This window comes from Gossypium arboreum, chromosome 7, assembly GCF_025698485.1.
Source record: "Gossypium arboreum isolate Shixiya-1 chromosome 7, ASM2569848v2, whole genome shotgun sequence".
Classification (NCBI taxonomy): Eukaryota; Viridiplantae; Streptophyta; class Magnoliopsida; order Malvales; family Malvaceae; genus Gossypium; species Gossypium arboreum.
In genome coordinates, this window is record NC_069076.1 from 94,473,910 (window position 1) to 94,545,998 (window position 72,089).

Consider the following 72,089-nt stretch of genomic DNA (forward strand, 5'->3'; position numbering starts at 1 on the left):
GTTCAGAGCAGGTCGGATCGACCCGACCCGGGGTCCAAAACGATGTCGTTTTTCGTTTAACAAAGGGGTCCAAAACGGTGCGTTTTGGCCCCCTATATAAGTTAAAAATTTTGTTTTTTTTTATTTCAGTCGGCTGCTTAAAAAAAAGGAGAGTGGGCTCTCTCCTTTCCCCGGATGAGCCCAGAGTCCAGCCATCGGAGATCTAACAACCACCGTAACTCTGCCGCTTCCGGCCACTGTCCACGGTGGCCGGAAAAAGGTAAAATCTCTGAGATTTTTTTATTATTTATTATTTATTTTTTATGATATATATTTGAAACGAAAAAAAGGAAGAATAGAAGAGGTAAAAAGATCGGGGGTAAAAAAAAATAAATGAACTACCTTCGCTCCAATTTTGATTTTTTTGATGTTTTTGTTTACTATTTGGTGTTTGATCTATGCTTTGATATCACCGTTTTGTGTTTAATCTTTTGTTCTTTCTTCTATTTGTTTAGTGCCTAGAAAGAAAAAAAAAGATAGCCTTTACACTGTTTCTGAATCGGCTTATATAGCCTCTTGTACAAACTGTTTTCTTTTCTTTTTATTTTGTCTTGTCTTCTTTGCTTGTTTGCAGGTGTGAAGGGCGGTGGACTTGACTGGTAGCGGTGGTGGCAGACTTTGGCAGAGCAAGTGGAGAGTCAGAGGCGGCTAGCCTAGTGCAAGTGGGGCTTAGGGTTCCTAGGTTTTTTATTTTTTCTATTTTGGGTTTGGTATTGTTTGGGCTAATTTAGTTGTATTGGGTTTGTAATAGGTGTGGGCTAGAGGTTATTTAGGCTGCTGATTTGGGTTGGTAAATGGGCTATTCGGTTAAGGGTTGTAATAGGCTAATTTGTGTATGGAAATGGGTGTAGTTGGGTAATTGGGCTTTGTAATGGGAGTTGGTTTGGGGTTGGTTAAATGGGGTTTGAAATTGGGCCAAAATTGGCCTGCAACAATACCATTTGGGGTATGGAGGTTGCATTGGCTTTAGATAGAAGGGAGACACGACATGTGCATCAAATAAACTTTGGTATAACTCTTTGTACGTCATTAGAATGGGCGTAAATTGGAGTTTCTCCCTGTTTTGTTTTGTGTTGGGCTCTTGTCTGGGTGGGCCCTGCTGTCCAGTAGTTGTCGACCTTAGTTGGCTCACGGTGATCGATTTTGAATATGAGCTCACATTATTCACCTCTTGCTCTTTCTTTCTTGGCGCTGACCTCTTGGCGTTTTCCCCAACCTCTATTTTCCCATATCTTACCGCATTTACTATCATTTCTCCAGATATTACTATGTCTGAAAAACTCTTGGTTACACTACCCAGTATGTGGTTAATAAAAGGTGCCTTCAGGGTATTAATGAAGAGCATAGTGGTTTCATTTTCCAACAGAGGGGGTTGGACTTGTATGGCCACCTCTCTCCATCGCTGGGAGTACTGCCTAAAGCTCTCATTATGCTTTTTCTCCATATTCTGTAAAGTGATTCTATCAGGGGCTATGTCTGCCAAATGACCGTATTGCTTCATGAAAGCTTGTGCTAGATCTTTCCATGAACTGATCTGGGAGCGACTCAGTTGGTTGTACCATCTAGAAGCGGCCCCAACCAGACTTTCTTGGAAGCAGTGAATTAATAGTTGGTCATTATTGACATGGCCTGCCATTCGCCTACAGAACATAGTAATGTGAGCTTCGGGACAACTAGTCTCGTTGTACTTCTCAAATTCTGGAGTTTTGAACTTGGGAGGGAGTACCAGGTCCGGAACCAAACTTAATTCCTTAGCATCGATTCCACCACGATAGTCGGTGCTTTCCATTTTTTTAAATTTTTCTTCTAACCATCTACACCTTTCTTCCTGCTCTCTCGGGAGTTCTACCATTGTCTTTTCTGTTTCTATTACTCCATCGAGATTGAGGACCACAGGGTTGGTCGGGTTATCCCCCGGATTGGAGCCCGAGCCGGCCTGATAATTCATCGGTGCCGAAACACTGGCCTGAAATGGTTGAGGTCTAATTGTGACTGATAGCCTTTTTGGATACATATCAGGTTGTGTCTGAACGTTTGCTGGGGCAAAACCTGGAGGGTAGGTAGGATCTTCATTATCATCCCCCGCATTGATCAAGGGGCTTTTCCCTTTTTCTAATCTGCCAGCCAATAGACACGTTAGTTGGTCCATCATGCTTTTCTGGGACTCCAGCATCTGGTCCCTCATATCTTGCTGGATTTTGGCAAGCTGTTCCTGTATACGTGCTTGTAATTGATCCTGCATCTCTTTTTGCATTTGTTCCAATCTTTCTAACCTTTGATCCATTGCTCTTGTTTTTCCTCTTGTACCGTAACATTGTTTCAGGGTAACTGCCATGATTTTTAGGGTTTTTTGTGAGTTTTAGTGCGTGTGATGTAATGCTAATGCATGAATGCAATGAATGTAATGAATGCAAAAAAACGTTAATTCGATTTCATTAGAGTAACTTTTCTAGAAAACAAGTTTCTTTACATAAAATAGATTACATATAAGGCTTGGCCCTAATACTTAAGGCCTTGACCTGCCTAAGAAGCCAAGTTAGCTCTCGGCCTCGGTCCGATTCTGACTCGTATTTTAAACTCAGCACATCGGCTTATACTGCTAATGTTTGCAAGTGATCAGCCACCTCTTGCACTTGAGTCAAAGCTTCGCCCATGACGTAGTTCCTGCTCCTGACTTGGTCTTGAGATTGATGAAGTTGCTCCTTCTATCGCTCGTTATTTACCTCGAGGAGTTCTATCTGAAGTTCACAATTTTGCAGCGCTGTTTTGAGTTCTTCTATATTCTCTTTTAATTCTTCGATTCTATTCTAACTAGCTTTCAACTCGACTACAGAGTTACGCGAGCGACACTGATACAAAGACCTCTCTAACTCTGATACCCGAATCTTTAACCTTTCCTTCTCATTTTGGCTTTCTACCAAACTTATTTTCAGAGCACCTTCTCAAACTTAAGCATCCCGGAATTTTTCTTCCCATTGGTTGGCTTTGCTTTGTTCTTCTTTAACTTCTTGTCGCCACTGTTCTGATGTTTTTCCTAACCTAGCGATTCTCATTGATCTACGCAGCTTCTTATAGTCCGTTTTCAAACTGTCTAAGTCCTCTTCAGCCTTTTTTTTCCCTTTTCTGAGTCTTTCAGCTTCTAGTTTCTGGACATCGACATCTAACCCTAACTGCATCTTTTCTTCTTCCAACTGCTCGATCCTTTTTTCTAGCTCCAGACTCTTTCTCTCGAAATCTTGCCTAATGATTTCTAGCTCAGATGGGATTATTTTCAAGTGTTCTTCTATTGACTGAGGATTCCCTTGATCTGATGTAGGGATGTTGTCGTTAATCCTCTGATTCCACCATCAGTCATACTCAAGAGTAGTCATGGGATTGGCAGCAAACTTTTTCATTTTACGAGTCTGGTTCCAGGCATTTGATATCTCGCGAACTTTCTTTTTGTAATTATTCCCTGTGAACACGAACTCGTACTGGGCTAACCCGTATGTTGGTGGTGTAAACTGTCTGGATCTGTACTGTCTTAATGCAAGCAGAAGAGCATATCCTACAGCTCCCCATACTCCTAACAAGGAAACCCAATCGAAATCTCCGCATCGGTATAATATTTCATCAGGAACCATTCACGGGGCTCTCCATTCAACGTCTTCTTCTTGCAAATTTTGGAGAACCGTCATCCAATTTTCTTCTGTAACATCATCTCGCCTCGGTGTAGCCACTAACTCTTTCAGTGGAGAGTAATTTTCAGAGAAGATACAATACGAGACCTTTTCCACTTTTCAAAAATGGCTGTGGAACCAAGATAGCAAGAGCTGTGCACATCCGATAAATCTCCCTTCACCCGCTTTTCGACAAGCATTTAGTGATCTGAAAGTTTCAGCTAAGATTGCAGGTACGGGTGTGGTCCCTTTACTAAGCCTATCAAAAAGATCGAAAACTGCCTCATCTACATGCCCCAAGGCTTTGGGGAAGATAACCAGTCCATAAATGCTCAAGGCGAAGACATCTACTCTTTTCTTCACATCGAGGTGCGCTAAGATTAGATCCCTCAGGTTCTTCCAAGGAATGCATTTACAATCTCCTTTTTATTTGATCTGGGTTGTAACCCATTGTTCGCTCATCCCTGTGATGTTCATTAGTTTTTTTGCAAATGTTGGGACGCTATGGCGTCCGGAATAAATTCGTCAACTCAATCTTCGCAATGGAATAAATTCGCCAACTCAAATGTGTTCATCTACCTTGACATCGAGTAGATAAGGTAAATCATAGTAATGACAATAGAATAGCTGTTTGACCTCGTCATCCCACTGACCCCAAGTTTCTTTCATCTCTTGGAGATTATTCTGAGTTACGCTGATCTGAGTAAAATCCCACAACTCTGACACGTATCCCTCGGTAAGACTGTCACCTTTCTCTTGTTGTGTTGTCTCAGCCCATATCCGGACAGCCGTGTTGTCTTCTACTTTATCAAAAAACCCCTTTTCCATTATAAGCTATCTATTTAAGAACTGAATGCGAATCAACACCTTTTTTGATGAAAATGACATGCAAATACAATCAAAGTAAAACAAAGCAAGTCAGTATTTCATACGCAGTTCAAAGCAAACAAAGAATAATAAATATAGCACTTGCTCAGGTAACCACTAGGGTTTCGGAGTGGCTCTACCTAAGGTGGGTTCTTAAGGCTCGCTACATGGGGTTTGGTTCTAGAGTAAGGGTACCTGAACCAGCAGATTCCTCGATCTTCACCCATTATAGGCTCATACAGACCGAGTTCAGTTCAGGGGAATACATTTCCCTATGGCTGCACGGAGATGAAAATCTCACGAAGACATAGATACGGATGTATCCCGAAAGCGATCCACTATCCCACACGGAGGTGAAAACCTCACGAAATAGTAGTTTCTTATTCCCACTTAAAGAGGTGTGACCACAGCGATCATGCAATGCAATATGCAAAACTATTTAAAGACTCGAACCAATGCAGCAGGTATTGTATCATATACCACAAAAAATAGCTGATGAAATGCAATGAAAGGATTGTATTTCAAAACCAAATTTTCAATTTTCGATAAAAAGACAAAAGTTAATCAACTTGTGGCTTGACTCTCTTATGGTGTCCCCAATGGAGTCACCAAGCTGTCGTAACCATTTTTTGAAAACGACGGGAATCGACTTGGATTTGAAAATGAAAGAACAAGAGTCGCCACCAATCCTTTTTGATGAGGTGTGATTGGATCACCTTAAATTAATCATTTTAATAAAAATTAAGATTTACTAAAACAATAATTTTTGGTCTACGAAAATCAAAAAAATGAATTCGGGAGTCGGTTACGCACGAGGAAAGATTAGCACCCTCGATACACCCAAAATTGGTACCTAGTTGATTAATTAGTGTCTTAGTGTCAAAAGTTTGAAAACTTAAAAGAATTTAAAATACGATCCTTTTTTGTATTAATGCTAATTTAAAAATGATTGAATAAATTAAATCGGATGTTAATGACTCTCTTATCTCGAAGTAATAAAATATCATGCCCAGTAAGTTAGGACACAACATCTCGAACTTTGAGACTGAGCTTGCCTTTTATTTAAAATTAATGTATTTTAACTTTTAAAAGGACATTCGGTTAGTTAGAGTGAACGAAGACAATTGAAACCCAGTAAGTTAGGGCGCGTTTCCTCGAATTTTCGAACACCGAATATTACCTTTATTTGCAAAAAAAAAATCTTATTTCGAGGTAACAAAATGTCGTACCCGATAAGTTAGGGTACCACACCTCGTATCCCCGAAAATGAGCATTTTTAAAATTCGTATAGTGATTTAAAAGAATATTCCGTGACTTAGGTTATATGAGAAAAATCGAAACCCAGTAAGTTAGGGCACGATTGTCTCGAATTGCTAAATACAGAATATCACTTTTATGAAAGGATTATTTTAAGGTGTCGAATAAAAAAAACATGATGTAAAATATAAAAGCAAATTACGATGCTAATACGTAATAATAAGCGTGACAGTGTCAAACATAACAATACGAGCAATTATGAAAGGTGAAATAACAACAGGGCTAGTAAACAAGCGCATGAGGAAAATGAAATGATCGAATACGCAAGTAAATTAATAAATAAATAAATATAAAAATGACAAAATAAAATGACAATGATAACAAAACGATAATAATAATATATATATGTATTAAAGTACTTACGTAATAATAGAAGTGATAAGAATATAGGAATATATATATACATAATAATAATAGTACGATATTAAAAGACACATATGCATGGTATGTATATACCAATGTATACGTAATATAATAAAAATTACATAGTATATATATATGTTAGTAATAATAATAATGATGATACAAATAATGAATAATTTAAGGTTTGAAAGAATTTACAAATATATAAATAAATAGATGATGAAACGATAATAATGTGAGTAATGATATATATAAGCAAAATAAGTATGCAAAAAATGTGTATATATATATATATATATATATTATTAGTTAGTATAAAAGCAATGGCGTATAGATAATTATATATAAAAATGTTATAAAAGTAATAATACAATAGTGATGATAATGGAAGGTGTAATAATAATAGTAACAATAGAGAGATAATGATAATAATAAAGAAACATTATATAAATATATATTGAAATTAAATATATGATAATATTGAATGTGTATACATAATGTGTACATGAAATGGGATAAATACACATAACTAATAATACTAACGATATATACATAATATATGTAAAGGAATATACTGACGACATGTATATTAGAAATGATAATGATGCAAAAGAGAAAAGAAAAACAATTAATAATATCATATAATATATATTAAAAATAAAAATAAAAATAAGTATATAATAATATTAAAAGCATATACATAATATAAACGTAATATACAAAACAAAATATACGCATAATATATTAAAATATATACATAATGTACATAAAAAATATATATACATAATGTTTAAAAATAAATATTCGTAATAATACTAATACATATATGCTTAATATGGAGTATAATGTATATACATTAAAAGAATACATATATGATATAAAATACATTAATAAAATAATAATATTAAATTATTAATAATACTATATAACATATATATATACACACATAAGTATTAAGTAAAATGATAATGATAGGATGCTAATAAGTAAAAATACAAGCATAATAATAATAATATAATATAATATTATGAATAATATTAAAGTTAAAATAGAAATAAAAAAATGGACGAATTTGGATTGAAAATAGAGTTTTTGAGGCGAATTTAAAAGAAATAAAAGAAAGGGGGACTGATTTGAACACGCGAGCAAACAGGAGAGCCTAAAGGAGCAAATAATCCAACCTTTCTAAACGACGCCGTTCAAATATCCCTCCTTCAAACGGGCAGAGGACTAGATTGAAGCAAAATTGAAATTACAAGGCTAAATTTAAAGACATGAAAAGACCTGATTAAAATCAACAAAAATTGTGGAAGGACTGCATACGCAATTGTCCCAAATAGAAAAAACACGCGGATCCTTCTGTGGAGCGGTCGAGTTTCGGGTCGGGTATAGCGAAACGGCGTCGTTTTGGGGCTTATGGGTGTCGAGCAAAACGACGTCGTTTTGTAACATTTATATAAGTTAAAATTTAGCCTTTGAAATCATTTTTTGCTATTTGTTTCTAAAAAAAAGTAAGCCCTTTTTTTGTTTTCTCTGCAGGTTCAAGCTCGGTCAGCAATCCGGCGAGCTGCCATCGTCCTCCGTCGCGTCTCCGGCGCCGACGACCGCCGTGTACGGCGGTCGGAGGTAAAAATTTTCCTTGTTTTTGTTTTAAAGTGTGTTTCTTTTATTTATATTGTATATTTATACATATAAGGGTATATAATAGGTAGATTCGGTTATGAAATAACAACGAAAAAAAGAAAAATAAAGCGAATCACCTTAGGCCTATGGCTTCTGTTTCTGAGGGCTTTGGGTTTATTTTGATGCCGTTTCTCTTATTTTTTGATGGCTAATATTGTTGTTTTCTTTGCTTAAAAAGATTGAATGCTTTGTTTGTATATATCAAGATTTGCAGAAAAAAACAATGGTTTTTGCTTGGCTTTTTATAGCCATTACATGCCTCTCTTTTCTACTTTCTGTCCCTTCTTTATTAATGTTTGCAGGTGTTTGTGGCGGTGGACTTGACCTGTCGGTGGGAGCAGAGGCGGTGGTGGATGGGACAGGGAGCAAGTGGCTGAACGGCTAGGGTTTTAGGTTTTACCATATTTTTCTTTAATGTATTGGGCTAGGGTTTCCTTTGTAATTGGGTTTTGGGTAAAAATAGTTTGGGCTTTGTGGGTTAGAAGATAGGTTTTGGGCTAGAAAATGGTCTATTGGGTTTGGGTCTGGAGGTTATATGGGCCCACAAATTGGGCTTGTACAAACGGAATTGTAAGAAAAGATTACGTCTAAAATCAATGCCCTCACTATTCAAATCACGTGATGATTTAGTTTGCATAATCTTTAGTGAATTCTTGTGGATGATATTCAAAGACATGCAAAGCTCTTAAAATTCATGGTACGAGGACAGCAAACAATTCTCCTAAAAACATGGAATTGCTCTTTGTGTTCATTTTTCCCCACAAGGCCAGCTTTGCTTTTTATGCAATTTCCCCCCTATAGACCATCCAACAAAACATGTGGAGAGGATGATTTTCATTGGGTTCACAAAAGGTACAGTTACTACTTAATAATGGATATACAAATTGAATTAACATTTCTTACATCTCATTACTTGCAATAAATGCACCGTTTCCATTACAATAGATAAAAAGGACTTCGTGTCAGCCTTATAATTAGTGTTAAAAGGTTCCGAGTAATTTAAGAGTTTAAGAATTATGAATAAAAATAGGTATTGTATAAAAAATTTATTGGTTATAATAGTAAATTCGTGTTAACCAAAATTTATTTAAAAAAAATTTTGAACTGGCCATTAGGTTAGGTGAATTAAGAATTAAGTCCAAAAAAGTAAGTGGTTGATTAATTAAGTTGGCTTTTCAATTTTTTAACCTACTTATTTTATAACATAATTTCAAATTAAAATCCCAATCAACTTTAATTTGTGTTTAACCAGTCGTAGGTGGAAGGAAATAAGTGGAAGATAATCGATTTAACCTACTTAATTCATTAAACTGACTTCTTTTTCTTTAGAAAGAATCAATAGAATTGATGAATGTTAAGTCAGTTCGAATTAAAGTATGAATTAATCAACTAAATTTGATTTTAGATTTTTAACCCAACCGACTAGTGTCCCTTAATTTCTACTTAAAAAAAAAAACTCCAGATGTAGAAGAACAAAATCTTGAGACACTGGAACCAGATCAATGCTAAATAATCAATTAAAGTACCAGACAATAGAATAGATGGCCATGATTTGACTTACAAAGCCACCATGAAAAAACCAGTAGAAAACCCACATGCAGAAGTGAAACAACGTAGGAAGCAACCTCAAAAAGCTAAAATTTTCTTCAAGTGTATGAAGCAAATAGTTCATATAACAATAAATATGGGGGGAATCTGAGAGATGTGGGCAGGGAGAAATTTCCGCCGATCCTTATGCTGCTTTTTAATTCGATTTTCTTTTTCTACCTTTGTTTTTCCATTTAATCTTCGATCAACCTCTGCCAGCTAACAATCCCGATGCAATCATATTATATAATATTATATATATGTGTATATAATTTGCTAGTTCATTACATCTGTGAAATTGCAGCAATATTTAATACTGTGTTTCTTGTTCCCATAAGGAGAAAAAAAAAACCCAAGTATTTTCGATTCCCATCTATAGTTTAAATATTGCATTAAAGCCCATCTTAGAGAGGTTAATTTCATAAAATGTCCATAAATTATTACTCTATTCTAAATTGGTCATTAAATTTCAAAACGTTGTAATTAAATCTTCAAAGTATTAGTATTATATTAACCAGATCATTCTGTTAGTCTAGCTGTGAATTTAGGCATATTTAATATAGGAGAATTATATTGTAAACACATGTGTATTGATCACACAAACAATTTGTATCTAACATGTTAAAAAGATAATATCAATAAAAAATAAGATTATTTCTTTTTGGTTTTTTAACACGTTAGGTTCGATTTATTTATGCAGTAGGTGCATTTTTATATACAATTTCATCCATGTACTTAAATATACTTGATGTCAAATTCGAATAGCATTTAACGTTCAAGCTAATTGTTAGATTGATGGAAAGACTTAATGTATATATTAATAATTTATAGACTTAATTAAAATATTTTAAAGTTTGGAAACTAATTCAAAATCCAAGTCATGATGGAGGATTTTTGATGAATGGACCGAAATTAATATTTAATTTATATGTTTGAATTTTTAGATATATATATATATAGGCATTCTAGGGAAGTTGTCATTCAACCCCTTTTTTTTTTTCACTATCATAATGGCACTAGCCAAGGACCCTATTTGCTCACTTCAAACCTCAGCTTTCAATAATGGAAACTTTGATGAAGGTGGTGATGATCACTTGAAAAAGCTTGGCGGTGGTGTCAACAACTTTCCGATGACTAGTTCCTCATTTTCCTCTCCGCGTAGTATTGATTCCGACAGTTTCGTATTCCGGCCACCGCATGAGGAAGTTCATTCATTGATAAACTTCAAAGGCAGTTCAATGTACGACAACTTCATTCATCAATATCATCATGGGACTAATTATGGATCTCTTCTTAGCTTTGAACAAAACGAGAAGGCTCCACGAAGCGGTACTTACTTAAAAAGAGCAAGTCACAAAGATAATTATTCTATGTGGGACCCTCGCTTGGTGGAAGATTTTAGTTGCTTTGAAACAGCTAGCAATTTTAGCTCGAAAGAGAACAATGGAGATTGGTTATACTCTGAATCAGCAATGGATGCTGATAGTATACCGGAGTTACGGTCACCAGGAGTTGCCGGCGTTAAGCGTCTGAATACGGTACCGTTTCTTCTTTTCCGTTTCAATCCAAGTAATTAAAACACAATTCATATGATAAAATTGTGTTTTTTTTTTTTAGGGAGATAGCACTCAAGCTTTGAAGAAACAATGTAGCAATGAAGCTAAGAGGGCTAAATCAAAGTCCGGTCCTTCAAAGGATCCTCAAAGTATTGCAGCCAAGGTTTGCTTTACATGCATTGAAACTTGTTTTTTAAGGGTATAATTCCACTAAGAATCCCTAAACTACCCTCGAAATTCTAAATTGATCTCAAACTCTAAAACATTCCTATCGAGTCATCTACATATTAGAGTATTGTATCAATCACGTCTTTCTATCACTTTAGTTTCTATTTAGATATTAAATGCTAATCCAAATTTGACATGGAGTATATGTAGAGCACGTGAATTAAATTATAAACACGTGTACTTACTACATGAATTCTCTAGATCTAACCGGTTAAAAAAATAGACAATACCAATAAAATTCAAGAGAAATTTTCTTCTCTTTTTAACAAGTCAATTCCAAGTTTTCCATGCAATAGGTACGCAAATGTTTATAATATGATTCACTTGTTTTAAACATATTCCATATTAGATTTGAGCTATTAATTAATATCCAAGCTAATAGTTAGGCTAACAGAAAGATATGATTGATACAATAATGATATTTTGAGTACTCAATTACAACGCATTGAAGTTCAAGGATTAATTTAAAATATAAACCATAATTTGAGGATGTCATGTTGAATTAACCCTTTTTTATTAATAGGAAAACAACCAAAATCAAGAGGGAAAATTAACTATGAGAAATTGCTTTTGATGTAAATATACAGAATCGACGTGAGAGGATCAGTGAGCGGTTGAAGATACTACAAGAACTAGTGCCTAATGGTTCCAAGGTAAGCAATTAATTATTAATTACAACTGAAACAAATATATATTTTCCCATTGTACTTATTTGTTAAAATTGGAAATTAATTATATGCATGTTTATAAATTTGTTTGCTCCACAGGTTGATCTAGTAACCATGCTGGAGAAAGCAATTAGCTATGTCAAGTTCCTTCAATTACAAGTGAAGGTGAGAGGGAGATCTTCAGCTTTCTATTCATCATATAGGGCTTATCATAAATGGCAATTTTACTCAAAAGGCTTTGTTATTTTATGATATATATGGGTGAATATACCTGATAGGTTTATTATAGGAACTTAATCAAATTAGTCTCTCTATTATTCAACGGATCAATTTTATCTTTATATTATTAAAAAGAATCAAATAAGGCTAAATTGGAATAGAATTAACATTTATTGTTTAGCAAAGTTAACATCTAAAAAATTTTATGATACTGTAAATGAAATCTTTTGTTTAGAATTGAACTGCAATTGAAAAATGATAATTTTTAAGATATTTTTATTAAGTAAATGTTAACTCTGATGGGCAGGTGTTGGCAACAGATGAATTTTGGCCAGTTCAAGGAGGGAAAGCACCTGATATTTCACAAGTTAGAGAAGCCATTGATGCTATACTCTCATCATCAAAGAAAGATATAAATTCAAGCTAAAAGCCTTTTTTTTTTTTTAATGTTACTGGTGTTTAATTAAACAAAAAAGAAAAGGAGAACTTGAGTAGATAGTATAGTAAATCATTTTTCTTTTCTTTTGAAGATCTTGTAATAGATATTTTCATTTCTTAATTATCTAATTTGAGCTAAGATTTCCAACTTATAATCTTAGTTTCATTTCACTGAAAATCTGTCTTTTTATATGTAAGGTACTAATTGTTTACATCTGAATGAATCGATAATTTGAATATTAGATTTTTTGTTACAATGAAAAATATATGTAATTTTTGAAGAAAAAAAAACTCTACAAGTTGGTATAAGTATCATGGAAGCTCTTGCGGTAAATTGCATTTTGTCCTGTAACATCCTAAAAATTGGGTTAGAAGAATTTGAGTTTTGAGATCAAGAGTAGATATCTCTCGATCCTAAGTTTAGATTTTAGAAAATTTTGATAAGTAAATTTATTTGGTTCAGTGGTTAAGTGTTCTAGTTATGTATGTGAGGTTCTGGGTTTGAATCCTATCTCTTGAAATTTTGCTACTTTTGACTAAATCCCTATCTTTGGACATGTGAGTTATAAGTTAAATTCAGTCAACTGATATTAAAAATAAGTTTGTTGGTTCACTGGTTAAGCTTCTATATACCCCTTGGTTCTGTGTTTGAATCTCTGCGTGCGTAATGAGAATATTTTTATACTAATCCGTAAATCAATATAGTTTTTTTTTTAATTTAGTTAATTAAGAGGTTGGTAACTCCCTTCTCTTTGTTTCTGGGACAAAAAGAAAACGTTTTTCCTTCATTTTGTTTCTTTTCTTTTTGGTTTTTCTTTACTTTCGAATTACCTTTGTTTTGCTATTGGGCGTGAATTCGTATGGGGCTCGACCTTTTCTCGTGGTTCCGTCCTTAGCGTCGGTAAGAGCCAATTGCCTATGTTGCTAGTGTGTGGTTTTTTGTCGGTCTTTGAATTCCATAGCAAGGCCTTGAGATTTTGTTATTTGGTTGTTTGAATCAGGAGAGGTTTGAGCGACATCTAGCATTCCTTCAACAATGTAGGAATCGCGTGTCCGCTGTTCATTGCTGGTAAGTTTCGATTTGGAGTGTTGTGTCGAAAGTTCTTTGACATAGATTTGGTTTGGATGTTATTCAAGTGATTTGTTCTGGTTTGATTGTCTGATTTGGTTACTGTAACCTTATTTTAGATATGAGAATTATCTCTGTTACTTTCACGTCAAAATCGTATCTGGTGGGTACTGATAACCCAACTTCCGTTTCGAGTTTATTCATCGAAAAATTGATTGTCGATGCCACATGGTCATGTGCCAGGCCGTATGGTAGGTTGTGTGAACCACATGACCGTGTACCAGGCCGTGTGGTAGGTTGTGTGAGCTACACGGCCATGTGCTAGGTCGTGTAACTCACTGTCCATGAAAATTGGAGGCACACGACTTGGCATAAAGGTGTGTGCTCAAGCCGTGTGTGGTTATGTGTTATGGAGGGTTCGCACGAGCCAATGGCATGGGTATGTGTCCAGGCTGTATAACTCATGATTGTAGATTAAGACCATATGGGCAGGTGGCATAGGCGTATGTCAGGACGTGTGAGACACACAGGCAAGCACACAAGCTTGTGCTAGACCGTATGGAGGCACACGAGCTAGTTATCCAAGCCGTGTGAAAGCGTACGGTCACATGGACCAAGATTTGGAATTTTTCCCTCGGGCCACAAGCGTCGTTCAAAACAAACGCAAGCCTACTGTAGGATCCGTATGATCTAAATTAGGCTATATAACTTGATATCTGATGATCTGATGATGAGCAACTTGTGATCTATACGTATGTCTGCTATGTTTGAACCTAAGTAAGTAGGACCTATCAGGACGTAGTGTGTTATTGTCTAATGTGTGCGAATTATCTAGGTACGATCTGTATTTTGTTAACTTTATAGGTATGCCTTTACGTAACTCTGTTGCTTAAGAACATATGATATCCAAATATGTTAAATTGATTGGTACTGATTCTAATTTATAACTAGGCATGTGACTTCATGACAAATCTAATATTATTTGTTAAGTTTTGATAAATCTACTTTATAACGCATGAACTCCCATGCCTATTGACTTTGTTACTGTACGATAGCATGATTTACATGCTTATCACTCTGCTTCTGTATATGCATGCCATGACACATTGCATGGGACTTGGGATGATGTAAAAGGAGGAAGTTTTTGGAAGTTTGATTATCTATATTATCTGGTGGTTTAACCATGTTTCTATTCTGGCAGCTTGGCTGTAATAAAGTGGCTTGACCACATGTATTTGATATGGCAGTTTTAATTGCAAAATTCTGGTGGCACTATCCACAGTTATCTATTTCTGTGATTTGGCTGGATGAGTTCTGGGGGGAACTCTATTTTGGTGTGTATCTGAGTTAGAGGTGATCATGGGCCAGGCCGGGCCGAGTTCGGGCCAGACCTAGACAAAATTTTAGGCCCATCTACTAGGCTCGGCCCCGCCTTGCCAAATATGGGCCTAAAAATTTGTCCAAGCCCGGCCAGAAATAAAATTGCTAAGCCCGAGCCCTGCCCGGCCCATATTAAATTTTTTTTGTTATTTCATTAAATAAAAAATTTTAAAAATATAATAAATCAAATATATTTAAAAACATAAAAACAAATATTAAAACAAATAAAAATGATACTAAAATAATTCTTAAAACAATACACAAATTAAAAATATAATAAAAAATGGTTATATTAAAAATTAAAAATGATTAAAAATGAAATAAAAATATATGTTAATATATAATTTGGGCAGGCAAAAACTCTTACCTGAGGCCTGGCCCATTTTCTAAACGGGCCTCTTTTTTTACCCAAGCCCATTTTTCGGGCCTATATTTTTACCCAAACCCTCCCATTTTTCAGGCGGGCCTTCGGGCCGGGCCGGACCGGGCCGCCGAACCCATGATCAGCTCTAATCGGAGTTGGATAGGATGTTTTCTGATAAATCTGCATTCTGATATGTTTTGAAAACTATCGCATCTGCATAAACATGCATTCTCTGCGTAACTCTGTTCAATTCTGCTCTGCTCTGCTCTGTTATGTTCTGTTCAGTTTTGCTCTATTCCATTCTACTCTGCTCTGTTCTATTTTGTCATGTTCTGCTCTGTCCTGTTCTGGTGGGTTTGTGTTGTTCTGTTATATTAGCATGATGGCAACCTCTGTGAAATTCATGTATGTTTCGTTCTGGTCTTATACTCGCTATTAAGTTCTCTGTGTCATTCTGATTTGTATATTATGTTTTGTTAATTGTAATTAATGTTGGTTATACACTAGGCCTTATAGCTCACCTTTTGGTTTTGTATTTGTGTGTTCAGGTAAGCCTCTGATTTAGGACCGGACGACGTGTAGGAGCTCGGATCGTTTTCCAAAAATGTAAAAATGCTTTTGATCTTTTGGGTTTGTAGTGTGTTTCTGAGCTCGTCTTGGTTTTTGCTAAATTCGTCAATGCTGATAATTTTTAATGCGAAACTATAAAATCACTCAAGTCGACAAAACGAATTTTAGTTTTCTGTGTTAAACTCTGAAAAGATTTTCCGCCACGAATCAAGTAAATTTTTGAATGTTTTCTGGATAATTTCTATAATAAGTTTTCAATACATTGGTGTAACTTGTCCAGATTCGACTTAAACTTCTAGGCCGAATTTAGGGTGTTACAGTCCCCTTTACTAAAAAATGGATAAATTAGTATTTGTACGTTAGATCAAAGAGCAAATTAGTCCTTTCTGTTAAAAATTTCATCCATTTTTACTGTTAAAATTGGCAGGACCAATAGAATAACCAAATAGTTACACATGACGTGCCACATTTACCTCATTATGACATACGTGGATTTTTTTTTAGTAGTAGAAATGGATAGAACTTTTAACAGAAGGACTAGTTTACTCTTTGATCTAACATAGAAAGAATAGTTTGCCCATTTTTCAATAAAAGAGATAATATGATAACCAACTCTTAGTATAAAGCCTAGTGACACTTTTACCACTATAAGTTCCATGTCCTGGCACCTACATGAAATTAATCAGCCAACTACACATCCGATTAGGGGTGAAGTCAGAAAATTTTTTCAGGGGTCGAAATTAAATTGTATATTTTTACGATAGTAAAAATGCAAACCATTTTAATATTTATATTTTTATAATTTTTAAAGGACTAAATCAAATTTTTATCTTTTTTAGAGGGTCAAAGTACAATTTTACTTTTAATAATTTAAATTTTTATAAACTTTAAAGGAATTTAAATAAAAAAATTTATTTTAAGAGGACTGAGGTACCTACCAACCCCTGACTACCCTATTGCATCCAATAGTAAAAAGTTGCATTGTGGAATACAAATGTGCATCTAATATAAATACATTTAATTTAAATTTTATCAACATGATAAAATTACGTGAATTATCAGACTGAATAATTTTCTACAATATTCTATATTATAGAAATGGTTGATGTTGTAAATTAAATTGCTTGCAAATCAAGCCAATATATATGTGTTTATCAAAATTTTCAATTTTGATTTTGTTAAATTCCGACTTATAATTAATAATGTTGGATGAAATCTTTAAATTTAAAATTTAAAATTTAGAGTTTAAATAGTTCGAATTAGGATTATCCTTTGACTTTAAGGCCAATTGTGAGCAAAACGTTAATGTGAATAAATCCATGTATTGTCTCATGCATGAAAATCTAAAGAATCTTCTCCAAATCTTAATTTTTAAACAAGGATTAATCACGTGCTAATCCCACTTAAAGTGGAGCATAAATTATTAAGTAATATTCTGCCAATGTTCAAAATGAAACAGAAAATTGAAACCCATATAATTAATTTTCATATCTTCATATACAACAACGTGGGACTTTTTAACATCTTTTCTCAACAAATTTATAATATATATATTTTTCTATTTAATACATTTATAATGTATAATTTTATACCATGTTAGTGTATCACATATTATTAAAAATTTTCAAAATCAAATTCACTTAACTTTATTTTTAATGATATGTTATTATCAGATTCATTTAGGGTTAGTGCATCAAATATTAATTCTATATATAAAATATAAATTTGTATAATTTTATTAAATTTGAAATTACATTTTATATTCATATTAGAATATATTTCTATTATTTAAATTATATAATTTTGAGTTATACCTTTTTTTAAATTTGGTTGTAAGTGACCATCAACGTGTACAAATTACAAAATGTATTTCTAGTTGTGCCAAACTATTTACTTTTATTAATACGAGAGTCTTGACTTGAATGGAACGATGGCTAAAATTCTTATGAGACATCTGTTTGACACTGTTCAAACTGTGTTATCCCCATCCCCACCCTTAATACTGTATCAAAAAAGTGTTTAACAAGGAAGAGACAAAGAGGAGAAGGCGGTGATGATTGAAGGGCTGATTCACTTGTGATAGGCAAAGAGCTAAAGGTTGAAGATGGAGGAGAAGGGAGAAGGCAAAAGAGGAGGAAGGTGGAGATAATTGGGGGAAACACTTAAGGTTTTTTAGGGAGAAAGAAGGATCCCTTGTCTCTCATGCTCTAGGGTATATATAAGAGGGTGCCCTTGTTTGGTAATGCCATGTAGCCAACTGGGTGGCAAGGCCGTTTGAGGTCAATTATCGCCATGTATAGTACTATGTAGTATTGCTCTGATATTTTTCATACTGAGGTTGTACGAGGTTATTATGCTTTAATGGTCTCCATGAAGGGTCTCTAGGGTGGTTCCAAGATGGTTTGAGAGAGATTCGTGGAGGGTCATTTGTAGATACTCTAGGGGAAGGGGCATCTTAAAAGATATCTAATGAAGAATTACTCGTGAGTTGCATTCAACAAAGAATTTTTACCAAATTGTTTTATATTCTGTCATATGTCATTGCCAAAGTGGAAGTATAACAATTTTATTATTAATGAAATTTAAATACTTTGAACTTAGAAAAAATATTAATATTTCAAGACAAAATTTAAAATCTAGAAATTTTCTAAATATTTACAAAAAGTTAAATTAATTATGAGGGGTGGAACTGGAGCCCAACCTCAAATTTATCTAAAAAGAAAATAGAGCGGTCTGATATGGGAATTTTTTATGGCACAACAAAATATGGCTCAAATTATATTCCATTTAATCATCATATAATTGAAAATTTTAAGGATCATGTGACATTGGAGAATGGCAGGGTGGATATTTGATAATATTAACAACAAATTGAAATGACTCAAATTATTGTACTTTGTAAAATATAAATGTTGAAGCTTATATAGCAGCTTGCAATAAATTGATGGTGGTCCAATTTGAAGGCAGATTTATGGACGAATTTAAATATACATATATTGCATGTTGACAACTTTGAAGACAAATTAAGCTTACATTAATCAAAGCTGTTTTTATTTTATTTTATTTTAACAAGCTTTGGAACATGGAAAACAACTAGTATGGGAAATACTCAGTGTTTAATATTTAATATATACTATAACGTGTGTGATGTGGGAATTTTGACTTGGAACTGTCTCGTGAGTGAATTATGTTGAACATACATACACATTGGGTTTCATCAATTAATTCCACAACAAACCATCTGACTTTATAATTATAACTAATAATTTTTAAAAATTAGTGAAAGGAAATGAATTATTTAAGATCCAACTGTTTTTTTTTTTTATAACATATCATTCTTATCACTCAATCAAAATGTTGTTAGCAAAGCTGATATAAATAATTATTTAACTAAGCTTTTGATTTTTTTTCATTTAATTTTTGTCTTATTGTTTTAAATATACACTTTTTTTTTTGAAATACATATTCTTTTTGTAAGGCAAATATATACATTCTTATATTGTATGCGGTTTATGCTCACGTGGCAAAATTGGCTCATTAAGAAAACTTCTTTTATTTATTTATAAATATTACATTACTAAAATATGATTTTTTTAAAATAATAATAAGTTGAAGTTTAGAATATAACATTTATGAAAGTATTAAAACTACATAAAATAAAGTATTAACATGCAAAAATTTATATAAATTTAGTTTTAATAGTATATAATTTTATACCTGTCAATAAATCAGACAACTACATATTATATCTTTAATAACATATTATCATATGATTCATTAATATTAACAGAATTATATACCATCAATTTGAATCAAATTTATAATACTTCCGAAACATGAAAATAATAAAGTATACAATTTTGTGTAAATTAAATTATTATAATAAGTTATAAGATAATTTAAAATATAATACAACATAAACATAAATGATCTTAAATTGAATCACTAAAATCTGACACAATTACTTTTGATTAAATTACTTTAAACAGAAGGCAGCTTAATATAATACAAATACAACATAATGATTAAATTACTTTAAGCACAAGGCAGCTTAATTATTTTGATATTGGCAATTTCTTTTGGGTACTAAATATTGACAACCTTTGATTGCAAATTAAGTGATCTAAAGAATGTTTGGCTTTTTAATATGCAATTAAGAGATACTCCAGGCTTGAGGGTTTGGATAAATGATTTTGTAATTCGAGATATTTGATTCCAATTAAAATTTTATTTGATTTTAATTTTTAAATATTAAATCTATTAACTAGTAAGGTGAACAAGGGGAAGAAGGTAAGGTTTCAGTGAAGAATGAAGGAGCAGAAATTGGGAGGAAGCTTCAATTCTCTCAGGAAAGATGGGAGGTTAGGTGAGTTGTGTCAGTTTGTGAGCTATTCACATTGTTATTTTATAGTAGAGGACAAATTTAGCTATATGTCTTTAAATTGTTGATATAAAAGTTTGATTTGATACTTTTGATAGTGGTAGTGATGTGATATTCTAAGATAAGACATGTTAGGATGACTAACAATTAATTACTCTGAGTTTCCACGTGGTCCTCATATAACCTTAATGTTAGCAGAGATACACAGTTCGCCAAATTGAGGTTTGTGGACTGACCACAAGTGAGGAGATGCATAGTTCACCAGGTTGAGGTTCATAGACTAACCATCGATAAGCTTTAAGGTCCATTATATAGAGTATAACAATTGCACCCTTAGACGAGTGAAGGTTATAAAATGACCTTCACGAGCCTAGTGAAGAATTCGCAGTATAGGTGTTCTCATTTTAAGCCTAATGTACAAGCCCAATTTGCAGGCCCACTAAAAACCCATTAACCCCAAACCCAATTTCAAAACAGACCCAAAATCAAATAACCCTTAAACCCAATAGCACAGCCCAATACAAAAAAAAAAGAAAAGAAAAAAGGAAAATAAAACCCTAGCCGTCGGTCAACCCCCCTTTTGCCCCACTTGCCTCTGACGACGCCTGCAGCACCGCCCTCATCAAATCCACCGCCCAAGCTGCACTTGCAAAGCATTAAACGGAAAAGACAGCATAAAAAATAATAATGTAAAAGGCTTTAAAAGCCAAAAACAGAAATCCTTTCGGGGATCTTTTTTTTTTCTTTTGAGACAATCTTGAGCAATATAGCACTAGATTTTAAAGGCAAAACATTGATTCAAACGCATAGAATAGAGAATAACAAAAAAAAAAAGCAAAATCGGAAGAAAAAGGTGATCCCGTCAATCCTTTTTATTTATTTTATTTTATTTTTTATTTTTATTTACTTATTTCCTTTCTACTTCTATTTATATACAAATATATAAAAATAAATAACAAAATAATTTCAAAAAATGAAATTTTTCCCCTTGGCCGGACCCTTGGCCAGTTCTAGGTCTTCCCTAGAGAAGAAAACCCCCCTTTTCCCCTTTTTTTTTTCCTCAAACGCAGAAAGAATGAAATTTTCAAAAAAAAATTAGCTTTTATAAGCCTTTGAAACGGCACCGTTTTGGCCCTCCCCCCCAAGGAGCAAAACGGCATCGTTTTGGGGTGGAGCGGGCCGACCCGACCCTTCCGGCCTTGGATCCGCGTGTTTTGAAGCGGAGGGGTTATTTGCGCTTTTGACCCCTCCGCTTTTTTATCATTTTACAATTAAGCTTTTTATGCTTTTAAATTCACCCCTTTGATTTTATCTCGTTTACATTTTGGTCCCGATTAAAGCTCAGAGTTTTGGGGGGAAGGGAAAATTTCCTTTTGGACCCCGTATGTTATTTGCGCTTTCAAATTAGTCCCTTTCTCTTTATTAGTTTTTTAAATCGGCCCCAAGACTTAATATTTGCTTCAAATTTAGTCCCTTTCTCATATTTAATACGGTTTCTATATTATTTTTACCCTTTATTATTTTAATATTATTTATTATTCTATTTTTGTATTATTATTGGCATATTTTACTATTATTTAGACGTTTTAATTTTAATCAATACTTATATATATATATATATATATATATATATATATTCTTATAGTTTCTTTTATATTATTATTCCTAATATATATTTTATGTACACACATTCAAATACTATATCATACTCTATATTATACATATACATATTAACATTATACCTTGTATATTTTTATAAATATTATATATATATATATACATTGTTGATATATCATATATTGTGTACATACTTTTAATATCATCATGTATTCATTTTAATATATATGTATATATCTAGGTAATATCATTAATATTTATTTTTTAAACATTATTATCATTTTAAGCATGTAAATACTATGTAAATATTTTAAATATTGCATTTTATTATGTATACACATACGAATACATTTTTATATTACTTGTATATATATTTTAATATTGTATTTTATTGTTATATAACCTTAATACTATATCATTTATATATTTTTATTTCTCATATTACCTTATGTTTATATTTTAAACTATATCATGTATATTAATATTATATCACGCACATCATTTTTTATTATGTTTTTATATATATATATTGTAAACATCATATTATTCATATATTCTATTATGTATATTTTTATAACTATTATGTGCTTATTTCACATATGTATCCCGTATATATATTTTTGATATTATATATACTTTTGTTTCTATTATTACGTATATATTTTAATACCATATATATTATTATCGTTTATGCTTTTATCATTTATATTATTATTTTTGTTATCGTTTTCATTATCCTTGTCATTTTTATTTTGCCATGCTTTATTTTTTTTTATTCGATCATTTCATTTGCCTTATGCTTGTGTTTTATATTTTTATATTGTTAGCCTTGCTTTCATCTTTTTATAATCGCTCTTATATCATTGTTATTGATACTGCCGCACTTATTATTGTGTATTAGCACCATGATTTGGTTTTATGTTTTACAATAAATCACATCATATTTTTCACTCAATACCTTAAAATAATTCCTTCATAAAAGTGATATTCCGTATTTGGTAATTCGAGACAATCGTGCCCTAACTTACTGGGTTTCGATTTTTCTCATTTAACCTAAATAATGGAATACTCTTTTAAATCGCTATACGAGTTTTGAAAAATGCTTATTCTCGAAGATGCGAAGTGTTGTGCCCTAACTTACCGGGTATGACATTTTGTCACCTCGAAATAAGAATTTGTTTTAAAATAAAGGCGATATTCGGCGTTTGAGAATTTGAGAAAACGTACCCTAATTTACTGGGTTTCGATTTCTCTCGTTTACTCTAAATAATCGAATACCCTTTTAATAAAGTAAAATACGCAAATTTTATATAAAAGGCAAGCTCGCTTTCGAAAATTCAAGATGTCGTGTCCTAACTTACTGGATGTGACATTTCATATTTTGAGACGAGAAGGTCTTTAACACTTGAGCTTTTTTATAAAGAAGGATCGTATTTCAAAATTCTTTCAAGTTGTTAAATTTTCGACACTAAGACACTAATTAATCAACTAGGTACCAATTTTGGGCGTATCGATGGTGCTAATCCTTCCTCGTGCGTAACCGACTCTCGAACTCGTTTTCTGAATTTCGTAGACCAAAAGTTATCGTTTTAGTAAATCTTAACTTTTATTAAAATGATTAATTTAAGGTGATCCAATCACACCTCATTAAAAAGGGATTGGTGGCGACTCCCGTTCTTTCATTTTCAAAATCCAAGTCGATTCCCGTTTTTCAAAAAAATGGTTACGACACCTAATATATATTTTTTGAATTTATAATTTGAATTTTGAATAATTGAAACTTTCAAAATAATTAAATTTATGTAGGAGAAATAATAATTTTTACATGCCAGTTTATTTGAGTTCAATGATGAAGTTTGCGAAACGTGAGGTGTGTTATGATGTGTTGGTTGGATTCCCAATAAATCTTTTATTATTTTTAATATTTAGATACACATGTCGTGTATTGATTAAAAGAATTGAGAACTTCAACAACACTTCTAGTATCAATCCAAAATTCTCTTGACCTCAAACCCCGCAATCATTGCTGAAACCACTAATGAATCATTACCATCTGGATCATTCAAATTTGTTTCATCAAGATTTGAGAATTGAACTCTTTACAGTTGTACCTATCGAGGTTTCTTTGTTGACGTAATCACGGACATCACACTATGCAAATAAGCTTTCCTCTTAGTATTAGATCTAGCACATTTTTCACTAATGTTAATTATTACATTAATCGCCTCTATTGGGACCTGCTTGCCTTTTCCTTTATCTAATCATTGTGAATTAAAAGTATTATCGTCTTTATTTCTACGACCATAAGGTTGCCCTTGTCTAACAACAAACCGTGACAATTTTTCTCTGTTAACTGTAGACTGAATACCATCTCTCAAATGAATACAATCATTTGTTGTATGCCTTTTGTCATGGTGGGAACCACATACATCCGTTGAATTGTCTCTATGAGTGTTAGCTCTAAAATGAGGTGAAGGTTTCAAGATTTCCTGATTCTCTATTTGACTTAAAATTTGCACTGGAGTCGTTGTCAAGTCATGGTAGGACTAAAATTGATTATGCAATGCCCTTTGTTGTCCTCACTGACTTTGTTGATAACCTCTATCTGTCCTAATCTATCATTGGTAGCCTCGAGAGTCACTGGAAAGATATCCCTGTTACCCTCCATCCCCCTCTCCCCCGCAAGTATAAATGTTAAGAGCAAGTTCTCCTAACTCTATCATGCAATAAGGGTCTACTTCTTTGAGAATAATGGTAGTTTCCTAAGGTTAGTGCACTAGTTCGCTGCACTTGCAACTTAGTTTTTTCTAATTCATCATTTTCAACGAAGGCATGAGTCTTCTTGTATAATGCTAACAAGTTGGCTAGGGACTTATCAATTAAGTTATATTTCAAAAATTGGTGAATTGTTCCAAACATGAAAGCTTGAACAATGAATTCTTAAGGGACATCTTTTGCGACCATAGTTGCTGCATTTAACCTTTTCACAAGATCTCTTAAAGGTTTATCCTTGCACTTCTTGATGGATATGAAATAAGCAGGAGATTTTAACCTACTCATAAATAAGTCCACCGACTGCTCGAAACTCATAATGGAATGATGTAGAAATTGCAAATACCACACCTAGGCCGAGTCTTTTATGCTTCAGCATGGTGTTGATTTTGAGAGTGCAATAGGCCCATTTCGCCCGGGCTTATACCAGAACCAAAGTTAAAATAAAACAAAAAAAAACCAAAAACAATAAAATGTTCACAGTCCGAAAATACAAAACATTAATCGAGACCCAATTGAAACCCCAAAATAAAGCCTAAAATTATTGGCCTAGACCCTAACCCAAAATCCCATTACACCCAAAGCCCTCCAACTTAATCCTTAACCCAGTTTACAACAGCCCACTGCTAAAACAATCCCAAATGGCCAAAAGGGGCCCAACAGTTTGAAAGTACCAGAAACCCCAAAGGTTTTTGGAACATGCTAGCGTCGCAGCCAGCCAGGGGATCAGGCTCCCACGAGTGGTTTCCCACGCACGACCTCCACGTCACCAGGGCCTCTTCCTCCGTACAGCACCCCCTGCATCCATAGAAACTGCGAGAAGAACAAAATAACACAGCAAAGCAATAATAGAAAAAGAAAATTTGTATTTACATTTTTATTATTTTTTTCCCTTTTCCCTTTTCTCTTGGTTCGACTATAAAAAGGCCGATTATATACTGTAAATGGGATTATGAATGCAAATTGAATACAAAGAAAACCAACAAAGATTTTAAAGGTGATTTCTGTTTTAAGTTTCTTTAAGTTTTTTCATTTTCTTGCGATTTATTTCCTTTGATCTTTCATCATTGCGTTTGTAAACAAAGGAAAAAAGAGAAAGAGAACTCTTACCTTGCGAATATGCCAATAGATTCCTTTTGCTTTGTTGAAATCGAAACCGAAAGGGGATCTCAAGGCTGAAAAACTATCCTTTCAAACTTGAATGCACAGGTTGTTGTTTGTGGAGGTAAATCGGTGGTTGAAGTAAGGGATTTAGGGTTTGCCAAATGAGAAAGAAAGGGGCTAGGGTTGATTTGGCCAAATAGGCCTGATTTTAGCCTTTATAAAGGAGCAAAAATGGTGTCGTTTTAAGCCTGTTTCCAGGGCTACAGAACGGTGCCGTATAGGCCATGCCTAATCTGACCCGATCCAATTACCCAGGAGGATCCACGCGTTCTGCTTAAAGGGAACATTTGCGCAGTTGGTCCCTCATTTTCACGTGGTCATTCAATTGAGTCTTATTTGTTTTTCTTGGATTTTTTTATTAATCTCTGTAATTTGCGCATAAATCCAATTAGGTCCATGCCTAAACGCTGCGTTTTGGAATTTGGAATATTTCCTTTGATCCTCGTGCATTCGCGCGCATTGCATTTTAGTCCTTATGTCAGTTTCAATGATATATTTTATTTATTAATTATCTCTGTTAGTTTAATTTTATTTCAATTAAGTTGTCTTTTCATTTCAATATGTGTAATTCATTATTTTTTAAAAAATTCATTTAGTATTCGTCTTTAAAGATTTATTTAAATATACATTTGGAATTGCTATAATAATTTCACTTTGTTTATTTCTTTTATTTATTTGCTCAAATTCTAAAATTATTGTTTTAAAATTCTCTTTTATATTATATTGTCATAAAATATTGTGTAATATTTATTTTAAATTACCTTTATATTATATATATATAGCTTATGTTAAAATTAGCTTTATTCTATTATCAATTCCATGTTGTTTTATGTATATATATATATATATATATATATATATATATATATATATATATATATATATATATAATCTATCTAAGTATATATTTCTTTCCAAATCTATTATGTATATAGTTCATTCCTTAAAAATGTGTTATTATATACTTTCATTGTTTAAAACCCTTTCATATATTATTATCTTTTATATATTATTTAAATTATTTTTTCCATTATATGTATATCATCAACTTTAAATAGATTTTTCATTTTTAAAAATATTTTGTACATTATTTGCTTAAGACTTCTTCTTTCATAATAGCTATTTGAATAATCATTCATATAGTATTAGTTTTTTTTACATGTAAATTATTTCAAATTCTAGCATGTGTTATTCCTTTGTAAATTTTTCATCTAGTTCTTAAATTGTTTTGTATCATATTGGCTCTTAGTGTCCATATTGTTTTGTATATTAGGTGTTGTGTTTTAATTTTCATACTATTTTATATATTATTATTATATGCTGTTTATTAATCTTTTGTACCATCATTTCAATTGTTATTCATCTATGTTTAGAAATTTGTTATATTTTATTCTAGTATGTTTCTTTGATTAGTTATATTTTAATTTCCATTATTTTGATTATTAATGTTTTTAAAATAGGATGTGTGCTCATTGCTACTATATATTTGTTAATTTTTTATTGTTTATACTATTTTCATTCACTAAGTATAGTATACTATTCGTGTATATTGTTCCATGTTTATAATTTTACCTTTCATTCACAAGTGTTGCATTGTAATTTTCAACTTATTGATCTAAAGTTAATTATTCCATTTTATTTCAAGTCAACTAATGCGTTTTGAGTTGGATTTACAATTGTTTATTTGAAAATCTCCCAAAACAAAGGCAATATTTAACGTTTGGAAATTTGGAAAATCGTGCCCTAACGTGCTGGGTTTCGATTCTCCGTTTGTCCAAAATAATCAAATATCCCTTTAAAATTTCGCCCGTGTTTTCTAAATTTTAAAATAAGGCAGTGTTCTATGTTTAGAAATCCGAGAAATTGTGCCCTAACGTGTTGGGTTTCGGTTTTTCGTTGGACCAAATAGTTGAATATCCTTTTATAATTTTCAAATGTATGAGCTTTTGGAAATCAAGAATTGATCGTGGTTTCAAGGGTTTAAAGGATCATGTCCTAACGTGCTGGATGTGATACTATACTCCTTCGAAACAAGAGAATTCTAACGTCCAATGTGAGTCATTCAAATGTTTTAAAAGAAATCGTATTTCAAAATATTTTTTTAAAATCTTAGACATAAGGATATTATTTAATCAAATTGGTACCAATTTTAGGCATAGCGAGGGTGCTAATTCTTCCTCGTACGTAACCGGCTCCCGAACCCATTTTCTTAAATTTCGTAGGCCAAAATTGATTTACATAAAATAAAATGTTTTATTAGGTGATCTAATCACACCTAAAAAAAGGATTGGTGTCGACTTCACACTTTGTTTTAAAGTCGATTCCCTTTTTTCAAAAATAAAAAATAGTTTCAACAGAGAGTTATAATACCATAAGGATATTGATAAAACTAGTGGTATGGATTTTGTTGGTTGGTTTGGGTCTATGGGGGATATTGTTGGCCAGTATGCAATGGATTCTGGTTCAATTTTCTGGTTTACTTCATATTTCCTTCGGTGCTATGACCAACGGGGTTTGTAACTTATCATTAAAAGGATCAAATTGAATACTATAAAGACCATTGGTACCTAGATACGCCATGTCTGTCCATGCTACCACACCAATTGTTAACTAGTGAGGTGAACAAAGGGAAGAAGGTAAGGGTACAGTGAAGAAAGAAGAAAGAAGAAACATAAGTTGGGAAGAAATCTCAATTCTCTCGGGAGAGATGGGAGGTTAGGTGGGTTGTGTTAGCTTGTGAGCTATTTGCATGGATTTTTTTATAGTGAAGCACAAATTTGGCTATATGTCTTAAGATTGTTGACGTGAAAGTTTAATTTGATACCTTTGGCAACGATGGTGATGTGATGTCCTATGATGGGACATGTTAGGGTGACTAACAATTAATTGCTCTTATTTTTCACATTGTCCTCATCTAACCTTAACGTTAGTAGAGATGTATAGTTCGCCAGATTGAGGTTTACGAATTGACTGTAGATGAAGAAGTGTATAGTTCGCTAGATTAAAATTCACGGACTAGCCATTAGTAAGTTATAAGGTCCTATATGGAATATAACAATATCAATTTTTAATATTAAAGTGATCAATGATTCCAGCATTTTGTTAAGTCATATGCAATTTTGTAGCATTATTTTGCAGTAATTTTGAGACCGTACAATTATGTTGCACTTGCTTTGCCGAAATGAATATCCAAAATAGTTTAATATTATTTGAGATAATAAAATCAATTAATAATTGTGTTAATTAAAAAATTTCCCAATCTTTGAGAATTGAAGTGGCTGACGGGCTAGCTACTAGAAGGATAGGAAATCACATGCCTAATCCCATTAAACCCGGTTTACACATTCCCAAAAGAACTTTAATTAAATTATGACATTGGAAACAGTTACTTTACCATACTTGATATATATTAAAATCTTCTAAACGTGTTTATTTTTATAAAATTTTCATTATTAAATAAAACATTTTTATATTAAAAATAATTTTTTCACTTTTATCCTGAAAATTACATTATCATTTTAAGAGAAAATAATTCTAAAAAATTAATAAATAAATTTTAACATTTTAAAATCACATTTTAACCCATTAAATTCTTTAAAATATTATCACTTTTTGTAAATTGAGTTTATTCACAAGATTAATTTATCACTATCTTTTTTTATTTAATTCATATTTGAAATAAGCGATCGCTCATCGTCTATAATATATATATATATATATATATATATATATTATTATAAATACATTAAATGGATGTCTATAACCCCTTTAAACATATTAAAGTAATGAGATAAAACTCTTTACTTCATTTATAATTAGGAGACCATTAAATGGAGTAATTAAGAAAACTTAATTCATTGAATGTAATATATTTACTAATTGAATGTAAAGGAACTTATAAATAGCACCTTGTAAGTGAAAATTAAACAAAGAAAATTCTCCCCTATTTTTCATCCACTTTTTACTTATTATTATTATTTTTTTTATAACACGTTATCAGCACAAGTTTCTACGAGTTCATAGTGAAGTTCACGTCATTTTGACTTTATATAATTTGCCCGTATAACTCCTATTAAACTATATATGGCATGCGTATTTTCATAATTCTTTTATTTTATTTTCTAGATGAAATATTTGCTTTGGGTGATATTTGCACATTTATTTTTACAACTCAAATCTAATAATGATAATTATATATACATATTTTTTTAAAATAAAAAAAGAAGAAGAAATTTCAGCTAATATAATTTGTGTTAAGTTATTGTCGAAACTATTTATTTTGAAAAAGACGAGTCGTCGACTTTGATTTTGAAAATGAAAATGAACAGGGGGTCGCCACCAATCTTTTTTTTTTAGGTGTGATCGGACCACCTCGTAATTTGATTGTTTTAATAAAATGTTTGTTTTACTAAAATAGCAATTTTGGTCTACAAAATTCGAGAAAATGGGTTCGGGAGTCGGTTACGTACAAGGAAGGATTAGCACCCTCGTAATGCCCAAAATTGGTACCTATTTGATTAATTAATGTCTTGATGTCAAAAGTTGAAAATTCAAAAGGAATTTAAAATACGATCCCTCTTTTTATTAATGTTGATTAAACAAAAATGCTTGGATAAATCGAAGCGGATGCTAAAGACCTTCTTGTCTTGTAGTAATAAAATGTCACGTTCAGTACGTTAGGACACGACATTTTAAACCCTCGAAAATAAGCTTGTCTTTGATTTCCAAAATTCATGCATTTTAATTTTAAAAAGATATTCGATCATTTGGGTCAAACGAGAAAAATCGAAACCCAGTATATTAGAGCACGATATCGAATTTTCAAACACGAAATATTGCCTTTATTTTTATTTAAAAATCATATATTTTGAAATTTAAAAGGATATTTGGATATTTAGGTTTAACAAGAAAAATCGAGACCCCATAAGTTAGGGTATGATTTTCTCATATTTCCAAAATTTAAAACATCGCCTTATTTTTGAAAATTCCTTTTTACTCATTTGGGTAAAGATTAATGTAACACAAATTGTAGTATACATATGCATAATAGGGTAATAAACGCGATGATATAAACAACAATAGCAAGAGCAAAAGAATAATTGATAAAACAGATAAATATATAAAAAGGATAATAAGAGGCCATAAGTGAATAAATGAAAATTAATAAAAAGTTTAAATAATAAGATAAGAAAAAGTTTAAAAATAAGCAAATAAATAAGAGAAAATATAAAATAAAATAAAATAAAAGGGTAATAATAATAATAAGGTAATAAATAATAATAATGATGAAATCTAAACTTTGTAATATATTAAAATAATAAACAATTAAGATAAATAAACACAAAGGCGAATGGAGTAACAAAATAAATAACAACAATAACAACAATAACGAAGAAACAGTATACTAAAGGAAGATAAATAAATGAATTTTAAACATAAAAAGGATTGAAGAAATAAATAAATAAATAAAATATTAAATAAAAAATTTTAAACATGAGAAAAAAAAGTAAAAGAGGAAGTTATGAAAGGTTAAGGATTAGATTGCGAATCAGAACAAAATTAGGGCATGAATCAAAAAAAATTGTAAAATTAATGAAACACAGATCCAGATCTAAGTGAACGCGCGAAAGAAGCCAAGGGACTGATCAGGAAATTAATCTTGACCCTTATGCGCAGCGTTTCACTCGGCAAGATGACGGACTAAATAAAAAATGAAACAAAATTGAAGGGCCAAATTTGTAAAAATAAAAAGGGTACAATGACCAGATTGAAAACCTCAGCAAAGGCGGAAGGGCTGGATATGCAAATAGCCCATCAAGGCCAAAACACGTGGATCCTGGCCGCATTCGGGTCGAGGTTTCGGGTCCTTAAGCAAAACGATGTCGTTTTGGCAACTAGTGCTTAAGTCCAAAACGGCGCCATTTTGAACCCTATATAAATAGCTGAATTTAGAAAAAAAATATTTCTCCTTTCATTTTTTTTAAAAATTTTGAGAGTTCTCAGATTCTTTCTCGTGCCCTCTGGTCTGGTCCCTTTTAATCCCTTCGCTCTCCTCACCTCAGATCTGAGCCTCAAACACGCAAAAACCCTCTAGAAAATTGGAGAGAGCCAAAGGAACCCTTCGGTTCCGACTTTCCCGACCTGAAGAAGGTAAGAAGAAACATGTTTTTTTTTATATATATGTATATATATGCACTATGTCTGGAATAAACTCGCAAAAGGAAATAAAAAAATATCACCTTTCCTTGCCAATATTATTTTTGTTTTTTATTGCTATTTCTCTGTAAAAATATTACAAAATGTTGGTTTCGGACTTTATAGTTGAAAGAAAAAAGAAAATATACAATCAATTTTTCTTTGCTGCTTGTTTTTGTCCCTTTGTTGCTGTCCTTTTTGTATTGGTTTACAGGTACGGAGGATGTGAAGGCGTACAGAGAGTACGGAGGCCATACGTGGCAGTGACATAAAGACACGAGCGGCGTTGGGGCTGTTGATGGTTGTTACGGTGCATGGAAACCCTAAGGTTCCTGAGAGTGTTTTGGTTTTGGGCCATTTGGACCAGGTTTATTTGGGTTAGGGTTTGTTTGGGTTTAGAGCTAATTTGGGCTCTTTGGTTTTAATTCATTTGGGTCGTTTGAGTTTAGATTGGGCTTATAATAGGCTAATGAATTTTGGACTGTTTAAATATTTGGATTTATTTAATGTTTATTTTTATTATTATTTTTTTTGTTTATAGCCGGCCGGGCAGAAATTGGGCCTTACAGCTGCCCCTCTTTGCTCGTTGTCATGTAACGAGAATGGAGCAAAGACTTCAAAAAGGGCCCATTTTTCCCGGTCTTCCCGAATCTTTACTTCTTTGGTGCTCCTCTTCTTCAAGTAGTCCCACCGTAACTTCAGGAAGAGACTTGTAGCTTTGATTTACTCCAATATAGTTTCAATTAGAAGAGATTTGTAGCTTCAATCTACTCCGTTGGAACTTAAAGGAGATAAGAATTGGTAACTTTAACCTACTCCACTACAACTTCAGGGAGAGAACGTTTATGTATTTTTATCCTGCTCTAATGTAACTTTAGAGAGATAAGGATTGTGGCTTCGGTCTGCTCCAATGTAATCTCAAGGAGAAGAGATTTGTAGTTTCGATTTACTCCGCTGGAACTTCAAGGAGATAAGAATTGGTAACTTTAACCTACTCCACTGCAACTTCAAGGAGATAAGGTTTGTGTATTTTTGTCCTACTCTACTGCAACTTCAGAGAGATAAGGATTGCAATTTCAATTTACTCCAATGTAGTTTCAAGGAGAAGAGATTCGTAGCTTCATTCTACTCAGCTGAAACTCAAAGGAGATAAAATTGGTAACTTCAACTTGTTCCACTGCAACTTCAGGGAAATAAAGTTTGCGTATTTTTATCCTACTCTACTGCAACTTAAAAGAGATAAATATTGTGGCTTTGATCTGCTCCACTACAACTTCAGGGAGATAAGGTTTGTGTATTTTTATCCTACTCTATTTCAACTTCAGAGAGATAAGGATTGCGATTTCGATTTACTCCAATGTAGTTTCAAGGAGAAGAGATTCATAGCTTTATTCTACTCCGTTGAAACTCAAAGGAAATAAGAATTGATAACTTCAACCTGCACCACTGCAACTTCAGGGAGATAAGGTTTGTATATTTTTATCATGCTCTACTGCAACTTCAGAGAGATAAGGATTGTGGCTTCAATCTGTTCCACTGCAACTTCATGGAGATAAGCTATCTCCAGTCTGCTCCACTGCAACTTCAGGGAGATAAGACTTTAACTTCAACCTGCTCCACTGCTACTTCAGAGAGATAAGGCTTGATATGATCTGTTCTACTGCAACTTCAGAGAGATAAGATCTGTTTATTTATAGCTTTAATCTGTTCTGCTGCAACTCAGGGAAATAAAATTCGCTATCTTCAGTTTGCTCCACTGCAACTTCAGGGAGATAAGACTTTAACTTCAACCTGCTTCACTGAGACTTTAGGGAGATAAGGTTTAGTGGCTTCAATCTTCTCCACTGCGAATTCAGGGAGATAATGTTTAATGGCTTCAATCTGCTCCACTGCAACTTCAGGGAGATAAGATTCGCCATTATAACTTCAATCCGTCCCACTGTAACTTCAAGGGTATAAGATTTGTGGATTCACCAATCTTGTTACATGACCTGTAGAATCGATTTCATGAGCCTATGCTTATGCCAAATGATTAGGATGTTGTGATCAGAATAAGTCAAACTCTCCTAACTAGGTGTGTATGAATGGTATTTGCATGATATGTAGAATGTCATGAGAATGATCATTTTTTAATATTTGGGTTGTCATTACCCGCTGTTTATCAAGGTTCTATCACTAATGTGTTGTCCTGCCTTCTTTACTCAGCTGACATCTTTGACAGAAAATTTTAAGAAATAGTCACAATTTACTCAACTGGTTTGCTCCACTGTAACTTTAGAGAGATAAAATTTGTGGTTTCTTCCATCCACCCCACTACAACTCAAGAGTATAGGATTTGTATCATCTGCAATCCATTCCACTACAACTTAGGGGTACAGGATTTGTAGTTTCTTTAATCAATTGATCTGGGTAACATGACCAGATATGTATGCAGGAATGTAGAATGTCATTTTTTCAAGAATGATCCCATTTTAATACTTGAGTTGCTCGTTATTCGTCGAGGTTGTATCACCCACACAATATCTTGTTTTCTCGTTCAACTGATATCTTTGACAGAACATCCGAAGAGATAGTCACAATTTAGACTCCTCTTTCTCAAACATTTTCAACCCCTAGGTTTGGAGAGTTCTAAACAATAGTCCTGTTTTAGGTTCTTGTACTATTTAGAAACTTTTTAGAGTAATATGCATAACTTCTTTTGTGAAAGTTTTATTAGTCTATCAATCGTTATTTCAATGCAAAATACTTGAAAAGATCATAACAACGGACAAGAAAGAAATTGATTGGGAACATAGCTCGAAATGAATAAATTAATCAAAGACAGAAAATGTAATAAGAAGGAAATTAACTCAAAATGGATAAGTTAATCAAAAATAGCAAATGTAATAAGAAGGAAATTTATTGGGAGCGTAGCTCAAAACGAATACAGTAGTCAAGGATAGCAAACTCAATATGGGTAAAATGAAAACTTGGTGCCCCAGATATCGCAGCCTGAGCTTCTCTGTACGAACTTCTTGAGGACCATTTTGAGCTCGAAATGTGTTTAGGAGATCTAGAGTACTTTGTCGATGCCCCAAGATGTAGCATACTGATACGTGATATTCGCGATAGGTTTTAAAGATTTATGAATGAATCATTCTTGAGACTAACTTATTATCACGATTAAGGCAAGTGTGCCTATCGAACAGTAGTATAGTTCAGCAAGACCAGATTTGTCGAACCCAAAGGAACCATGAGTACTAGTATTTACTTCTTTTTTTATTATCTAGCCTAAAAATTAAGAGGTTTGGTTATCTAAACTAATTACAAAAGTAAGAATGCACAGAAAGAAAATTTGGGAAAATACTTTTGGGAAAATTCGATTAATTAACACAATACCTAAGGAAAAATCCACCTAGATTTCACTTGTTATTTGACTCTGAATCAGATGATTTATTCATTTGACTTGATCCGTAGAAATCCCTAAATTATATTATTATCTCTCTCGAGACAATAATGTCTAGCCCTAGGTTGAATAATTGAAATCTCTTTCTAATTAACACCCTAGAATTGCATTAACTCGATCTATGGATTCCCTTATTAGGTTTCACCCTAATCCAGTAAAATCTTGTTACCCTATCTCTAGGCGCGCAATCAACTCCGCTTAATTATAACAATTTTACTCTTAAATAGGGTCTATTCCTCCTCTAAATAAGAGCATTAACTTGAATCAATATCCTGAAATATTAAAACAAGAATTAAGAACACATAATTAAGAACAAGTCAAATATTCATCATACAATTTAGATAATAATAACAAGATCTGTCTTAGGTTTCATTCCCCTTAGGTATTTAGGGGGTTTAGTTCATACTTATGAAAGAAAACATCTCAAAAGCATAAAGATAACAAAACATAAGAAAACCCAAAAACTTCTGAAGCAACTTGAAGGGAGATCTTCAGTCTTGATGATAAATCCGGCTTCTGAGATGGATCAATCGGCTTTCTTTGAGTAATTCTTTGTTTCCTACTCTGCGTCCCCTTCTCCTTCTCCTCTAGGGTGTTTTTATAGGCTTTAGGATGCTTAAAAGCCCTCAAAAGTGCCCTTTTCTGAATTGGACTCAACTTGGGCTCGATAGGGATACGCCCATGTGCGATTATTTCAGGCCGTAGTCAAGGCTGTTAAATGGGCACGAGCGTGTGATCTACCCATGGAAGTCGTGCTTCGATCTTACCAATTTGACACGACTATGTAGTTAACCTGTGTGAGGAGGTTCAATCCGTGCTAGAGCTCGTTGAACCTACACGGGCGTGTGGTCTACCCGTGTGGTAAACTGTAGGCCATGTTGATTTCTTATGTTGGCTCGTTTTCTCTGTTTTTGGCCCATTTCTTGGTCCTTTTACTCTCCTATTCTCACCTAAGTATAAAACATAAAATTAAAGGATTAAGACATCGAATTCCCTAAATTTAAAGAGAAATCATCCATGAAATATGTTAAGCATGGGATAAAAATATGTATAAATTACGGTTTATCAAATATCCCCACACTTAAGCATTTGCTTATCCTCAAGCAAAATCCTCAACTCACAATCAAAATAAATTCTTCTTAACTTATAATTCTTATCAATAATATCTCAAAATAACCCATAAGTAATCATACATTGAAAATTTGACTAAAAGAACATCAAATTTTCAAACATTCCAAGTTGAGCATTTTATCACGAAAACATAGGTGTCTCCCCTCATTTAAGTGATTACCTTTGATCAAAATATCACAGAGTTTAGCATCCTCACTAAAAATTCACTCAAATCACTCAAAGTGTTTAAGGACATTAATTAAAGCACTCATTAGTCAATATGAAAAGTTATTACCATAGACTTGCTTGAAAATTAAATCTCCACCACTATATATTGAGCTGATACATCAATCATAAAGGTCTTTTAGAGGGTTGTAATGTGGCTTTGGTTAGGGGTTGTGGTCACAAGCTAAAAGAAAAGGTTAGAATCGAGATTGACTTGAAATATTACCTAGCTAGAAAAATAACTAGTCATCAATTGAATACAAGTGAGCTTCTTCTCAGATTATGGAATTAACATTCAAGCTCAAAAACGAAGAATTACTACTAATATGTATTAAAGTATTATTATTATTATTTTCAAGAACAAGTCAAATACAGAATAAAACATAGCTAAGCAACTATTTCAACTCAAATCTCGACAAAAATAAGGAGTCAAATTAATTTAAGGGATTTGAACAATAAAAAGTTATGGGTTAATATTAAGGGTAAATCAATAAATGGGTTGTTAGGCTCATGGGGGTTCACTAAGGGTTAATTGTGACGGTAGGCTTTTATGGAGTGAGTGGGTTAAACCTAAGTGCCTTAGAGGAGTGGTTTTTATGGATGGCGTGTAGATACCTCAATGATGGAGGGAAAGTCGATGCCTTTGAGCGGCTAAGATCATAGGTGGTCGAGGTAGGGACGAGGTCCTTCCAGCATTTTGAGGGGGAGTAGTGGATGTGGCAGTGGAAGGTGTCGAGTTCATTGTCGTCCATGAACTCCTCCGTGTATAGCCCTAGTGCAACCCCGAACTCGGGTACGCTCAACTGGTATACTAGACCACCAAGGCTGAACTAGAGCATTCCAGGATCGTCGAAGGTAGTCATGACGGTCTGAAGATGGAACATTGAGCAGAGTTCCAATGTGAACTCGAGATACTTCAGCTCGACAATCTCAAAGAACAGCCCCCACGGGTCAGTCGTTAGGAGGGCTCGGACTGCGTCAGCCAAATGAATATGTTCAAGTGCGACCCAATCAATGTAGCGGCCCACACCTAGGGGTCGGGCCCGTAATATCTGATATAATTCCTCTTGGGGTCCCAAGGGAACCTGGAAGAATGGGTGGCAAATCTTCGCGGTAGAACCCGAGGATGACACTACTCCTTTCCTTTTCTTGGAGGCGGGGACAATGGTTTTCTTTCCTCGTGAGGATGACATAGTATATCTGCAGTGAACAAAAATCGACGTTTAACCAATATACCCCAAGAATAGTATGGAAAATCAAGACTAAATATGAATATTTCATGAGATTTACGTACTAGATGATACAAACTAAAATAACTAAATATATCAAGTTATAGGATTATGGGAATAATATAACGGGAATATGAATAAATGCATGTGGGTAAGCATAAATTTCATGGAAACAAGGAAAAATGAAAGAGTATAGCATAATGTAGTAACTAAAATGACAAAATTTTTATAAAACAAGCATGAGTATTTTAATATTCTAACTATGAATATTCATTCAAAATAGTTCAATAGAGCAGAGAAATCATGAAATAAGTAACATATTTAAAGAAAAATAGAGAGAAAAGAGTAAACAAATACAAAATGAAAGAGCTTGAGGCGTTGGAATCTGTGTTGTAAGCGGCGCACGGGCGTGGGGGTAGGGCGTGTGATGTTACAGCAACTACGGTTAGGGATTTTTGGGGAGGGAGATGATGAATAGTGAGGTATTTATATAGATTTTAGGGCATACAGCCGTGGGACACGCCCGTGTGGCCTAATTTTTACCCGTGTGTTTCGTAAATTTTGAATTTGGGCGCGTCTGACATTCGGCCCATGCCCGTGTTCTTTGGGCGTGTTGGTGCACATGGCCGTGTCACACGGTCGTGTCTTGCTTCGTTCGTTTCTCCCACGCCCGTGTACATAGGTTTACGCTCGTGTTCGTTTTGACAATGTCGACCACAGGTGGATGGCACGGGCGTGTCGCACCCCCCGCGTTACATTTTCAGTTTCAACCACGGTTTCAAGGCATGGGCATGTCTTACGCCCGTGTTGTTTTGGCAATTTCGCCCAAGGTCATGTCACAAGGCCGTGGCAACTTATCGCATCCCGTGTTGGGGAAAATTCTTACCTTGTTTTTAGACGGCCGTATCGCACGGTCGTGTCTCTTCCTATGGTGTGAGAACGGCCTAAGGCACGCCCTTGTTCTTAGCCGTGTGTAGGGAAAAACCCCGTGTTTTAAGATTCAGTTAGTAAGTTAGATGTGAAAAGCTAGAGTTTAAATAAATCATTATTGTTAGTGCTCGAGTTGCCTCCCGAATAGCGCTTATTTATAGTCTTAAGCTGAACTTACCTTTCTTCTGCATGGTAAAGGTGGTGCGAGGAGTTTACTCTCCTCATCCCTGCTATCAATTTTATCAACATAAGGTTTAAGACGAGTATTGTTTACCTTAAATGTGCCGAATTTGGGATGAATTACCCTGACTGTACCATATGGGAAAACACTGAGTACCGCAAGAGGAATTTCTTCATTAGGTTCAGAAGTGGCAATGCGAGGATCTGCTGCATCTAGTAGTACTTTGTCTCTAACCTTAAGTTGATTTGGTGAGGTATTGAACTCGTCCTGGCTCAGTTTTAGTTTATCAGGTGTTTTCAGTTTCTGTGTCCGCTATTCATCTAGCTCCTCGATTTGTAGCCTTCGTTCTTCATAGATAAGTCCTTTGTTGTTATTTGAACACGGCTCATATGCGTTCTTCGTAACTGTTTCCTGCATAGACCACATGATCAGTACTAGTAGAATGATTTATACAACCACCTTCAATTTTTGATATGTTACTCGAATTACGAGCTTGAAGGGTGATTGTTTCGTCTCTCACACGAAGTGTGAGTTCACCTGTACCAACATCAATAATAGTTCTAGCAGTCACTAAAAAGGGTCGTCCTAAAATTAAAGGTGCGTTACTATCCTCTTCCACGTCTAGAACAACAAAGTCTACTAGGTATATAAATTTATCGATCTTAACAAGAACATCTTCAATGATACCCCTAGGAAATCTAATGGTTTTATCAGTCAATTGAACACTCATCATAGTTTGTTTGGGTTTCCCAAGACCTAGCTGTTTAAACATTTTATAAGGCATAACATTAAGGAGCTTATAAATAGCACATTGTAAGGAAAATTAAACAATAAAAATTCTCCCATATTTTTCATTCACTTTTTATTTATTATTATTGTTTTATTAATTTTTCTATAATATATATGTAGTTTGCAAATATTTTCAAGACAGATTCATGCAAATGAAGATAATCTATACTTATATATTTCCATGACCTGTCTTGCAAAGTACATAAAATCATTTGGAATCCTAATTAAATACCCAGAAATCTGCATTCAGATTCTTTTGTTTTTCCAATTTTACAAACGCCAATGATTGATCATGCCCTGTCTTCAGCACCATGGAATTATAAGATTAATATCTACAATAATTCTCAACTATCAAGTTGCTGATCAAAAACATTGAAGAAATTCAAATATAATAATTTGCAGTTTTCACCAATGCATTTATTTCAATTTGAGATTCTATATTACAGATTTTGGGTTAAATTTTATCCAGTTATATGTTTCTTAAGATAAAAGAACACTAACATTTTTTTGTTAATTTTTGCCCCCAATTTTGTTTTATGGCCTAAAATCCATAAATATCAGGATAAGTAAATCGATCAAACATGGAGACATGGGAATATATTACACTTTAATCTTCTTGTCTGCTTCATGAGATTTCTTACATGTTTGTATTTATATTTATATATATAATATTATAAGGATTTGTCTAGCCAGCATTGTCAATTAATTTTCCACAAACAAAAATATATGTTTAAGAGGAAATTAACATGTTTATGTTCTAAATGGGATTTATTAATAATGCTAAAGTAATTTCAGGAGGCCCAAAAATTAAATTATATTTTATTTTTTACTCATAAATGAGTAAATTAATTTCATACATTAGATTAAAGAATAAACTAATCTTTTCAGTTAAAATTTTATCCATTTCTACTATTAAAACGGATTTAGTTGATAAAATAATTAGATAGTTACACATAGCATGCTTAATGTACCTTATACTAATGTATAGAGACTAATTTTTAACAATAAAATAGATAAAATTTTTAACAAAAAGACTAATTTATTCTTTAATCTAATATAAAAATTAATTTTTATTTTTTAATAGAAAAAATACAATTTATGAATTTTAGCTTTATATATATAGAAAGTGAACTTTTATAATTTTGAAGCACTTGTTGGGATTTAAAAATTTAAAAACAAGAAGATTGTTTCAAAAAAAAAAAAAAAGAAGAAGAAGAAGAAGATACATCCAAGAAGCAGCAAATTCGTCACCGTCATTAATTAGCCATGTGATTTTAGCCAAAGGCAGGGTGGATACAATACATATCCTTCGAAATTTTGTATAAACATTGGGAGCATGCATGCAGCTTGACCACGTGCAAGATAGAGTTTGCCTCTAATGGAATTTTAAAATAGTCAAGTTTTTCTAAATAAATTAATTATTATTATTTTTTTTTAAATCTCAAGGGTAAACATCAATTAACAAATTATAGTCATTTAACACAAATTGACGAATCATATTCAGATAATTCAAATTAAACATACAAAGAAAAAAAATCCTCATCAAGAAATCAATGGGCAAGTACCTATAAGTTACCCCATTCACAGACCTATCAACATATTAATAAATAATCAAATTAAAGTAGGAGTAAAGTCTATGAATTTTCTCAACATTTTAATCATACAATGATAAATTTAAAGGAGGACTTTTTAATTTAGTCACAATAGCATAACAGTCACTCTATATGAAAATACATTTAAAATCGTCATCTTTAGTGAGGTTGAGTGCTCCTATAATAGCACAGGCTTCTGTCAAGAGAGGATCAAAAGATCTATCACATTCAATCAACTTGCACCATTATTAATCAATTTTTTTATACAAAAATTTACTTCTACTCATAATTTCTCTTTGTTCTTAAATAATAGAAAAAGACACGTTTAAAAGTACTCAAATTTACGTCCGTTCTTTTCATTATTATCAACTGAGTTAAAATTCAATCAAAATTATTATTAATCATGATTCATGGAGTAAAGGGTATTTTTTAAAATTTTACTTTAAGGTTAATTTATGGAAAAATCATTTTTAATAATTAATATTAATCAATAGGTTCAATAATCGACTTTGATTAATTGATATGGAGAGGGATAATTTCTTTGACAATTCCGACTTAAAGGTGTGTTAATTAAGTTTTGATTGAACTGATCATCTAAAGCAAAAACTTGGACATTCCATTTGGGCCTTCAACATGAAATTAGGCCAAAAAAGAGGTCGGTGGGGTCTTGTGATTAGACAAGTTTGGATAGTACTTAAAGCTTGAATTATCATATTGGACTCGTGTAAGTTAAAATATCTGAATAATTACGATGAATAATCAAGCATATTGAGATATGATGAGACTTGAATCAGAATAAACATGAAAAAAATTTAGGTATAGTAAGATTAAAGATGGCAATGGGAAAGAAATTTAGTCAGCCTCAGAACCAAACCCAATATAACCCTAACTTAACCTAACCTTAATCCGAAACTTAATTAAATATTAATTCACTCGTTTTGAATTTGATCCTAAAAATTAAAGCTAAACTCAACTCAACTCATAAATTAAAATTTTTATATTTTAATCAAAACAGAATAATTATTTTTAATTTTTTATATTTTAATGATATTGTTAATTAATTTTAGACATAATTTTTAAGAGAATTTTGATAATTATCTAAATATAAGCCTCTAAACCACCCCTTCAAGTCTTCACTAATTTTAGAATTAGACCTCTTTTGGAGACGAATTTCCCCCCTCAAAGATAAGATGATGTGGAATTAGAACCATTTTAATCTGGATTTTTTTATCATGAGATTTTTACTTCTAAACCTAACAAACCCATCACCCATAGAAAAGAATTGCAACATCAAAATTTCCAATGATTTTTAATATTGAAATTATGTTCAAAAATTAATAGTAATTTCCATTTCGAATTCAATTTTGAATAATTATTAACCCAACTTTTTTAGGGTTATTAACCCAACATTTTATATAAACAAAAAATGGAAAAAAAAAATTGCCGATTCATAAATGAAAAAAAAAAGAGAAAGTACATTTTCTATTCATTTGACAAAATGGAAAAGAAAATGAAAGTCGAAGTGAACCTTTAATTCTATTTACATTTTAAAAAAGAAAGAACAATGAGATTATTAATGCCTTATCATTTATCCGTAAATAAGCAGTTGGGTATTTTAGCAAAAGCCATACATGTAGTTGAATAATTAATATTTTTCTTAATAATAGTGTTACTTTGAATGAAATTACTTGGATTTTAATTACATTTTGTGATGTTTACATTGCTTTACTTCTTTATGTATTTGTTTTTATTTATTTTTTGTTGAGGGAGGTCAAATTCATTCGGAGAGAGTTTTGTCTCCCAACATTACCAAGAGCTTGAGCAAGTTTGTTAGGCTATTGAGATCTATAAAAATAAAATCTACTTAAAAATATAAGATTAATAGAAAGCAACAAGTTGAGTCATATCTACATATATCGATAATAATTTTATTTCTTCAAGAAAAAATAATAAAAATTAATTGAAAGGGATTTATATTCAAGCGAAAACTTTAAATTAAATTAAAACTAAATTTAAATTGAAAACTTAAGTTAAATAAAGCAATAATTAAAAGATTTAGGAAAATTGATCGTAAAAAGCTTTAGACAAAAGTAAATCTCGTTTGAATTATGAATTCAATTATCGACACAAATATAACTTCAACAGCTTTAGTAGATTAGTTCTAGTTGCTGACTCAACATCAGGCAACCAATCTCTCCTTACCTATTTGGTAACCAAGAGGTAACTTGTTTGAAATTATTTCCCTAACTGATAAATAACCTCACAACTCAATGCCCAAAATTTAACTTATTGATAATATTAGGAACTAGAGAGACCTAATTTTAACCAACAAACTCACCTCAACAAGGTTCATGTAAGCTAGATCATACATTCACACCACATAATCATAAACTACAACATAAACAAGTTATGCAGTTTGTCACTAGTATTAGAATGAATTAAACAATTATATATTTAATTATTCTAACTGGAATGAAAACCATTCTAAGCTATCAAATACTGATCAAATATTCAATAAACCTGAGCAATTATAATTAAAACAGAAGATGCATGACTACTAAGGAGCAAAGAAGAATTAAAATGCAAATAAGTCTCATGACTTTATCAAATCAAACTTCAATAAAACTTTCGACTAGAAAAGGGGAGTTTAGCAAGCTATAAAATCGAAAGCATGCAAAGTAAATAAAAATAGCTATTCGGTCTCTAAATGGCCAAAAGGCATAACTCCCTTTCAAATCAAAGTATTTATAATATATTTTAAACCTAAATTAGGTTACATAAACTTGATTTAGGTCATAAAACCCATAAAAAACCAAAACACCCTTGGAAAACGATCAAAATATGGAACTTCATGTAAAAACAAAGCGATTCTGCATTGGGGCGCTTTGGATATGGCATAAGGGCACCAAAGAGGTACTTGACTTCTCGCATTGGGGTGCCGACTTGGCGTGGAGGCACCGAATGGTTATACCAAGGCTCCAAATTCCTCGTTTTCGGCTACGCTTTGCCTTAGTTCTTTGTCTAATCTTTTTATGGTCTCAAAAACTAAGCCTCAAGCTTCCTTGCATCGTAGGGTTTGTTTGGTATAAATAAGACTGTAAACTATGATCTCTGATGTTCTATAACTGTTAAATATGATATTTGTATGCAAGAATATCATGTTGCATGCTATATATGATCTTTAATATGATAAATATGCTCTGTAATAAGATAAAATTAACCTATTATCGATAAGCACAATCTATATCTGTTATTAGAACATGTATGACATGTATATTATGATATCTGTTAAATTTTGTATGTGCATTGGGGTGGGATTTGTGTATATGGAGGAAGTGTGAGCAGTTATACATCTGTCGTATCTAGTGGCTCAACCATAGATATCTCTGTAATAGGTGATGAACCGCCTAATGATCTGACAACTAAGCTGCAAATATCTTGAAAAGTGTCATACTGACACTAAGCGATGTGTAGGGTTGGATGGGTATTTAATACCCTATTTGGTGTGTTGGGATGGTCGAAGACGGTGTGTAGCAGATAAAGGTAGATTGTAAATCTACATCTGTTATGTTCTAACATTGTTTTTGTTTTTGAGATATGTCCAAAATGATTTCTGTTGATTCTATGATATGTTACACACTGAGCTTCAAAGCTCATTCTCTGTTTATTTGATCCTCGGGTAACCCTCAAACCTAGGCTGGTCGGTGCAATGAGAGCTCAGTTAAACATCTTTTTTATATTTATGTTATTTAAAATTGGTTATACTATTTTGATTTTGTTGGATTGTTTCGGACGTTTTGGGGACTGTTTTAAATTTTGGGGAATGTTTGGTTTTGAACAATTATTTACTGTTTTTAACCGTTCATCATTTTTGAAGTCAAATTTCACTATTGACAAAACTTGGGATTTTAAAAATACGACTCATTCTTTCTAAACTGAATTTATCTAAATTTTGTGCTGCAATTAACTGCGTTTTGAAAATATAAGTTTAAACGATGGAAATTAACGAATTAAATAAGAAGGATATTTTTACTAAAAATAAACCGGAATTGCTTTTATTACAATCTGGTGTTGTTACTTCGAGTCTAAATAATAATTTCTGATTTTACAGAAGGTATCATGGTAACTCCTCCAAATCTAACCATAACGTCTAGGTAGAGTTTAAGGTGTTACACTGTATTCAATACCAAACTTATCAAGGAGTCCTATAACCCTGGAAAAACAACACTAGGCAAACTTCTTTCTCATGCGAGTATGGTTTCCTTCAATGCTTTTAATAACTTGATATCACCTAATTTATCAATTGATAACCGTCCCTTAATAAATATCTATATGTAATGTGTATGCATTAAATATTATCGACCTCAAAATTAATCAATAGGACAAACAAACGTGTGATCAGATCAATCAATTAAGATGAAGACTCAACATAAATGGGCATACTCCAATGGGCCTTGATGGGTTGCCGAACGTGTCGACATCTGATTTTGCATTTAGATGTTATAATAATATATTAGAATTGTGTTTGTTTTATATTTTATATTTGAAGTAAATATCAAAATTATACATAAACATTTATCCAATGTATAATGTCATAGGTGAACTTTAATTTTGTGCAACTTTATACATGAAAAATTGATTTGATTTAATTTTCACAAATCATTGATAACATTGTCAAATTAGCACAATCTTATGTTGATATATTGCATAAACAAACAATTATATTAATCCAATATGAAAATAAATATATGTATTTATTTCTTTAAATGTATATTATTGAATTAAAATTAAAGTTTCATATATACATATGAATCACAATTCAAATTTTATATATATAATTACACAAAATCAAAATTCACATATTAAATTACACATTAGATGAGAGTTCATATATATCCATTTATAATTATACCATCTTGACATAAGCTTTCATTAAATATTCATGCAAAGTTTAAATAAGTTTGACAAGTTAATTTAAATAGCATTGTAATAAGTTTTAAATTAAAATTTATGAGATATTTTTCATCATTTAGAAGTCAATTTTGTTGACTATTTTATTATTTTAAATAATTATGAATTATATTGATATTAGGAGTTAATTAAATTTTAAGATTCATTTTAAAAAAATAACATGAGAGTAGCTATGTAATATAAACTTTTAATAATAATATTTTTATAAGATAGTATGACCTTCCAAAAAAAAAAAATAGTGAGATTAGTTTGAACCTTGCTACTTAAGAAATAACTTTTAGGCAATGAAACGAATTGTAATGTGTGTGTGTGTTTTTTTGTAATTTACCTTTTTATTGATTTACTTTATTGTGTAGCGACAACTTTTCTATCGCATGATTTGGGTTAGTTTGTTTTGTGAAATTTCTCTTTACAAAAATCATTAAATTATTCTATTTTAAAATTTTGTATTGGTATAAAAAGAATTCATCCTCAATTTCTTGGGAAATCGATTTTTTTTCTAAATCCCAAAACAAAATCCATGATTCAAAAAGAATGACTTTTTTTTCTTTCAAAATTTGTTTAAAATTGATTTTGAATTTTTATTCTATATCATAATTTAGATTACATTTTGTTCTTTATACTTAAAAATAAACAAAGTAATTATTGTATGTTAAATTAAAGTACAAACTAATCATTTCAATTAAATTTTTACTCATTTTATTTTTAAAAATTGGTGTAACTAAAGGAATAACTATACGATTACACATGAAGTGTCATATATACTTCATGTCAATGTACATATGTTAGTTTTAACAACTGAAATAGATAAAATGTACTCTTTAATTTAACGATAGAAACTAATTTACTTATTTTTAATGAAAAAATACAATTCAACTTCTAATATAAATATATTTATGATACTTTTATCGAAATTTCATTTATTATACTATTTTCCGCAAAATAAAAAGCGAAAAAGAAAAAATAATTATCAAAATGGGGGTAAAGCACAATGAGAAGGACCCGCAAACATAAAAAATAGGGTAGCCAATTGCCACACATTGTTACAATCATGACTTGTTTAGATCTTAAAATCTCCCAATCACCTGATTAAAAGCAACATTGATTGAGTCTTTTTATACATACAATTCCGACAACATGGAAGTTATGGGTTGGAGCATTATTCTTTATTTTATTTTATTGAATGAAGCTACTTTTTATTAGTTGTTGGAACCCCAAAAAAAAAAAATTTATTTGGATTAATTCGGGTTACAATGGAAGACAAGAGCCAATTGGATTTAATTCAGGATATACTCATTAAGTTATAGTAGAAGGACTAAAATCATAATTTGGATTTAATTTTAAATTTCATTCATCTATTTTTATGAAAATTGAGAAATTAATTTTTCTATTTTAATTTGTGCATTCGTATTTTACAAAATTAAAAATTAATCTAATTTAGAACGTGAAATTAACAATTTGTGTTGACCCATAATTAGATTAAATTTTAAATTTTATAAAATATGATAACAAAATTTTGATAAATTAAATTAAAAATTGATTTTAATAAAATTGAGAGACAAAATTAAAAATAAATTGTATTTTTTTCCATAATGAGTCAAGTTTATGCCAAGTGGACACGTGGAAACATATTTTATTGACTTCTCTCATCAGCAATTGACAGGAAGTTAGATTTTGAACATTCTTTTAAAAGACTAAATTGAAATGTTGAATTAAAAATATTATGCAAAAAATTTATTTTTAACTGAGAATGAGACTCCCCTATATGCTTTCCACGTCCCTTTTAAGTCGTCTTCTTTCAAAAACTCGTTTTGAATATGCTCAATCTATTCATTATTTCAATTTCCTAATAATAAACATGAAATTAAGTTAAACATTTTGTTTATTCCTTCCCATTTTTGAGTATATACAAAACTGTTAACTTACCTGATATTTTTTCGATTTAAGTTTTTATTTAAATTTATATTGATTTAATTTATCTGATTTTTAATTTCATCGTGTCTTGTACTTATATTATATATTTATAAATCATTGAGTAAGTCACCTCAAATGTTAACAAACTATGAGTAAATTTATATTTTGATTATTCAATTTTAAAAAAGTTATAAAATGGTCAATAAATTATTCGAGAGTTTTGATTTAAGTCATTGTGCTGTTAAAATCGTGGATGTATGGTCTTCTCTATTCGCTCTCCTTCCCTATCTCTTCTACAGTTTAATTTTTTTCATAAAACTATTTTGAGCATCACAAATTTACAAATCAAAATTCAAATTGCTTTCTTCTCTAATATTTAGTACTAACTGTCAGATCGACTTGAATCTAAGGTATGTTTTTCTACTAATCAATAAATATGAATTCATCGTACCGATCATCAAATCATCACTTAAAGCTCGCTAGTTGGACTTTAAAAAATAACTTAATAATGTAAACTTACTAATAGTTTAGTGATTTTAGATATAGTATAGTAAAAGAAATAATTTAGAAGGATTAGGTAAATCTAAAATAAGAATGCAACCCAAAATTAGTTGAAGTATAAGTTTAACTGTTCTTACAATCAATTTTTAGAAAAATAAAGCGATATGCAAGAGAATCGTGTATACTATTTCAATAAAAAGTGCAAAACATATTAAAGAAAACTCCATCCAAACTAATTTCTAGAAAATGAAATAAAAGCAACATCAAACATTTACAAACAATTTTCTTTTGTAATTGCTTAATAATGAAAAAAAATGAAAGCAACATTTTATTGCTTGATCATGATGTTTGACTAATATAAAATAATATACACATATGTTTTAAAAAAAATTATGTATTTGTTTTCTTAAATGGTGAATGTTTTGAATTAAGGAAAATTATTAAATTAAAAATAAAAATTTGCATGTGGTGACTATAACCAATTATCTAAATCATATAAAAATTAATGTTAATTGATTTATTGAATAAATGAAAAAGAAAAAAAAGAAAAATAATTCCATCCATATATATATATATATATATATACACTATTTGTTGGTTGACGTTATTGAATAACTAAAGGCCATGAATTATAATAATCTTCTTTGTGGATCTGAATATTAAACTTGAAAGAAATAATATTTAATAAAACATTAAGAAAATGTCCCCGAAAAACAAATTTATTGTTTTCTTCAATTTTATTGGTAAAATTTAATGTGGGTTGAATTTTAGCCCATAATGGTAGGGAATAGAAATGCCAATTTTTATTTCTATTTCAATGCAACGTCTAAATCAACATAATTAGATTGTTAAATCCAATCGTTTAAAGCTCAAAATAGTTGGTGTCTAAACTAATTGAGTTTGTTACAATATATTATTATACTTATTTTAATTAATTAATCACCCTTTTTTATAATTTTAACAATTTTTATAAGGGTAAATCACTCCATTATTAGTAAGTTTTTTTGACAACTTAATTATAAAAAGTTATTAAATAGTCATCAACTATTCAATTTTATTTTATTTATCACCAATTGTTAAAGAGCTAATTTAAAGATTATGTCGAACTTTTAAATTTGATTTAATAGTAACTTTAACCATCAATACTTATACATTATATCATTTTAGTCTTGATTCTAAAATATTTAATCATTAACATTTACACACATGGTGTAATTTGGTCTCTATTTTTTTTTGTAATTTTTTTTTCTTTGTAACCCTTTCACCTAAAAAAACTAACAAAACAAAATTATCAACTAAATTTGATCGTAAATATACCAAAAACAAAAACATCCCAAGATCTAAGATAATAATTTTCATCTTTCTCGTTCTTTTAACCCTCAATGTCACAAAAAAAAAAGCAAAATTGCATATATATATATATATATATAATGTGTAAATGTTGAGGTTTAATTTTTTTTGAATCAAGACTAAATATAAATTTTTAGTGTTTAAATTATTATTATGCTAATTTTAAAAGCTACCAAGTTATCTTCCTGTTAATCATTTAATGGCTAGTGACCAAAAAAGAAAAGATCGAATAGTTGTGTGACAAAAAAAAATTAATAATTGGAGACTACAATATAATTTACCTTTTTATAAGAATAATTACAAGTACAATCACAAGGATTAGTATAATCACAGATAATTCATGTTTAAAAACTATAATCATAATAAACTCAATACGATGCATTATTAGACTAAAATTCAAAATATATATGAATAAAACGCATATATAATGGAGCTAAAACTAAAGTAAACATAATAATTAGATTAAAACATAAGTAGTTAAGGGCCTACAACCTCAATTTTACTAACATAACCAAGGCATCATTTGTGTCTCTCTAAAAAATCTAGTAATTAAGAAATTGATTAAGAAAACTAAAGAAAGAGAGAAAGAGGAGAATATTAACATAATATTCCATTCACATAATTTTTTTAGAATTTTTCGTGAACCTAAAATTTAATATTTTATCATATCAATTTAAAATATTCTGTTTATTAATATATATTTAACAATGAAAAATTTTTAACTAAAATTAATAGTTAATTGAATTATTAAAATATTGTAAAATTAATTAAAATTTAAATACGTAAAAACGGATGTCTCCCAATATGAATGTTAATATATATATATTTGAATTAAAATATTTTATTTTATAACAAAATAAAATGTAATTAAATGTACTTTTTCCAATAAAAATTCAAATGAAGAGAGACCACACAATTGGAGTTAAGGCATAGTACAAGTCTCAAAGAAGATTAACGATGATTCTTCCTACATATTATTCGAATGTGGAATTCGAAATTTAATTTTAGAGCAGTGATAATATTTCTTTAATTATTAATTTTAATGTTTAATTTGAGTTTTAGAATTAGTTATATCTAAATTAATTATTAATATTATTATGTTTAAATATGTATGATTTTATTAATAAAATAAATTTAATTTTAATTATAAATTTGTTTAATTTTTTATGGCTGTATTTTTTAAATTAAAATTAATTGTTAATACTATTCGTTAGTTATAAATTTTGATCAAATCAATAAAATAGATTTTGAATACGCTTATACCAAATATAAATATTATATAAAAATATAAATTCTTATTTGAACTTAATTCATGTACTAAATGATGAAAACTAAAAAATTAATAAATTAATAAATGACATATTATCTTTAAAGTAACTTAAAGAAAACTTAAATTTTAATATACCAAAAAAATTAATATATATTTTATACCAAACTTTATACAAGTGGTAATTTAAATATACTTTTTTTTGCTTATTTATTTATATACATTTCATTCTTATTTTATCTTTTTTAAACAGTTGCTTGACGCCACCTCTTTCGATTTTTTTTTCTCTCCTTAATTTCACTCAGATTTTTTTCCAGCACCACCCACCGACGATTTTCCTTCATCCAATGGAAGCCGCCGCCGACAATCAGAGCCCTTCTTCATCGGACGTTGATGTCACGCCACGTGGGGCAAGCTCAGCCGTGCTTCGAGCTCTTCAATTAATCCAATACGACGACTCCGATTCCAAGCTACAAGCCGCTAAGGAAATCCGTCGGCTCACCAAAACTTCCCAAAGGTGTCGCCGGTTACTTGCTGAAGCTGTTATTCCTCTCGTTTCTATGCTCCGAGTCGACTCACCTCAGTCCCACCATGAGTCTGCTCTTCTCGCCCTCCTTAATCTCGCCGTTAAAGACGAAAGGTAAGATATGTTTGAAGTTTAAAATTACTTCTTTTTTAGTGATTCGTGCTTTTGGGAATTAGGGTAATTTTTTTGGGTAGTTGGGTTCGTAAAGGATTGATTTTTCAGTTTAATTGTTTCTTTCTTCTTCTTCTTCTTCTTCTTCTTCTTCTTCTTCTTCTTCTTCTTCTTCTTTTGAAGGATTCTAATTTTTTTAATTAAATTTGCCTGTTCATTTAATATACTTTTTTTTTTTTATCTTTGATTGGTTATTTAGAAAATCAACAGAGCTTGAATAAAATAAAAAAATCAACAGAGCAGACCATCAAAATAATAATTTCTAGTCACCAAAAAAAATATAATTTCTAAAATTTATTTAATAAAGTAATAATCTTTTATAAATTAATTATTAACCCCCAAAAGAAAAAAAATGGATAAGGTTTAAACTTTAAAGTAAAGATGGATTGAATTTTGGGATTATTCTTGTTTAGCCTTTAGATAGAATTGGATTCTTCTTTTCCTTTTTTTTTAATTGAAGGTGTATATTTTTTGTTATTAATTTGATTACAAAGTGTAATTTGTTTCTTTATTTTTACCCTTTTTTTATAAGATCATCTTCTCTTTGAAGTTATCATAATTTGTCTGTTGATGAAGAAATATATTCACTTTCTTTCCATAAAAAAAAAAGAGGAATATTATAAATTCATCTGTTTGTTGACCTTTAGGAAGCTTTTTTTTACTTTTTAATCTAACAAGTAATATTTTGGTTTCCTTGCAAATGAAGCAACCTTATGTGATTAATTACAAAACATAAATTATCTGTTGTGTATTTGATTGATTATTAAATTCATGATCTTGTAGTTGTTGCAATTTGGTGTTTTGATGAAGAGAAAATGTGATTAAAAACTTTCTTTTTTTTCTTTTTTTTTTGCATCATAATTTGCAGGAATAAGATGAGTATTGTGGAAGCAGGTGCTTTAGATCATGTTATTAGATTCCTTCAAAGTGAGAATATAAACCTCCAAGAATCCGCAACCGCAGCATTACTAACTCTATCTGCTTCTATCAGCAATAAACCGATTATTGGCGCTTCCGGTGCGATTCCTCTGCTTGTAAATATCCTTAAACATGGAACCACACAAGCAAAAGTTGATGCTGTGATGGCTTTATCCAATCTCTCAACTTACACCGATAATCTCACTGTCATTATCGAAACCGATCCCGTCCCTTCCGTGGTCACTTTACTGAAATCGTCAAAGAGATCATCGAAAACGGCTGAAAAATGTTGTTCGGTGATAGAATCCATGGTGGGGTTCGATGAAGGAAGAACAGCTTTAGCAGCTGAAGATGGTGGGATACTAGCAGTTGTCGAAGTGCTTGAAAACGGCACTCGTCAAGCTAGGGAACATGCTGTTGGGGCTTTATTGACGATATGCGAGAGTGACCGATGTAAATATAGGGAACTGATTCTTAAAGAAGGTGTAATCCCTGGATTACTTGAACTTACAGTACAAGGAACACCAAAATCTCAGACGAAAGCTCAAACACTTTTGAGGTTATTAAGGGAGACACCGTATCCTAGGTCTGAGTTCCAACCTGATACATTAGAGAATATTGTTTGTAACATAATATCGCAGATCGATGGCGATGAACAATCGAGTAAAGCAAAGAAGATGTTGGCTGAGATGGTTCAAGTCAGTATGGAACAGAGCTTGAGACATTTACAAAAGAGAGCTCTGGTTTGTACCCCAACTGATTTATGATTTTGCTTCTTGTCCTCTTTTTCTTTTCTTTTTTTTATGTTCTTGGTGGTGTTTGATAGTTAAAGAAACTGTGAAAATGCCGGTCCAGGCCGTTTATGGTGGTATCGGGTGACTGGTAAATGAAAAAAATTGTCAATAAATTGGAAATTGTATGATGTTGAATGCATAGTTTCTAGTTTGCCTGTAAAGATTTAACTGTTGTTATATGTAATACATTATACCGTCAATGAAAGTTCTTGTTTATCTTTTCTTCTCATGGTTTATGTATGATTTTGATTTTATTTCACAATGTGCCGACCTCACGAGCTAAAAACCTGTGACCACCAAATCCTGCCGATCAAGATCTTGGGAACCCTTTACCTTGCGGCAGGGCTAGCACATACTGTGCTATCCATACTCTGTATTTACTCGTTGTCTTGGCATGATAATCTATACTTAGGAGAAAAGGGCATAAGTAGGTCAGTTGAGGTTTTAAGGGATGTGAAACTAATAAGGAAATGGCATGCGGTGTTCCGGAAATGACTGACAATGCTCTTTGTAAGATCTGTTAAAGTCTAGGAATAAGGGTCTCTTTGACATATCTTACAGCTATTTGCCCATTTAGTGAGGGAACTGTCATTAGCTACCATAATCTTAACTTGGTATCAACAAATCTAAATTTAAATTAATTTAATTTGATTTGTTCATTAAAAACCAACAGCTTAAATTTGAAAATAAAATGATATGATTCAACTCCTCAACTATATAATTGAAATTCAAAATTGATGGAATCATAAAAAAAGTTAAAAACTTTTTAATTTAAATTGAGTTTTTCAAAACTAGCATGCCCTGACAAGACTAAATAATAACACAAGATTTCAGCATGGCATGGTTAGAAGTAGTCTGTAAATTTTATCTATGAACATTCAATTTTGCATTTGGCATAGGTCAAATCAAGTAGCAAAGGCTGACCATGGAACTGAAATTAATCAACCTTCCCCTGCTGGCTCTGATTTCTTATTGGCAGCTTAGAAATGAATAATGATGACATCCGGATCAGCCATAAATGTTACCAATAAAGTAAACACGGATTACATTTTATCCTTTTTATTAGGTAAATTAAATTTTATATATTAAATTTAAAATAAATTAATATTTTAATTAAATTTTTATATATTTTACTATTAAAATTTAATCTTTATATGTTATGGGTAACTGTTTGGTTATTTCATCATCCAAGATAATTTTAATGGTAGAAATAAATGAAATTTTTAATAAAATGAGCAATTTACTCTTTAATTTAACGATATAAAATTAATTTATCTATTTTTAAATAAAAAACAAAATACAATTCAACTCTTAATACAAAAATCTATTTACCAATTCAACAACTAAAACTCAAACTCAAACTCAAACTAATCCCAACCCTATCCGATATTTAATGTTAAATTGATATAGTTGCTTGCATTTTGAGCGTGGATCTTCAAGGGCAAGTCAAGTTAAACAGTGGGAAATTTCTCAATCAATCCCAAGTGGAAGCATTTTCCTGTTTTCTGGAAATTTTCTTTTAGGGTCCCTCCAATTTTCTCAAGCAATTATGGCATCTAATAACTGATATTTTTGGGATCTCAGTATTAATTTTCTTTTCACACTTAGATTGTTTCTGTATAAAATAATAAATCATTATTACTTCGATCCAATTAAATCATAAAGCACCACGTATAATAAAATCCAATTAGGAAACTTCACCGAAAGTGGAGAGGTCAATTCTCTCTCTCTCTCTCTCTCTTGTATGATTTGCAGGATATCATATTAGTATTTTTGGTACGGAAGCTCATGTTAAAAGGGGTGTTTAACTAAAATTTTAAAGATTTTTTTTTAAATTTTAAGGGAGATTAATAAAAAAAATTAAAATCATGGGAGACCCAGTTGCATTTTTCAAAGGATTTTTACAGGTTTGAAGTAATTAAATTGTTTTAAAAAATTACAAAGTGTAATGAAAATTTTGAGCGTCAAGGTTCATTACTATTTGGAGTTTAACTAGACGTAAACTAATTGAAGTGGAAGATCGAATTTGGACAGTTGAAAGCTTTGCAAGAAACGATGAACTACCTGAGCTTCGAAACCTTCTCTAATGAACACAGCTTAAAATCATTGAATCTTACTTGGAAATAAAACAGCGTGTGATGTTTGAAATTGGAAAGGAGGGCCCTTCAACACCAATACAAAACATAGGCTGTCGGCTTACTTTATGTCCCAAGTCTAATACAACTATAGAAGGTAGCTAGTTTTAGTTTTGGTCCAGCACCTTCATTGCCCTTGTATTTTTACTCATCTACATTTATTCATAAATCGATGTCTAAATCTAAATCATAATTTTACTTTTATTAAATATAGTAATTTGATCAACTAAGCTAATTTAAATTGCAAATATAGTTTATTTACTTTGCTAATCATTTATTCAAGACTTATCAGAGTAAGTAGTGAAGTTTTTGGCCACTTATTTAATACAAATTATTAATATGTTGGGTAAATTATAATCACCTAATTATTAATAAATTTCTTTTTGGTTATTTAACTATTTAATTTTATTTTCTTTTGTCACTAGTTGATTAATGGTGGCAGCTTTTAAAATTGACATAATATCAACTTTAACATTTAAAAATTATGTCAATTTACTTTTGATACTAAAAGAATTAACCTCCAACATTTACACATTATATAATTTGGTCTTTTTGTAGTTTTGCTTTTCTTAGTGACATTGCTTGTTAATTTTAAAAGAATGAGAAAGTATTAAAAATTTTATCTTAGATTTTTTGGTGTTTCTATTTTTTGCATATTTTCAATCAAATTTAACTAGTTAATTTATTTTTTTAACTTTTTGGGTGAAAGGGTCACATAAAAAAAAGGTAAAACTGCAAAAAAAAACCCAAATTAAATGGTATAAATGTTGAAGGTTAATTTTTTTAGAATCAAGACTAAATTGACACAGTGTATAATATTAAGGGTTAAAGTTGCTATTATACCGATTTTAAAAATTACCATTTTTAGCCGGTTAATAATAAAAATAACAAAATTGAATAATTTGATGACTTTTTTGTAACTTTATATAATTGAATGACAAAAAAAATACTAATAATTAAACCACTACTAATATAATTTACCTAACATATTAAATGATGAATGAAGGTGTACCACCATTGTTCACTTAAGCCAACCCATTAATCATAATTATTAGGGTTTGCCTACTTGGGCAGTTGAAGTAAAGAAGGAAGGTATCTAAGGGTGGACCTTTCCTTGAAACTTCGAATGGGCCACACTAAAACCACTTCTTTTCTATCCCATTGTAGAACAAGAATAAAGAAGAATGATTAAATAAAAGGTAAACAAATTAATTTGTTGCAATTTGTGATTTCATATGGTTTGCTGGATAATCACTTTAATCTTGTTACGAGTAATAAGAATTTGTTGTAACAAGCAATCAATTGATTTCGATAATATTTTATATTTAATAAATATAAAATAATTTATAATGCTATTAAATCCATACAAGAATATTTCTGATGTTTTATTGAAATTGAAAGATTTAGCTAAGTAGTTAGTGGCGAAGACAGAAAGATTTGGGAGTAGGGTCAAAATTTAAATTTAAATTTTGAAAAGTGTTAAGATGCAATTTTACTGTTGTACTAGTTTATAATCTTTGAACTTTTAGAAGGATTATATAAAAAAAAGTCCATTTTTGGGTGAGGAGCCCTTAGTGTCGCCTCTACAACTAATGACTGGTGAAGTGAGAATTGATTTGCATTGCTTCAACCCTTGATGGCATTATAACTTTAAATCCGAACTTTTTTCCAAGCATCTTGATAAAATGGGAAAAAAAAATATAGTTTTTTTTTTGGTAAAAGTTGAGATCCTAAATCTTAAAATTTTGGGTTTGAATCTCACAATTTGTACTTATAATTTGTGAGTCTCACTCCTATCTTGTGCATGACTTGTGTGAGTTTTTGCTAATTCTTTTTAAATTAGTTTAGCTTTTATCCGATTATTTGTATTCGAAAATATGAACATCACATATATAATAAGAGTATTTACATGTTATTATTTACTATTATAAAGGTTAGTCTAAATTAAAAGTGATTTAATTTGATTAAGGTTTATTGGGCTTTAGTTATTAAATAAAGGAGATAAATCCCAAAATTATACATGAACTGTGATTCAATGTGCAATTTATTACATAAGCTTTAATTTGGTGCAATTATACAAATGAAACTTTAATTTTGATTCAATCATTTATATTTAAATAAATACATTAATTTATTTTTATATTGAATAAATATAATTATATATGTATGCAATATATAAACATAAAATTATGCTATATCAATAATTATGTTAATAATTTATGAGAATTGGATCAAATCAAAATTTTATATATAAAATTGCAAGTAGCGATGTAAAAATTTAGCTTGGTCGCTAATTGTGGAGATTCAGTGAAAACTTAAAAACTAAAGTTTGATTTTGAAATAAAAGGGAGTCGCCACCGATCCTTTTTATAGGTGTGATCGGACACCTAATGAATTTATTTTTAAAACAAAAAGAAGGCTGAATTTAGGTCTACGTGAAAATCCAGAGAAAAAAGTAGGGTTCGGGAGTCGGTTACGTGCGAGGAAGGTATTAGCACCCTCGCGACGCCCAAAATTGGTATCTAGTAAAACACGTGTTGTCTTGATTTTCAAAAATACGAGTTCAATGTAAGATTTAACCATGATCTGATTGAAACACAAGGATTTTCAATTTTTTGGGTTTTGAGAAGGACATACCGTTTTAACATGAGTCGATTGATGTTCACCCAACATAGCGATGAAATCTATGACTTAATATTAAACCGGTACGTTGCCTTGATTATTGAAATTAATTAAGAAAACATGGATAAGATTTTCGAAATAATACAAAGCAAATTGATGTGAAATAAAAATGAACAAAAGAGCCAGAAATATATGGAAGAAAATAACGAATATGACAATAAAAAAAAACAATAACAATGCATGCGAGATTAAATGTAATAATAGTATCAAATACGAGAAAACAATGAATATATAATAACAATAACGTTATTAATAATATGCACGCCAAATATATACATATATATATATATGTGTGTGAATAGTAGTAGTGTCGAAATATACTATACATAATATTTGAAATATATACATGAAATAGTCAATATATATATACTACTTATATTGTCAATATATACATGATGTATAAAAAATTAAATCTTGAAAGATGTATGTACATAGTAACACTAAAATACACGCATAATGCATACCTAAATAATATATAATGAATATGTACAAAGTACATTATAAATACTAATAACATAAAGAAAATTATATACATCGATAATACTATATAAATACATGTATATATATTTTAAAATGAATACATAATAACATTAGAATAAAATAATAAGTATAGTAATAACTATAATGATATATGAAAATAATACTTGTATATAAAAATGTATACAAAAGCGATAGAATATATGTACTAATATTAATAATAAATATAGTAGGAATAACATAAATGTAATAATAATATACACACAATATGGTAATAAAAATATGCATATACATATAATATTATCTAGGAATATATATATAAGCGATATGGAAATATGTACATAGAATAGTATATATAAAAAAACTAATAATATTGAAAAAAATATATATATATACATAATATATAAAAATGCATATATAATATAACATCAAAATATTTACATAATATATACATATTGAAAAATAAAAAAACCTATTACAATACTACATGGATATATAACTATATATATATATATACTAGAGATATATGCGTACATATATAAAACATATACTAAGATTAACAACAATAGTAATAAAGATAAAATATATACATAAAATAGTAATAATATATATATAACTAATAAAAATAAAAATAATGAAACATGTATGATATGTATATAAACCTATATGATTTATATATATATATATTTATATTAGAAATGATAATAAAAAGACTATTAAATGCGCTATATAGATACGTACATATATATATATAAATAATAATGATGTTATAATATATGATGGTATTAGAAATGTACATAAAATAGTATGAAAGATAGATAGCTAATAATATTAAAACATATACGTAATAATATAATATTAAAACATATATATATTAATATGAAAAATACATGTGTATATATGATATAGTATTAGAACACTTACATAATATACAAATATAAATACTATTAATGTTAAAAAACTTAGTAATTATATTACATAGATACATTATAAAAATATATACGTAATATATATATAGTGGTAACTATAATAATAATATATTAGTAATAAATATAAGGGAATAAAAATAATAGTAATAATATATAAAAAAAAAAGAAAACAAAGACAGTACGAAAATAAACTTAAATCTGAAGAAAGGACTAAATTTAAAACAAAAACAAAGTTTTGGGACAATTTTAAAAATAAAAACAAAGAGAAGGACATATTAGAACACGGGCAACACTAAGGGGGATCAAAAGCGCAATATTCCCAGTTATTAAAACGCTGCGTGTTGAAAGGGACCAATTTATAAAACCGATTAAATTTCAGGGCCGATCTGTAATCCAAAGATAACTCGATTGCGAAAAATAAAATTGTGGGAGGACCAATTGCATAAATATACCATTGAGTTAAAAACACGCGGATCCTGAAGTGGGTTCGGGTCGAACGGGTCGGGCAAGGTGAAACGACGTCGTTTTGGGGCTTAAGTACAGCCTCTAAAACGACGTCGTTTCGGAGGGTTATAAATAGTCCCAATTTCAGAAAAAAATTCATTTGTGAAGGGGGGAAAGAAAAAAAAGAAAAAAAGGAAGAGGAAGAGAGATAAGGGAGAGGGGAGGGAAATCCGGCCAGGGGGCCGGTCACCGGCCGATCAACGGTCGCCGTCCGTCACCTGCGCCGACCACCGTACATGGTGGCCGAAAAAGGTAAAAAGCTTTTTTTTTTAATGTTTTAAAAATGTTATTTTTATTTTTATTTATGTATTTAGATAGGAAAGAAAAAAAAGATTCGAAAATGAACAAAAATAGAAATAAAAAATAGTAGATTCACCTTATGGTTTGATCTGATTCGATGATATTGCACTGTTTTGGTATTTGGGAATTGTTTTTGTATTTGATCTACTAGTATTGATGCAAAAAATAAAAATCCTCTTTGTATTGATAGCCAAAAAAATCCCCCCATTAGGTTTTACATTCAGCTTTTATAGCCTATTTTTTTACAAGCTTTTTTCTTTCTCTGCTATTTCTGTCTCTTCTCTTTACTGTTTTGCAGGTGTAGAGGGTGGTGGATGTGATGGGGCGGTGCTGCAGTGGGCAGGTGGCTGCAGTGGGCAGGTGGCTGGTGGCCAGTGGAGTGGTTGGGTAGAGAGGCTAATTCGGCACTAAACAGGTTAGGGTTTCAGAAACTGAAACCCTAAGTCAGAATCTGGGTCAGGGATTTGGGCCTCTTATGTTTGGGCTAGGATCAGTTGGGTAGGTTTAATTGGGCTGAGGGTGTAAAATGGGTCTGTTGGGTAAGTTGTAAATGGGTTTAATGATTTGGGTAATATATTGAGTTGTGGGTTGATGGGTTAAGGGATAATTGGGTTTTGTAATGGGTCAACCGGGTATTGGGGTTTAATGGGTTAGTTGGTATTTAGGTGGGTTATTTTGTATTTGGACTTTGTGTGATGTGAACTGGCCCAAAATTGGCCTATAACAGCTGCCCCTCTTTGCTCATTGTTGTGTAACGGGAATAGAACAAAGACACAAAAACATGCCAATTTTGCCTGATCTTGCCGAGTCTTGTCTTCTTTAGTGCTCTTCTTGTTTAGGCAGTCTCTTTCCAGTCTACTGTGTCTTGTAGCTTTGGTTCAATCCACTGCATATTCTGATATACGCCTTGTAGCTTCAATCTACTGCATCTTCTTATATATGCCTTGTAACTTCAATCTACTGCATCTTCTGATATACGCCTTGTAACTTCAATCTACTGTATCTTCTGATATACGCCTTGTAACTTCAATCTACTGCATCTTCTGATATACGCCTTGTAACTTCAATCTACTGCATCTTCTGATATACGCCTTGTAGCTTCAATCTTCTCTAATGTAACTTCAAGGATATGAGATTTGTGGCTTTGATATTAGAACAGCAAGATCTGATATCCTCGATCAGCTTCACTGCAACTTCAGGGAGTAGAGACTTGTAGCTTTGACTTGCTCCACTGCAACTTCAATGAGTCAAATCTGGTGTCTTCAATCAACTTCAATCTTTATTCTTTACTCGGCATGTGATCTTGAGCTCAATTCATTTATCGCAATATGAATTGACTCTTTAAATAACATAAACTAAAAAAACAGAAATTGAAAATAGCTCAGCGCGTGAGCCAAGGCTCAACTCACCTCTCACTATATGAGTTGATTTTTTTGAAACTTAATTTGAAAAGTAGGTTTTGAAAATACCTCGCTATGTGACCCGAGGCTCAACTCACTTCTCGCAATATGAGTTGATTTTTTGAAAAGTATAAATTGAAAAGTAGATTTTGAAAAATAGACATTAAAAGGCTCAACTCACCTCTCGCAATATGAGTTGATTTTTGAAAAACCGAAATTAAAAGGCTCAACTCACTCCTCGTAATATGAGTTGATTTTTGAAAACATGAATTAAAACAAAAATTGGAAATACCTCAGCATAAACCAAGGCTCAACTCACCTCTCGCAATATGAGTTGATTTTTTTGAAAAGCAGAAATTGAAAAACAGAAATTGAAATTACCTCAGCATGCCCTGAGGCTCAACTCACCTTTCGCAATATGAGTTGATTTTTGAAAAATCAAAATACCAAAACCTGTTATCTGGTGGAGCTCAGGTGTCTTTTCCTTTGATCCAGTACAGCTATCATCACATCTTCTTGCTATATTGGAGTACCTGTATATGTCATGCATGATGTCATCATGATATGCACATGTTTGTCTTAAATGCCTTTATGCCTACATGATTATGCTATGCGCCCTAGGCATGTTTGTCGTATGTCTTTTCGTAACGATTTTTGATGATCTGCGTTCATTGCTTTGACTCTTGATTTTCTCTTCATGCTTTGTACCCGTCTACAAGTTTCACGAGTAATCTATGTTTCTCAGATATCGCTCTTTTGCCCCTGGTTGAACTTTGTCTTTGCTTTGAGGCTCTTGTACTTATCGAATTTTTATCCAGGTAATGCTTAACATTTCTTTTGCTTGGAGTATGTCATTTCACTATTTATCAAGTAAATAAACCTCATAATGAGATGCATGAAAATTGGGCCTAGAAGAGTTGGGCTTTGAGTCTGGGATTCGGATAGAAGAAAACCTGAATATTGAGAAGTTTTGAATATTACTAGTGTTTAAAATATATATATATTGATAAAATATTTATGTTATTACTAATATTTTAATTTTTATGAAAATTATTATCATTATAATTATTAGATACAAATATATTTATAAAATTATTGTTGTTAATTTAGTGTTTAAATTAACATATTATTAGAAAATTTTCTTGTATCTATTTTTATTGATTTATGGAAATTATAATTATTATTATTAGGAAAAATATATATATATTATCGTATTTGAAATTTTCATTATTATGGTCATTATTATTATTATTTTAGTTTTTAAATAAATTTAGAAGTATTTAAAGTGTGGGAAAAATTCGGTCCAAGACTCTAGCAAAATATTATTATTTTTGCTCATTTAGGGGATCTGAGCATTAAGTCTTATTAATAAGTTGGGCTAAAATTGGACATAAGGAGGAGTCTGGCCTAGTGGTTAGGCGTGTTAAGCAGTAGGAAGGGAGCAGGGGTTCGATTCCCTGCGTGCGCAAATGTGGGTTTTTATTTTAGAAAAACCAAGGGCTGCCGCAGGTAGGCCTTATTAATTGTTCAGGCTAATTCATGTCAGAAGCAAGCATCTGGCCTAGTGGCTAAGTGTGCTAGGAGCGCGGAGGAGGTGCCTGGGTTCAAGTCGCGATGTGCGCGAGACATTTGGTTTGTAAACGGGTTACGATAAAATAAGGTTTAAGAGAAGTCGCAAGCAGAGCCTAACGAGCGCCTTGGGCGCAGTGGCAGCAGCGCGTTGAAGGGACTGAGAGGGCACGAGTTCGAATCCAGGTGCTACCGTTATTTTGGTTTGTTTTTAGGCGGGCCAAGACTTCAGCAGGTAAGGTTTAAAGTTAATTGCGTCTGTCATATATCCAAGAGCAAGCTACGACGCAGTGGCCAACAGCGTGCCTATGCGTGTGGAAGGCCCAGGTTCGAGCTGTTGAGCGGGCGGATGCCCCTTTTTGCTGCATGCGTGTGGGAGAGTAGTAGAGTTGAACCAAAACTCTTCCCAGGCAGCAGGCTGAAGCGGTCAAACGGTGGATAAGGCTGTTAGGTGGTTGGATGAATTTCAAATGCTTAATTCATGGAACAAAGCAAGGGAATTTGAAATTAGAAAGAATTTTTAATAAGCATTAAGTACCGTATTTGTTCTTTTAATTTTGGCTTTTATGAATTATTCACTTTTTGTTCATCTTTCCTTCATCGATAATAACCGAACCTATCTTCTTCTACTCTTCTTTTTTTTTTCTTTTCTTTTATCTCATCTCTTCCTTCTTTAATTTCCTTCAAAGCTGAATCTATACTGTCATCTCCTCTTTTCTATTTTTCTATTTTCTCTTTTTCATTATACTAAAATCCGAAGCATCCATACTTTAGTGATTCGAGAATTAATTTTTAGTTCTATTTCCTACTTGCGATTAAGATAGATTCACAGTGGATCTAAGATTTGAAAAGTGTTGGAAACGCTTCTGACAAGAACGTCTTTGGTGGTAAGCATTCAGATCTTATTTTTTCTTTATTTAGTAATTCGAGGATAAGCTGAAAACCCCTAAATACTTTAGGGAGACTATCAATTTTTGCCAAGATTAAAATTAAGTATTTCTCATTCATTTTTTTGATATGTGCGCATCGAAGGCTAGCGATCAAGATCTATTTGGAGGCTAGTAAGATCAACAGGTTCAAAGCGGCCGAGATCTAGATCTAGTAGTTAAAGATCAACAAGGTTAATCGTAGGGGGAGATCTCGTTAGCGTTTCGTCAAAAAAATAGGTGTGTAACTGACACCCTTTCATAGTCTAGATCGGCAAAAGCCGAAAAGTTGAAATGTCGAAAACTGGTATTTTGTAGATTTGCGAGTGTGCGAATGCTCGTGAGGTAAATCGATTAATGTTTTTGGTAAGCTGCTATGTTTAGACTGCAAAGTGCATGATTTCGTGCACTTCGGTATATTTGGGCTTAATGGGCCAAAAACGGGTTAGTGGGCCAACGGGCCTAATTCGGTAAAAACGCTCGGTAAGTATTTCTGTTAATGTGTTAATGGTTAAAATATGTATGTAAACTCTAGAATAGTAAATTTTATTAAACTACACCTAAGTATGAAAATTACCGTTTTACCCCTAGGTGCAAAATGATCGTTATACCCCTAGGGTTAAGTTTGAACTGAAATGCATGATATTCTGATTATGTTTGTTGTATGCCATGACATGTATATCTGTTGCATGGGGTTGGGTTTTGTTATGGAGGAAGAACCTGTTCTTGTGGCTGTGCCACGTATTCTGATATAAACAGCTTTGCTGCGGATTATAGTTAGTGTCGCAACCGGTGCTAACACTGTAAGTGTAGGGATGGCGTGGGTGATTTATTCCCCACAGGAAGTGTAGGGATGGACGGAGGGAAGTGCAGGGTTGGATGCGGTTATCATGCATTAATCATATGAGACTGTATTGAAATAGGCCCAACTGTGTTAATTTGGGCAAGGCCCAATATATCTCGACTTGTATAGAGCTATGGCCCAGATTGATACTGATATGGGCTAGGCTCAGTATACTCTATTACTGTAAGGGGCTATGGCCCAGATTAATACTGATATGGGCTAAGGCCTAGTTAACACTGATTTCTGAATGGGGCTTAGGCCCAGTAAAGCTTGAACTGATTTGGGCTCTGGTTGGGATACTTTACACACTGAGTTTTCCAAACTCACCCCCTTTCTCTTCCATCATTGCAGGTGAGCCCTAGTTGGTAGACTTGGAGCTAGGCGGGATTCAGAGTGGCCATGAAGATTAAGTTTCTGTTTTCTTTAAAATAAGTTTCGCATTTATTATTTTGATTATTTTTATTCTGGTTTAAGTTGTAATAGGGCCACTCTTTTTATTATTTTTAATATTTTGGATTATTAAATTGGTTAGCTCTAGGGCGTGTTTATAAAAGTTACTTATTTTCAAAATATCACGATTACCGAGTAAAACTTCCGCAACATAAATGTTTTCAAAGGAAATAAATATTTTAAATAGACTTAAACTTAATTTGTTGTTCGTGGACAAGCAATATGCTTTAAGTGTGGCAATGGATGTGTGCATGTCTAGGATTGGATCCATGAAGAGCTTGGTACTTAAGCAGTCCAATAGACTCACCACCTCTTTTCTGTCTTCCTACCTGGTGCACAGCTTCCATTCATTTTAAGCCATAACAAAGAAGGTTTGATTTCTCGATACTTAACTGTTTTTAAAATAACATGTTTCTGCCACTACAAAGGTTTATAAGTTTTCAAAGTTTCTCATAAGATTTTACAAGGTTGTTAACAATGTTTTGATTGTTACAATGAATCATGTTTTGGAAAAAATAAGGCTAAGGTTTTATACAAGTTTAAACGGTAAAAGTTTCTAAACATCAAGAAGGGTTTTCAATGAAAACATGGTTTTCGAAAAACACTTCAATGTGACACGCCGGATTCTGTCGTAACGTCTGGGCCGGGTTTGGGCTGTTTCAATCTTTGCTTTGAGGCTCTTGTACTTATCGAATTTTTATCCAAGTAATGCTTAATATTTCTTTTGTTTGGAGTATGTCATTTCACTATTTATCAAGTAAATAAACCTTATAATGAGATGCATGAAAATGGTCAGGTAGGGACAAAAAGGGTACTTCACATTTATTTATTTCCAATGTAGCAGACAAAGAAGGTTAATCAATGATAGTAAAAAAAATGTCATAAAGATAAAATGGATCGCATTCAACAAATACAAATGCTCTAGATATTCAACGCATGAACTCTCCACGTTCCTTAATCAAGAATCTTTTCGAGCATGGCCTTTTGCGTAGCAGATTTCGAGCTTTCAGAAATGCTTCAAATACTGTAGTCTCGCTGCTTGACCCACCGTTCTAAACGCCTTACTTTTTAAGCCCGGGTTTGCTTCATTAGAATGCCCTTTCGGGTTTTCATCCTAATCTTTTGTGTTATTCAGGATACCCTTTTCGGGTTTTCACCTTGATCCCCTTTTTCTTTTATATGCCTTTTTTGAGTTTTCATCTTGATTTTCCTTTTTTAAGCATAATATTTCTTCACAGCATCTGAATTTACTGGATTCGGTAACTCTTTCCCATCCATCTCGATGAGAATCAAAGCTCCGCTTGAGAAAGCCTTCTTTATGACGTATGGTCCTTCCCAATTTGGTGCCCATTTTCCTCGCAGGTCTTTTTGTATTGGTAGGATCTTTCTCAGCACAAGTTCACCTTCATGGAATTCTCTTGGTTGTACTTTCTTATCATGAGCCGCGATTATTCTCTTTTGATACATCTGCCTATGACAGATTGCCTTTATACGTTTTTCTTCGATAAGATTTAACTGGTCATATCGAGCTCGAACCCATTCTGCTTCCACTAGTTTCGACTCCATTAAAACTCGTAGAGAGGGGATCTCAACTTCGATAGGTAGCACAACTTCCATTCCATAGATCAAAGAGAAAGGGGTTGCGTCCGTAGATGTCCGCACAGATGTGCGATATGCATACAAAGCAAATGGTAGCTTCTCGTGCCAGTCTTTATATGTCTCGGTCATTTTCCCAATAATCTTCTTAATATTCTTGTTGGCTGCTTCAACAGCTCCGTTCATTTTCGGGCGATAGGGTGATGAGTTATGATGCTTTATTTGAAATTGTTCACACACTTCTTTCATCATCTTGTTATTCAGGTTCATGGAGTTATCTGAAATGATTCTTTCAGGCAAACCATATCGACAAATGATTTCCTTTTTCAAAAACTTACAAACTGCAGTCTTTGTCACATTGGCAAATGAAGCGGCTTCTATCCATTTTGTGAAGTAATCAATAACCATAAAAATGAATCGGTGTCCATTAGAAGCTTTTGGGGAAATTGGCCCTATAACATCCATGCCTCACATAGAAAAAGGCCACGAAGAAGTCATGACATGAAGGGGCTAAGGGGCTACATGAATTTTATCGCTATAAATTTGACATTTGTGGCATTTCCGTGCAAAACTAATGCAGTCACTTTCCATCATCAACCAGTAATAGCCGAGTCTCATAATCTTCCTGGCCATAGTGAAACCATTGGCATGTGTCCCACAAATTCCTTCATGGACATCTTCAAGTATTTTTTTGGCCTCAACAGCATCCACGCATCTCAAGAGCACTTGATCTTTTCCTCTTTTGTACAAGATGTCACCATCAAGAACAAATCCCACTAACATTCTTCTGATTGTTTTTTTGTCATTCTCATTTGATTGTTTGGGATACTTTTGATTCTTGACATATTCTAAGATATCGTAGAACCATGGCCGTCCGTCTGGCTCTTTTTCAATGCTGAAACAATGTGCAGGGACTTCATATATGCTCATTTGAAGAGGCATTATTTCTGTTTCTTTGTTTGCTTTGAACATTGAAGCCAAAGTGGCCAGGGCATCAGCCAATTGGTTTTCTTCTCGTGGGAAGTAATTAAAAGTTATTTCTTTGAATTCTTTGATCAGTCCTGCCACTAGACTGCTGTATTTAACTAATTTCGAATCTCTCACTTCCCAATCTCCACGGATTTGGTAAATTACTAACGCTAAGTCTCCGTATACCTCTAAAGTTTTGATGTTTCATTCAATTGCTGCACGAAGTCCCATGATACAGGCCTCATATTTTGCTATGTTGTTGGTACAGAAGAAATTCAGCCTGGCAGTGAATGGATAATGGTTCCCTTCTGGTGATACCGAGACTGCTCCAATCCCATGCCCTAAGGCATTCGATGCGCCATCAAAGCTCATTTTCCATGAATTTTCTTTTGGTGACTCGCACTCTTTTTCTGTAATGCACATCAAGTCTTCATCCGGAAAATCAAATCTCAGGCGTATTCATCCATTGTTCGAGTTGCTAAGAAGTCAGCTATTGTGCTTCCTTTTATCGACTTTTGGCTCACACAGACAATATCGTATTCTGATAGCAGGATCTGCCATCGTGCCATTCTTCCTGAGAGTGCAGGTGATTCCATCATGTACTTTATTGGATTTAGCTTTGAAATTAACCATGTCGTATGATACAACATATATTGCCTGAATTTCCGAGCTACCCAAACCAAAGCGCAATAGTATTTCTCAATGGACGAATACCTTGCCTCATATTCAGTAAAATTTTTGCTGAGGTAGTAGATCGCCTTTTCTTTTTTTCCTAACTCACCATGTTGCCCCAGTACCCATGTAACGCCCCAATTTTCGGGAATCCTGTGAATGTTGGCATAGGTTTAATTATGTTAGTGGGCCTCTAGAAGGCCCAAGCTTAAGATAGAACCTGGTAATTTTAGTTAATTTTTGTTCCATAAGAAAAAAGGAGTGAAATTATGAAATAGGACCTATGTGAAAATGTTTGAAAATGCTATAGGCTAAATTGAAGTGGCCAAATAAATAGGAGTGCAAAATAGGAGGATTTGCATGACAAACCTCCCATTTTACATGAAGTGGCCAGCCATCATGTTGTTGTAGACAAAATGAACACTTGATATCCATAATTTATGGTACAAATTGATACAAATTGATAATAGGTTAGGTAAATGTTTCATGATAATAGGTTAGGTAAATGTTCCATGATAATAGGTTAGGTAAATATTCCATGATAATAGTTTAGGTAAATGTTCCATGATAATGGGTTAGGTAAATGTTTCATGATAATGGGTTAGGTAAATGTTTCATGATAAGAATTTCATGTCTTTTGTATTAAAGAATTAAATGGATGAAATATGAAGTTTTATTAAAAGAAAAAGGGGTGAAAAGAACAAAGTTTTGTCCATCTTTGTTCATCATAGCTGAAAGTTAGAGAAGAGAAAGGAGAGGAGAAAGCTCTTGAGTATTCGGTCATTAGGAGGAGGAAAATTGAAGGTAAGTTCTTGGTACCTTGCTTCTATTTTGAGGTTCATGAGTTCTTCTTGATTCTACCTTAACTCTTGAAGTATATTTTGATTTTTGGTTGTGTTGCGAGAATTTGGTCATGAATTAAAATGAAGGAAATGGTTGTTGTTTCATGTTCTTTTGATGAAAAATGGAAGATATGTGAAGTTGAGCCAAACAAATGAGCATGCATGTGCCTTAGATGCTAAAGGGAAAAATCGGCTAACATGTTGTGCTTTAAAATGATGAAATGGAGATTATGCTTAAGTAAAAATCATAGATATGTGATGATTGATTGGTGATATACATGTTTAAATAACATGCATGCAAGATAGGTGTATGAAAGAGTGATTTGGTAATAAATCTGCTTGGGACAGCAGCAGTAACGTGACTTTGGAAAATCACCATAAATTGTGGAAGATGAATTAGAAGCTTAATAAATTATGTAATTAAAGATTAATGAGTCTAGTTTCAAATGGAATAAACGAGAACATATTTTGAATTCTGTACAATGAGAAATTTGATTCGTAATGAAGTCTGGTCAGATTAGTCAAACAGTGAAACATGGGAAACTTTGAGAAAAATCTGGTATTGATTGGCTAAACCAAAAATTCTGAAAATTTTATGGATAGAAGATATTTGAGTCTATTTTCAAGGAAAATTAACGGAACTTGATTTGGAGTTTCGTAGCTCCATTTATAAATAATTTAGTGACTGTTGCTCAGGAAGACAGCTTGCAGTGAAATTATGATTATGTGGTAAACATTGACAAAAATTTGTTAATGAGTTGCTTATTGATTTCTTATAAGCTTACTATGATCTGTAGGTGTGGTTGGCGAATATTGTAAGGGGTTAATCGTAGTTTGTATTTGAATAGTTAGATTAACGTGTTAGTAATCCAATTGTAGGCGGTTCGTGTGTGGATCTCGTCAAGATATCGTCATAAACAGTGTGTAACTAACACCCTCTTTCTTAGTCTAGATCGGCAAAAGCCGAAATGCCGAAATGCTTAAAAGCGGTATTTTGTAGATTTGCGAGTGTCTGAATGCTCGTGAGGTAAATCGATTAATGTTTTTGTAAGTTGCAATGTTTGGACCGCAAAGTGCATGATTTCTATGCCTCGATATTTTTGGGCTTAATGGGCCAAAATTGGAATGATGGGTCAACTGCCCAATTCGGTAAGAACCCTCGATGCGTGATTACATTAGTACGTGAAAAGTAGGAATATGCATGAAAAACCTAAAATAGATAAATTACTGAAATACCTTTAAAAGTGGAAAATTTACGCTTTACCTAGTAGATAAATTACCAAATACCCCTAGGGTTAAATTGACCTAAATGCATGTTTGATTGTTGTTATTTATTGCATGCCATGTTGTTATTATCGATGCATGGGATGGGATATTGACGGAGGAGTATCTGAAAGTGGCTTGTCCACGTCTTGGAGGCTTTGCCTCAATTCTTCGTTAACCGAGTAGCAAGGTCGCAAGCTGTGGAGTGTTAAATTTGGGTGGGTTGAGCTATTCCCCACATAGAGTGTATGGTGGTACGGTGGAGTGTAGTGGTTGGTGGGTTGAGTAGTCTCCCAAATGGGCTTGCATATGTTATTGATGTTGCATGTATTTTGAAATGGGCCTATGGGCCATCTTCATTATCTGAATAAGGGCTAAGGCCCGGTTTATTATAATCTGAAAAGGGCTCGGCCCAAGACCACTATTACCCAAATGGGCTTGCATATGTTATTGATGTTGCATGTATTTTGAAATGGGCCTAT

At 32.0% G+C, this 72,089-nt stretch overlaps 2 protein-coding genes and 1 long non-coding RNA gene across 3 annotated transcripts; 2 read left to right on the plus strand and 1 right to left on the minus strand.

Moving 5' to 3' along the window:
* Nucleotides 1-10,497: 10,497 nt before the first annotated feature.
* LOC108486478 (putative transcription factor bHLH086) lies at nucleotides 10,498-12,802 on the plus strand. The gene is made up of 5 exons (XM_017790547.2): nucleotides 10,498-11,053; nucleotides 11,133-11,234; nucleotides 11,887-11,952; nucleotides 12,067-12,132; nucleotides 12,494-12,802. The coding sequence occupies exons 1-5, from the start codon at nucleotides 10,526-10,528 to the stop codon at nucleotides 12,611-12,613; spliced, it is 882 nt and encodes a 293-aa protein (XP_017646036.1). The 5' UTR covers nucleotides 10,498-10,525; the 3' UTR covers nucleotides 12,614-12,802.
* A 12,396-nt stretch (nucleotides 12,803-25,198) lies between these two features.
* LOC128295236 (uncharacterized) lies at nucleotides 25,199-26,060 on the minus strand. The gene is made up of 2 exons (XR_008285580.1): nucleotides 25,888-26,060; nucleotides 25,199-25,575 (listed from the first exon to the last, which is right to left on the minus strand). It is a non-coding gene; the product is annotated as an uncharacterized LOC128295236 (long non-coding RNA).
* Nucleotides 26,061-51,851: 25,791 nt separating this feature from the next.
* On the plus strand, nucleotides 51,852-54,254 carry LOC108467980 (U-box domain-containing protein 4). Its single transcript, XM_017768826.2, has 2 exons — nucleotides 51,852-52,280; nucleotides 53,206-54,254. The coding sequence occupies exons 1-2, from the start codon at nucleotides 51,988-51,990 to the stop codon at nucleotides 54,020-54,022; spliced, it is 1,110 nt and encodes a 369-aa protein (XP_017624315.1). The 5' UTR covers nucleotides 51,852-51,987; the 3' UTR covers nucleotides 54,023-54,254.
* Nucleotides 54,255-72,089: the final 17,835 nt, after the last annotated feature.

What these genes read in the sequence shown, in the direction of transcription:
- LOC108486478 (XM_017790547.2), top strand. Translation starts at nt 10,526, where the DNA reads ATGGCACTAGCCAAGGACCCTATTTGCTCACTTCAAACCTCAGCTTTC. An exon ending in GCGTTAAGCGTCTGAATACG is followed by an intron (nt 11,054 to 11,132) that starts GTACCGTTTCTT and finishes TTTTTTTTTTAG; the next exon opens with GGAGATAGCACTCAAGCTTT. An exon ending in TAGTGCCTAATGGTTCCAAG is followed by an intron (nt 11,953 to 12,066) that starts GTAAGCAATTAA and finishes TTTGCTCCACAG; the next exon opens with GTTGATCTAGTAACCATGCT.
- LOC108467980 (XM_017768826.2), top strand. Translation starts at nt 51,988, where the DNA reads ATGGAAGCCGCCGCCGACAATCAGAGCCCTTCTTCATCGGACGTTGAT. An exon ending in CTCGCCGTTAAAGACGAAAG is followed by an intron (nt 52,281 to 53,205) that starts GTAAGATATGTT and finishes CATAATTTGCAG; the next exon opens with GAATAAGATGAGTATTGTGG.